Below are 72089 nucleotides of genomic sequence, written 5' to 3'. Positions count from 1 at the left end.
GCTGGAGTCCCTTCTCTTCTGATATTTTATCAAGCTCATTAGTAATCTATGATAGTCCCTCTCTAAGTGATGCAGGGGATTATGGAGACATGGCTCTCTGCACTCTCTTATAGAAAATATAGAATAATAAGTATACTTTACAAGGTCAATCACCTACTCTACCCTGTTACTGTTCAGCCATTTCAGTTATGTCAATTCTTAGCGACCCCATTGTGGGGTTTTCTTGGCAAAGACACTATAGCAGTTTCTCATTTCCTTCTCCAGCTCATTTTACAGATGAGGAAACTGAGGCAAATAGGATTAAGTGCTGCATAATAAGTGTCTGAGATTGAATTTGAACTCGCCTTCCTGACTCTAGGTCCAGCACTCTATCCACCGTTCCAATTGTCTGCCACCTCAATACACACATTTTTAAAGGGCAGAATAACTCCTATGGGCAATTTACAAACACAGTCTCCTTTATTCCTCACAATGGCTATATGAGATAGGTAGTGTAAGTATTTTTTTAATTTTTAATTTTTTGCAGGGCCATGAGGGTTAAGTGACTTGCCCAGGGTCACACAGCTAGTACGTGTCAAGCATCTGAGGTCATATTTGAACTCAGGTCCTCCTGAATCCAGGGCCAGTGCTTTATCCACTGCACCACCTAGCTGTCCCCATTGTAAGTATTTTTAATACCAGTTAGAATATAAGGAAACTGAGAAATATAAAAGTGAAATGATTTGCCCAGTCTCACACATGTATGATCACAATGTTTATTTCCAATAGTATAGTAGAAAAAAGTTCTGGGTATGGAGACAGAGAGCTGGGGTTCAAATTCTACCTCAGTTATTTAGCTCCCCTGGTCATCTTAGACAAGTTATTAACCTTCATGTTCATCATTTATTTCATCTGTGAAGAACCCAGATTGCCTCTAAGACCCTTCCAAATATATATCTCCTGCATTGAGGGAGAGGGGGTTAGTCTCTTTTTGGTTGTTTCTAACTCTTCTTGAAACATTTTAAGGGTTTTTTTGGCAAAGATACTGGAGTGGTTTGCCATTTCCTTTTCCAGCTCATTTTACAGTTGAGCAAACAGGGTTAAGTGACTCACCAAGGGTCACACATCTAGTTAAGTGTCTGAGGGAAGATTTTAACTCAGGGAGATGAGTCTTCCTGATACCAAGTCCAGTGCTCTATCCACTGCACGATGTAGGTGTCCAAATTCTGCAATGTTCATGTCCAAGAAATAAAACTCTCATTGTACAACCTGATTTTATCTATCACCTATTCGAGAAAGGGTAGCATGTTTCATCATCTGTCTTCTAATTCAGTATTCTCAGTTTGAATAATCTTGCTCACACAGTGAGCTCCTCTGCTCAACAGTACTCAGTGGATCCATACTCCTGTTAATGTCCAAACTTCTCTGCCTGGCATTCAAAATCCTACAAAATGTGAGATGACTTTACCATCTGACCTCTGCTATCATTACTTCCTTCTCCCTACACTCTAAGCACCAGACAAGCCATAGAACATTCTGCTTCCTAACACTCTCTGCCATATTTTCACCACTCTTGGCCTTTGTTTGGCTTCTTCTGTGTGCCTGGAATGCCTTCTCTCTCCCTAACCTCCTGCTGATTTTTTTGGGGGGTGAGGCAATTGGGGTTAAGTGACTTGCCGAGATTCACACAGCTAGTAAGTGTCAAGTGTCTGAGACCAGATTTGAACTCAGGTACTCCTGACTCCAGGGCCAATGCTCTATCCACTGTACCACCTAACTGCTCCTACCTCCTGCTGAATTTCTGCCCTTCCTTTAAAGTCTAATTCATATGCTACTTGTCCCATAAATCCTTCCCTGATACCCCAGCCTGTAAGGACTCACTTTATTTAGTTGTTTCCTAAAACACTAATGATGTGACATGGTCTGCTATAATAACATATATTAGTGTCTTATCTTACTAGATAAGACTAAGTTCTCTGAGTTCAAGAACCTTGTATTATCTAAAATGTGTCTCTCCCTGAGTGTCTAGCACATTGTTTACAGCTAGAAGATAATCAATAACTGTGGATTATATTTCATCTATTCTATTTTATAGCTGGATCTTTGGGTCAATAAAAGATAGAGTTAAATGATGAATTAAGGGTTGGATTTGGTGACAACAATGTGGATTCAGGTCTTGCCTTTGGCCTATACCAACTGTACAACTCTGGGCAAGTTGCTTAGTCTTGAGATACCCTATTGCAACTATGTAAGGATATAGAGCGTAAAAGAGTTGCCAATCTGTACAAAGAAAAGACGTTTCCACAATGGGAGTTTTTGAATGAGTGAAACCACAGATAATGCAGACCATTCCCTCCACCCCATCCAACCCCATCATAAAAATAATTAGGCTTGGGGGGCAGCTAGGTGGCGCAGTGGATAAAGCACCAGCCTTGGATTCAGGAGTACCTGAGTTCAAATCCGGCCTCAGACATTTGACAGGTACTAGCTGTGTGACCCTGGGCAAGTCACATAACCCCCTTTGCCCTGCAATAAAGAAATAAATAGGCTTAGCAAGGTTAAGGCATCTGGCGCAGATTTTTAATATCCTTTACATTTTTATTATTATTAATATTATTCTATTATTATCATTGTTATTATTATTATTTGCAGGGCAATGAGGGTTAAGTGACTTGCCCAGGGTCACACAGTTAGTAATTGTCAAGTGTCTAAGGCTGGATTTGAACTCAGGTCCTCCTGAATCCAGGGCCGGTGCTTTATCCACTGTGCCACTGAGCTTCCTCCTATGCTTTACATTTTTTTTCATTATTTCCTTGGCTATTCTTTTTTTGTGTGTGTGAGGCAATTGGGGTTAAGTGACTTGCCCAGGGTCATACAGCTAGTAAGTGTTAAGTGTCTAAGGCCAGATTTAAACTCAGGTCTTCCTGAATCCAGGGCCAGTGCTGCATCCACTGTACCACCTAGATGCCCCCTCCTTTGATATTCTTAACTTTTTTGTTTTGCCAAATGAATTTTGTTATTGTTTTTTTCTAATTCAGTAAAATTATTTTGGTCATTTAATTGGGATGGCATTGATGGGTGAACAAGTAAAAAGGGAAATAATTACGTAAAAATGTTCCTGTATGTTTGAAAGCAATAGCAAATTGTGCATAGGAGACTTGCAATATAATGTGCAATCATCTTTTTTATTGCACTGTTATGGAAATGTTTGTTTTATTCCATAAAATAAAAATAAAATAAATTTTAAAAATAAAAACACATTTCAAAAAATATCCTTCCTTAGGCAGAAAAATTTCAGTTGATATAATCACCTTCCTTCCAAAGTCATGATCTTAGAACAGAATATAGAAATCATTCAATAGCCTAGAAGAAAATCATTTATATCTCTCTCCTCTTATGTAGATAAGGGCACCTGGAGAATTCCCCTCCCATCCCATTGGGACCACATAGTTAGTATGTTGTCACATGGGGAGCTCTAGAGAGAGTCTGCTTGTCTCTACCTATGCCAAAAAGGAGGAATCCTGAAATAACAGACATCTTGACTTGGGAATGATGGAGCAAGGAATTCATTCCACATGATAGTTTCTGGCCTCGCATGCTGTCTCTATTGAAAATGTGGCTTCTTATTTGTCTTTTTCTGTCTGGAACATTTGTTGATTCAAATTGAAAAACTGGGCTGGACACAGCATATTACACATGAGGACAGCAAAGGTGTAAGACTATAAGACCCTTTCAAAAGCTTCTTGTTCAAGAGACTTCACTCTAAGAGATGGGGCCAGTGCCAATTCCACCTCCTACATGAGACACCTCTTATACCTCACTAGTGCTTCCTCTCAGATTATTTTCCATTTATATTGTATCTATCTTACGTGTACATAGTTATTTTTAGAGCTGTCTCTCAGTGGAATATGACCTTCCTGAAGGAGCAGAAACTATTTTTTAAAAAAAACTCCATATCCCCAAACCTTAGCATAATATCTAGAACATATTTTGTTGTTGTTCAGTCATTTCAGTTGTGTTCCATGGGATTTTCCTGGAAAAGGCACTGGAAAGGTTTGCCATTTCCTTCTCCAGTGGCAAAGGTTAAGTGACTTGCCCAAGGTCATACAGCTAAGAAGTTTCTAAAAACTGGATTTTAACTCAGGTCTTCCTGAAACAGTGTAGATGCTTAATAAATACTCATTGACTTCATTTGACTTGACTTAATAGTTATAAGAAAGCAATAACAAATGGTCCTAAAAGCTGGGGAAGTGGTACTGGATCTCTTAGAGAGGCACAGAACTTGTCCTCCTCTCTCTCAGTGTCGTTCCAGTTCTTGGGATTATCCTAGCTTGGAAATGGACTCAAGTTCACCTTGATTCAAATTCTGGGTAGGAGAAAAAGTTTGGAGAAGTGTAAAGAACAGTAGAATGGAAATCCAGAATTAGAGTCCCAAGTATGCTACTAAATAGCTGTGTGATCTTGGGATAGTAACTGTTGCTCTCTGGCCAAAGTGTCATAAAGTGTAAAATAAGAAGGTTGGACTATATTGACAGTTCTTATATTTTCTTGTGTAATGCAAACTCACCTCTAATGGTCTGAGGAAGCTTATGAACCCTCTTCTCATGGTGGTTTTTTGTTTGTTTGTTTGATTTTTGTTGGTTTTTTTGGTTGGTTTTTTTTTTTTGTGGGCCAATGAGGGTTAAGTGACTTTCCCAGGGTCACACAGCTAGTGTCAAGTGTCTGATGCTGGATTTGAACTCAGGTCCTCCTGAATCCAGGGCCAGTGCTTTATCCACTGTGCCACCTAGCTGCCCCTTCATGGTGTTTTAAATGTACAAAATACATAGGATCTCAAAGGTAACCAATTATATGAAAAGACAGTTGTCAAAATATTTTAAAAGTAATATTTTAACATATCTAGTAGTGAGTGTAATAATTACAGTGATTTCAAGATCATTTTTAATGTAAATGATATTTTGAGACACTTATAATAACTGTAATATGATATGAAAATATCTGATTTCTATTGGTTACAAAGTCATAAGAATTGCTAATACTACTGTGTTTTGTTGCCTTAAGACAAAACTGAAGGAAATTAAATTTTAGTTACAGGTTAGTGAAAATAAAGATGATTTTTTTTTCTATTCAAGTTCACAGAAACCCTGAAATCTGCTTACAAATCTATGTTAAGAACCTTGAACCACTCAATAAGATCTTTTCTAGCTCTGAAATTCTGTTCTGTGGAGTGGTTGTTAGGGTGCATGGAGTCAGGAAGGCTCTTCTTGAGTTCACATCCAGCCTCAGACACTTACTAGCTATGTGAAGTTGGGAAAGCCATTTCACCTTGCTTGTCTTACTTCCTCATCTTTAAGATGGGCTGAAGAAGGAAAGGCCGAAACACTCCAGTATCTCTGCCAATGGACATGACTGAAACTACTGAACAACAACCACAAAATGTTTTAAAGTCTCCCTGCATTTTAATATATAATAATATAAAGACTATGCTAACTCCAAATTCTATATTTTGGTGTCCCTTTAGTCTCTAACATTTAATTTTCTAAGCTCTTTACTATTTCAAACATGTTTAGTTCTATAATTTAAAGGCCTTTCCCAGTCGTAGGGTTCTTCTCTGCTCCCATAAATCTCTGTGCTCTATCCTCCAGGGGTCCCAGTTTGGGCATTTTAAGTCCTCAGTCCAATCCCAGTCAGATAGTAATGTGTTCTAAGATTTATTCCAGATATCACATTCTATGTCCACTAAAAATGTATTATTTCACTGAATATTAATATAAAAGTATAAACTTTTGGAGAAGGATCCAATTAAGCTGAGTAGGGTTTCTTGTCCCTGGAATAATTAATCCAAATTAATGGAATTTTTGTGTGTTACTCTCTTTTCCATAGTTTTATTGTTTTTCCTTCCTCTCTCTCTCTCTCTCTCTCTCTCTCTCTCTCCCTTTTTCTCCTTCATTCCTTCTTCTCTCCTTTACTACCCTCTATCCTTCCTCCCTCCCTTGCTACCTCTGTCCCTATTTATGTCCCTTTCTCCCATCTTTCCTTCCTTATGTATTCTTTCTTTCTTTCTTTCTTTCTTTCTTTCTTTCTTTCTTTCTTTCTTTCTTTCTTTCTTTCTTTCTTTCTTTCTTTCTTTCTTCCTTCCTTCCTTCCTTCCTTCCTTCCTTCCTTCCTTCCTTCCTTCCTTCCTTCCTTCTTTCTTTCTTTCTTTCCTTGCTTGTTGGCTTCCTTCCTCCTTCCTTCTATTTTTTTGAAGTATTCCCGTTTCTCTAGTTATTTCTCATCCCCATCAATGTGATGTAAAAAATGTCTTTTTTGTTGTCATTTGCTGACACTATCCCATTTCCTGTTTTTAACTTCCTCTGCATTGGGAAACAAAATGACCAAAGCAGATGTAAACTAGATCGAATACTTTGAGCTAAGACCTTAGAGCATTAGTGCATAGGGTTTGATACAGATAGTTCCACCCTTAATATCAGCTTCTACCAATCTCTTCCGGGTTCATAATATGATCAAAGATACAAAGTTCTGATGCTAGGAAAATGGAATTGGACGTGTAGGATTTTCCTTTAGACTGAAGCTCTCAGGGTAGGAAAGTATAAAGAATAACGAATATGGAATCAGGAGACCCAAGTTTGAATCTTTACTCTTCCACTTGCTTGTTGTTTGACTCAGTTTTCTTTTCTGTTAAATGAAAGGCTTCGATGTGATGACTTCCAAGTTACCTTGCAAACTAAATCAATGATCTCATAAACCTGCTAGGGATGATGCCTGAACATAAAAAGAAAGATTTTACTCCTGGCATTTCAGTCATTGGGTCAGGCCTGTGCAATAAATAGCTGTGGTCAGCTGTGTGGGGGTTGCACTGGCACCTCAGCTGGCACCTCCAGTCACACATTATAGACAGCTGCATATACACTTCACCAAACAGACTATTAGCTCCTATTGTAAGAACAAAACAATTCTACTGCATCTTAATGCCTGGATCATACAACTTACCGAAAAGCTGAGTAGCATTCTCATCCCAATGGAGCCCTATTCTGTTTTCTCTGGAATCTTTTGTACCTGATTTGGCCTCTCCAGGGCCTCACACCCAATCAAGTAACACTGTTGACCTGAGACCTCTTAGATGTGGCAATTAAACCAAGCTTCCTTTTAATTGCTTTAGTTAGCTTTGTTTTTATTCCACAGGAAGATGAGGTCACACCAGGGAATCATGCTCTCCAAAGTTAATTAATCCATGACTGTCTTCTTTACTGAAACCCAGAGAACACAGAAAAGTAATAGTAACTATGAGCTTCCATTGTACCAAAGCCCAATAGAATTTGTAGATTGGGGCTGAGATAGGGAAAATTTCTACTCCAATGGAGGAGACACTGCTTCTCAAGTTATTTTAGGGGCCTGTAAATACTCCAAATTTATTTTCATGAATATCAGAAAGGGGAAAATCTAAATTATATAGAAAGGAAGGAACAAGGTAAAATATTTTCATTATTTTGAGAACTACATGGCTTCACTCTGTTAGGCTAATTGACTATAATTAATGGTCCTAAGAAGAGTTGCTAAAACAATGATGAAATGACAGTGGCCACATTGTTTCCCTCATTTGCTCCATTCCAGGTACCCTCAACTTCTTGGACATTCTAGTGAAGGTGTTGTCCACGAGTCTGAAGACAGGAGCACTGCAGACCTTGTTAATTCCATTTGGTCACTTCTTTCATGGTATTCCAGTAACTGGATCAAGGCATTGATACCCAGCTGCTTTTGAAATCTGGTATGCTACAGCTCTCCTTGACACACATTGAGGCAACCAGGAAATCATAGTTATGCAGAATTAACCATCTGTTGAAGGCTTTTCCATTCTTTTAGAATCCTTCTCTTTGATATATGTTAAAAAGCAAGCCCTGTGTACCTTTAAGATTTACTACTTTGGGGGCAGCTAGGTGGCGCAGTGGGTAGAGCACTGGCCGTGGAGTCAGGAAGACTGGAATTCAAGTCCAGCCTCAGACACTTAACACTTACTAACTGTGTGATCCTGGGCAAGTCCTTTAACCCTAATTGCCTCACCAGAAAAAAAAAAAAAAAGAATTTACTACTTTGACAGAAGCAGTGGGTGGAGCTATGGAGCCAAGATGGAAGGCTATGACTCTCATAGCTCCCCATCCACACACCATCAAAAATACAATAAGATGGGGCAGCTAGGTTATGCAGTGAATAAAGCACTAGCCCTGGATTCAGGAGTACTTGAGTTCAAATCCAGCCTCAGACACTTGACACTTACTAGTTGTATGACCCTGGGCAAGTCACTTAACCCCATAGCCCTGCAAAAAAAAATGCAATAAGACAACTCCTGGAGCAGCAGAACCCACAAAAGAACAGAGTGAGATTATTTTCGAGTCAAAGACTTGGACTTGACTATACATGCAATGAAGTCCCCAATAACACTCTCTGAACATTGAACAGTTCATTCATCAAGAAAGATGAAAAGACAAAGGCCACTATGCCTGAAAGGAAGCCCCAGGTAAAGAAAAGGGCAATGTCATGAACTGATGGTGAGTGGGATGAGCAGAACCAGAAGAACATTATACACAGTATCATCAACATTATGTGTTGATCAACTGTGATAGACTAGATTCTTCTCACCAATCCAATGGTACAAGAAAGTTCCAAAGGACTCAGGATGGAAAAGGCTCTCCAAATCCAGAAAAAAAGGAACTATGGAATATGGATCCTGATTGGACCCTACTATTTCTATTGTTTTTGGTGCTGTTGTTTTTCTTTTTTGAGGTTTTTCCTTTTTTCTCTGATTCTTCTCTTATAACATAAATAATGCAGAAATATGTTTAATGTTATTATAGATATGGGAGAAAAATTTGAAATTGGAAATCTTATCTAAACAAATGTTGAAAACTAAAATCAATAAATAAAGATTTTTTAAATAAAAAAAGAAAAGGGCAATGTCAAATAGTAAATCCAACCATTATGCCATCAATTACAGCTGCGGGGCGGGGCTGTATCTCAGCAGCATCAGGGGCTCTATGAATCTATCTACTTCGAAGAGGCCTGTTGAAATCCCATTGCATGACTCAGAAAAAAGCAGATTAGCCCGAATCTCTTGTGCTATTGGCCTACAGGAAGAGATGAGGAATCTATAACAAATAATCCATCCATGCTTCACTCACCACAGCAGGGGAACTACATTGGATTCTACTTCTGTTTCCCTAAAATGAATACCATTACAATGAGCAGAGTTTTTAAAAAAGATCTGATGCTTTAAAAGTACATGACCTAAGCCTAGATGCCCAAAGGGAAGTCACAGGTGATAAGAAGAATGGGTGACAAAAAGTTCAAAGAGGAAGTAACCATTCAAAGAAGGAGAGCTGCATCTCAGCTTAATCAGTAACACCCATGCAAGATTTTTAGTTCCAATTTTTCTCCTTCCCTTCTTTCCTTCCCACTTCCCAAGACAGAAAGCAATCTGACATAGGTTATTTATGTACAACACAATAAACTTATTTCTGCATTAGTCATGTTATGAAAAAGAGAATCAGAACAAAAGAGAAAACCTTAAAAAAACCCCAAAAGTAGAAACACTATAGTTCAATCTGGATTCAGAATCCATAGTTTCTGGATGTGCAGAACATTTTCTATCATGAGTTCTTTGGGATTGTCTTGGATCACTGAACTGTTGAGAAGAGCCAAGTCTATCACAGCTGATCAGCACACAATGTTGCTGTTACTGTGTACAATTTTCTACTGGTTCTCACTTCACTCAGCATTAGTACACTTAAGTCTTTCCAGGATTTTCTGAAATCTACCTGCTAATCATTTCTTACAGCACAATAGTATTCCTTTGCATTCATATAACACAAGTTGTTCAGCCATTCCCCAGTTGATGAGCATTCCCTTGATTTCCAATTCTTTGCCACCACAAAGAGAGCTGCTATAAATATTTTTTAAAGTGGGTCATTTTCCCTTTTCCATGATCTCTTTGGGATATAGTCTTAGTAGTGGTATTACTAGGTAAAAGGCTTTTCACAGTCCCATAGCTCTTTGGCCATATTTCCAAATTTCTCTCCAGTGCACTTGGACCAATTCACAGCTCCACCAAAAATGCATGTGTTCCAATTTCTCCACAGCTTTGCCAACATATATTATTTTCCTTTTTGGTCATGTTAGCCAATCTGATGGATGTGAGATGGTACCTCAAAGTTGTTTTGGTTTGCACTTCTCTGATCAATAGTGATTTAGAGCATTTTTCATATGGCAATAGCTTGGATTTCTTCATATGAAAACTATCTGTTCATGTCCTTTGACCATTTCTTAATTGCAGAGTGTTTTGCATTCTTATAGATTTTATTTAGTTTTCAATGTATTTTGGAGGTGAGATCTTTATCAGAGGCACTGGCTGTGGAGACTGTTTCCCAGCTTTCTGCTTTGCATGTAATTTTGGCTGGATTTGATCTCTCTCTCTCTCTCTCTCTCTCTCTCTCTCTCTCTCTCTCTCTCTCTCTCTCTCTCTCTCTCTCTCTCTCAGCAATGAGGGTTAAGTGACTTTCCCAGGGTCAAACAACTAGTAAGTGTCAAATGTGTAAGGCTGGATTTGAACTCAGGTCCTCCTGAATCTAGGGAAAGTCCTTTATCCACTGTGCTACCTAGCTTCCCCTCTATGATATCTCTTTTGATGCTATAGGATAAAAAAGAGATTGGCCAGGATATCTTGTTCCATGGACCTAGGCAAAGAGAGGAAAACAGTGTAACAAAACAACCATCCATTGTTAAGGTACTCACAGCAGGGGGGGGGGCACACTGTGCTCCAGTGAATATTCCTGGATATTTCCACAGAAACAACCATTAGAACTACCAAAGTTCTGATGGAAGAAAAGAAGCCCAAAGATTCAGTCCGAATGCCCAAAAGGAAACCTTAGGCGCAGAGAAAATGAATGGGCTCCAAGAACTCCAGCCAGGAAATAACCACTCATAGAAAGGGGTCTGGAGCTCGACCTTCAAAAGGAAGCCAGGAATCGATCCATAGGCTGCCAGCGGCCCCAGTGTGATCCTTGTGGTTTGGTGTCCTAGTAGCTCCTCAAATAGCTTCCCAGATAAAGAGAAGAAGCTGCAACAAAGAGTCCCCTCACAGGACAGTGCTTCACACCCCTCAGGGACCACAGAAGACTCTGGGCCAGATTACCTCAAATCTATGAAGTAGACAAGAACACCTGAAAAGGACCCCCCGGTTAAAAAAAAGTGAATGTATCACCAAAATGTGACCAGAATCGGTCGACTCATACCAGGGGGGTGAAGGATGGACACTAGCACAGAACCCAGAACTCCAGCCATGTATGCATCCTTCCCAACACCATTCCTTGTACCCATGAAAATCAGGAGGTGGAACAGAAGGATTTGAAATCTAGACCCAGGGAGGGAGGAGAGGAAATTGCAACAAACTATCTTACTTTGATACAATTGTTCAGGGTATAGAGGCCCAAATGGCCTGAAAGCTAGACCCAGGGTGAGCCTAGAGGAAACTGCAACAAACATATCTTACCTTGATACAATTATGTAGTTCTAAGATACTCAATATTGACTGGGATAGAGACCAACTCAAAGGATCCAGTTATAACTCTCTGGACGTCGGACTGTTCTTAACTCATGAGAGACACAAGGACTAAGGCCTGTATGGCCAGAAGGAAGTACCAGGTAAAAAAGGGCAACGTCAAATAGGAAAACCAGCCAGCATGCCATCAGTCAGAGCAGGGGGGCTGGATCTCAGCTCCATCAGAGACCCCATGGACCTACCTACTCAGATAAAGCCTTATGGAATGACACTGGATGACTCAGAAAGGTGTATATTAGGAAAAATGCCTTGTGCTGTGAGCCCAGGAGGAGAGAGAAGGAATCCATAACAAATAATCCATCCACGGGTCAGTCATTCACAGCACAGGGACACACTTTGCACTCTGCTTCTGTTTGCCCCAAATTTATACAGAGAGAATGAGCAGAGCTACAAACATGGGAAGCTCAAAAAGGCCAGCAAGACCTAAGGCAGAATGCCTACAAGGAAGTCCCAGGTGAGGAGAAAAAGTGTGGGTGACAAAAAATCCAACTAGGAAATAACCACTCACAGCAGGGAGCCTGTGTCTCACCTCCATCTCAGACCCAATCCATCTACCTACTTGGAAAAGCCTGATAAAATCCCACTGAATGCCTCTGAAAGAAGCAGATTGGTCAGCATTTCTTTTGCTGCTGAGCTAGGTGAAGAGAGGAGGAATCTGTAACTAATGATCAATGCATAGGTCAGTCATTCACAGCAGGGGGCCCACATTGGACTTTACTGATGTTTCTCTAAAATCTATTCAGAAAAAAACGAGCAGAGTTACAAAATGTCTGATGCTGGAAAAGGACAGCAAGACATAAGCATGGATGCTCAAAAGGAAGTCACACATTCCTGAACATTAAGAAGGTCAGGTAGGCTAAAGGATATCAGCTAATGTTCATGGGGAAAGGCACTAGGGGAAGATCATATGTTATGACAGTGCCTCAAGCCCTCAGGGTTGTGCCTAGTACACGGAAGGGGAGATAAAAGGCCCTTGCCTGCCCCGGTGTCAGTGAGGGTTGGGCTAAAAGCTTCAAATCTGGCCTACTCATGAATAAGTTACTTATGATCTCTGGGTTTTTGTTTTGTTTTGTTTTGTTTTGTTTTTGTGGGGCAATGAGGGTTAAGTGACTTGCCCAGGGTCACACAGCTAGTAAGAGTCAAGTGTCTGAGGCCGGATTTGAACTCAGGTCCTCCTGAATCCAGGGCTGGTGCTTTATCCACTGCACCACCTAGCTGCCCCCATGATCTCTATTTTCCATACATTATTATTAACAATCCTACCTATTGGTCAAGGGGTCAGTCTCACTGACCCCCATAGACCAAGGAGCTTCTGTTTGGAACATAAATTTTGCAGTAACAGCATTTGAAAATCACAATGCAAGTAGAATGCCCCCATGGGCAGCAAGAAATAAAAAGAGAATGAAGAGCAGGAGGATTATGGCACCAAATAGGAGAGATTGAATGATACTTCTGAGTCCTTCAAGGAGGAAAGAGAAGAAATCATAGGTCTCTGTGCTCTGTGGGTCAAAGAACAAATCATAGAAACAATGGATGATTTCATTAAAGAAAATGAATATTATGAGACAATATATCAAAATTTATGGGATTGGGGCAACTAGATGGTGCAGTGGATAAAGCACCAGCCCTGGATTCAGGAGGACCTGAGTTCAAATCCAGCCTCAGACACTTAACACATACTAGCTGTGTGACCCTGGGCAAGTCACTTAACCCCAATTGCCTCACACACACACACACACAATTATGGGATGCAGCCAAAGCAGTTCTTAGGGGGAAATTTATATCCCTAACTGCTTACATCAATAAAATAGAGAAAAGGCAGAGCAATGATTTCGGCATTTAACTAAAAAAAACTAGAAAATGAACAAATTAAAAATCCCCAATGAAACGCCAAATTAGAAATCCTGAAAATCAAAGGAGAGATTAATAGAATTGAAAGTTAAAAAACCATTTAATTAATAAATAAAACTAGAAGCTAGTTTTATGAAAAAAACAATAAAAAGTTAAAAAGAAAAGAAAAGAAAAGAATGATGGCAATTTCCATTGCTCTTTAAAGTTCCCAATGCATTTTCAATTCAGTTCTCTACATGAATTAGTGCTTGCTATGTGCAAAGCAACATGCTATATACATATATACTAAAATCAAGGAGTTTCTGACCTTAGGAAGCTTATGTTCTACAAGAGGGGGATAATGTAAACAAGTAAGCAAATCCAATATAAATATGGCCTGTAGAAATTATTCATGAGGGAGACAGAGCCAAGATGGCAGAGAAAAGGCAGGGAATTGCCTGAGTTCTCCCAAATCCCCCTCTATACAACTTTAAAATTTCACCTCAAAATGAATTCTGTAGTGGCAGAATCCATGACAAACCAATTTTCTAGCTCAAGACAAATGAATAGTTTAACAGAAAAAGTCTGTCACATCAGGGTGAGAGTAAAACATTTTCTTGATATTTTAATTAAGTTATAATCAGATTGCAATCTTTGCTGTTAGAGGCATCTCTACTTTCTGGGTGTTCTCACTCTGATGAGATTCTGTGCATATTTTGAATAATTACTCTCAAATAAACCATGCTTTATTATGATTTTATATATATATATATATATATATATATATATATATATATAATTCATTTGATCCCTGTTATTACCTCTAGTTATCACATAATGAAAATGAGACTCATAGTGATATTGTGATTTGTCCTAATCAAATACCCAAGAAGTAGCAGAGTCAGGAATACATATAGTATACATGATACAGTGAAATCAAATGGCTTGAGTTCAAATTTAACCTCTGACAATGACTACTTTTGGGACATTAGACAAGTCACTTTGGCACAGTGAATAGAGCTCTGGGCCCGAATCAGGAAGAACTGAGTTGAAATCTGGCTTCAGACACTTACTATCTGTAGGACCAAAAACAAGTCACTTAACTGCTTTCTGACTCAAATTCCTCAACTGTAAAATGTTATTAATGATAGCACCCACCTTCCAGTGTATTTGTGAGGAATTAAATAACATATTTTCAAAGCATTTAGGACAGTGCCTTCAATTTGTAGGTACTTAAGGTTTATTTCTTTTCTTTTTCTTTTTTGGACTTAAGTTTCCTTTTATAAAAAGTGAGATAATGAGGGGGCAGCGAGGTGGTGTAGTGGATAAAGCAGCAACACTGGATTCAGGAGGATCTGAGTCCAAATCTGGCCTCAGACACTTGAGACTTACTAGCTGTGGGACCCTGGGCAAGTCATGTAACCCTCATTGGCCCGCCAAATAAATAAATAAACAAACAAATAAATAAATAATTAAATCAATCAATCAATGAATAAATAAATAAATAGATGAATAAAATAATGAATGAAAATGAGGTAATGAGTCTAGATAATTGTTTTGGTCTCTTCCTGATCTAAATGTGTAAGTCTCTGATACCATTACCATATGACAATATCTACATAATAAGTCTTCCACATTTCCCCTGCTCTTTTCTTTTGCCCTTGAAATTAGTACCTAAATAATCTTGGGTTGCAAGATCCCATACATAGGTTTGGTCATTTATTTTCTCTGTACATTTGGACACATGCATATGCAAACAATCTTTATTGGCCCCTATTGCATCTACAACAAACTCCTCTTGCCTATCATATATGGCCCCTACAACCTGCCACCCATTTGCCTTTCTAACATTACCTACCTTACCAACTTTTGCCTAAGGTCACAAATGTAGTAATTGTAAGAGTCTGAAATACAAACAAGGAAAGGGAATACCTAGTTTATGTATGGGAAACAGCCATCCTTTAAAAAAAATCTAGAAGAAGCTAGTCATGACCAGATAATGCTATAATAAAGATATGTTCTCTCAGTCTTTTGAGTGTCTCATTTAAGGTCTTCAAGAAAGCATATAGTGATTGCTTTTCAATTATATATATATATATATATATATATATATATATATATATATATATATATATATATATATATATATAGTAACGATTGGAATGACGCCACCTGCTGGATACTTACTGTAGAAGAGTTCTTGGCAGGAGGAAGTGATGCGGACTAGTGGGAGGAGGAAGGAAGAGACTGGCGCTCAGTCTCGCTGGCTTTTCCTCTGGACTCTGGTGGAGAAGGGAGCTAAATATGTGCTCTCCCTTTAATAGATAGAAATCTAGGCCTTTTTCTCTCTCTTTACCAAATTATTATTCTCCTTAATAAATGCTTAAAAGTCTAACTCTTGCTGAAGCTTATAATTTATTGGCGACCACTCATTAGATATTTTAGACAGACTAGCTAGAATTTTAGCCCTTAACAGATGGCTGACCACGAAGAGGAAAGCTAACCCTCAGTCTTCTTCTGATCTTCTGGTTGGGTAAGAAATTTCCCCTACCCTTTAAATTGCTAAGTACTGGCGCACTGGCTGTGTTTTCCTTTAATTTTTTTCAAATGGACCTTTTAAACTCCCTAATTACCCTATTTTTTATTTTAGTCTGTTTAACCAGACAAATGGGAGATAAGATCATGTTAATGCTTTGTTTTTGTGGATTTTCTATTTTTCTTTTTATTTTTGTTAAAAGAGCCAGTAACTTACTCACAGGAGGAAATATCTCTCCCTCTCCCAACCATGCTTTTTCAGAGAAACCTGAAGAGATTCCTGCTGCTTTTCCCAGTTCCAACCTTAATTGTTGCTCTAATTTTGCATGCCTGGAGGCAATGACCCACCCTCTAGAAGCTTTTAATCCCCTAGCACCTGGAGGCAAAGTGGGGGAAGAGGAATCCAGGCCTGAGTTCAAAATCAAGTTGGATTCAAATTGCGCTGGTCCCTCCCCTCCTCCCCAGACCCCACCCTCTACTCCTCCTATGGCCAAGCCCATAGCTTCCCCTGCCTGGGAAGTCCAGAGATCTGATGCGCATGCTCAACTTTTTCTACCTGCATTTGCAGCTTCAGGCTCAGCCCTTCCCCGGCCTGGCTGTGCTTCTGAGGCAACCTTAGAAAACCCTTTAAATTCCAGATATGCTCGATTTGTTCATAATTTTGCTAACCTGCTTTTGTCTTTAATTAGTAATCTTATAAAGCATTTGTATGGTGAAAAAACTGACAGACAATATAGAGGGGTTAAAGAAGAAAAACTTAAGCTGAATAAGAATGACAATCAACATAGTTCAAGACTCTGCTTCTTTTGCCATGGAAGGGTATATATTTTACAGAAATGTAGAAGTAAGCAGCAAGGTATTGATATGAGTATTGGGGATTTTAGATATCGGAATCAAGAGTGTTCTGAATTCACTCAGATTATTAATGTCAGTTCAGAGGTTACATAGGATTTCTATGCTATTACATATACATTTTGAAATTAATGGTATGGGTTTATTTTCATAGAGATTTTCATGCTTTTGAGATTGTGTCATACTTAGTTTTTAAAACAAGGAGAATATTTGTAAAAGCTTTTTATAGTCATGTGATCAAGTTTATAATTTATAATACTCTTATTGATATTAAGTTCATATTCATTTAGATTTCCTTAGTTTGAATTTCATTGTCTTTTATTGTTCCATGTGTATTTTCTTCTATTCGTTTATCTATCTAATTTTGAAAAATTGCAAGATGGTTTTGATTTCATAATACAATGTTAATTCTAGGAGTATTGTTCTCCCATATTCTGAGTTGTTTGTTTTTGTTATTTTTTTTTCTCAACTGATTACTTGATCAAACTCTTTAAAGCATTTCCTTGGCAAATTGGTTGCCATGGCAAGTGTAAATTGATTCTAGAAGTATTATTTTTGATAAGCATATTCAAAAAAAAAAAAGAGGGGAACATTTGTAAAAGTTTTCTTTTTTTAAAAAAAAGTTTTCTTTGAGATTCTGTTGTGCTTTAACTTGTATTTAAATATGTTCTGATTTTTCACAAAAGTAATTGTATACTAAGTAAAAAAAAGGGTATTATTTGAAATTGTTGCATAATTATATATTTTGAGTCAAGATGTATTCGCATTTTTTGCAATCATTTATTATCCTCAATTTTTAAATCCATATGAGACTTGGATTATGGGAACTTATCATTTAAGACATTAATTGCCTTTATTCTGAGTTATCAGATGCCAGTTGGCCAAGATGCCATCCAATCACAAGAGGAATACATGCAAGAGCAGACACTGAACTGTCACATGAGGGGAGACATGCATGAAGTCAAGGTATGGCCGAGGGAACGGCTTTTGACAAATGTTGAGGTTGGATTCTCTTGGTTTCATATTTTATTTTATTTTTCCCCACAATATTGTACAGATGGCTGGAAGTATTGATCCCACCCATCTCACTTCTACACCTGGCTTCTATGCTCCCTCCTATATGCCTGATGCCATGGACATCTCAATCCCATGCATCTGATTAAGTCTGACTCAGTTTCTTCCAATATGTTCAGTGGCATGGACATATATTCCATCCACCTATTTTAAGCCTGGCATACTGTATGGGCAGTACATTTTCCTCAAGTGTGGGAATGCTCATATCCCATCATTTCTCTGTTCTTTTATGGTAACCCCCATAATTATCTCAGGTGTCATGATAAATACAGTGTTGAATTTGGCCTTAACACCTGTTACCAATTATATTAGATTTGTAATTTCTCATAATGGCATGAGGATAATTAGACAGATGATGCAAAAGGTGATGAAACAAAGATAAAAATTTAAAAAAAATTAATATTGCAGCAATTGTCTTCTCAATTACCCTCCAAAAGGGGGGACTATAGTAATATATAATTTTAAAGGATGTTTCCATTTTTGTTTTATTATATGTTTCATGTGTAACAACCAAGATTCTGAATTCCCTTAGACATGTTTTTGAGAACTTTCATTGTTTGATTTGATTATTGACAAAGCTATTTTAAAGTTGTGTTAAGCTCAATTTTGTAGGAAATTTTCCTGGCTGATTACCAGCATCCACACATCAACCCCTGAAAAGACGTCCATTCCACGACTACACCTAGAGGACATCTGAGAAAAGACTTTCAGAGACTTTAAATGAACAGTTTTGATTTGTTTTTTTTGTTGTTTTTTTCTCTTTCTGTTATAATATACACCATCTGTAACATGTATTCTCTGCAGAGGCCCTCCCTTTGCAAGACTAATGTCAAAGCGTCGGTTCATGAGGACAAAAAAAATCGCCCCTCTGGACAAAACTTTCCTCTCTTCCTTTTCTATATTGTTGTTCACATATTATTAGTTAGCAATAGTTATTATATTGTTTTTACTGTTCCGTCAAGGAAACATTTTGTTTCTTGAGGAACAACAGGGGGGACTGTAACGATTGGAATGACGCCACCTGCTGGATACTTACTGTAGAAGAGTTCTTGGCGGGAGGAAGTGATGCGGACTAGTGGGAGGAGGAAGGAAGAGACTGGCGCTCAGTCTCGCTGGCTTTTCCTCTGGACTCTGGTGGAGAAGGGAGCTAAATATGTGCTCTCCCTTTAATAGATAGAAATCTAGGCCTTTTTCTCTCTCTTTACCAAATTATTATTCTCCTTAATAAATGCTTAAAAGTCTAACTCTTGCTGAAGCTTATAATTTATTGGCGACCACTCATTAGATATTTTAGACAGACTAGCTAGAATTTTAGCCCTTAACAATATATATATATATATATATATAATTTTTTTGTGAGGCAATTGGGGTTAAGTGACTTGCCCAGGGTCACACAGCTAGTTAAGTGTTAAGTGTCTGAGGCTGGATTTGAACTCAGGTCCTCCTGAATCCAGGGCTGGCTGGTGTTCTATCCACTGCACCATATACCTGCCCCTTTTCAAATATATTTTATTGAAGATTTGATCTGGGTATGGGTTGGCTAGTACCATCCCTTTCAACCCCCAAATTCTGTGATTCTATGATGATTTGACTGATGGAGTGAGTACATTTATTCATAAATGAATGGGTGTGTAACGATTGGAATGATGCCACCTGCTGGAGACTTACTGTAGAAAAACTCTGCCATGAAAGGAAGGTCTTTGAGGGCAAGAACATGTGTCTTTTCTTTGGTGTCAGGAAATGACGTTTGCTGGTGGGAGGAGGAAGGGGGAGCTGGGCAATCTGTCTCGCTCTTTTTCCTTTAGACTCTGGTGGAGAGCAGAGCTAGAAATGTGCTCTCCCTTTAATAGATGAAAGTAGGCCTTTCTCTCTCTCTTTACCAAATTCTTATTCTCCTTAATAAATGTTTAAAAGCCTAACTCTTGCTAAAGCTTATAATTTATTGGTGACCACTCATTAGATATTTTAGACAGACTAGCTAGAATTTTAGCCCTTAACAGGTGAGAGAATAAATTCAGTCAAATACATTGAATTAATTACAGCACATTTTTACAGTTAATTATAATATTTTATTTGGTGCCAAATCTGTTTAAGCCCTGCCCTAAGTGCCCAATTTACATGACTTCATTTACATACAAAAAACAGTCACCAAATAAGGCCTTCCTATTGAAATGTATCTTAGCCTGAAATGCATAATGTGAAGAAGAAACTTACATGACTTACACATTTCTGAAATTGCACATGGTAAGGGATGAGTAACAGTTGGTTTATGGAATTTCCTTTCCTTTTTGAAGAAATTAATTTCTAAATGAATTCTTCCTGTATTAATATGACTAAAAATAAATCATTAGAAGTTTTATATCATGAACCATAGAAATTTATTCATAGAAATGGGAAAAAGAAATATTCTGGTTTCACTACTTGAAACTAACAAAAAAAATCCAATACTTTATGAAAAAGAGTTGGGTGATATTTTAGGCAAGAAAATCAACTAGAAGGTTATTGCAGTAGTCCAGAAAAGGGGTGATGAGGGCCAGAACTAAGATTGTGGCAGTAGGAATGGAGAGAAGGGAGTTTTTTTAGAAAGGTTGTGAACGTAGAAATGGCAAGTTACCAGTGGGTTAGATATCTAGGATGAGGGATAGTAAGGGTTTTTGAATGGAATGAAGGTTGCTAACCTGGGAAACTAGGAAGTGTAAGGAATTAATCGTAATTTGTGGTTTCCATGACCACATCTTTGTTTCATTATGGTCAGACTGAATAGATGTAGTCTTGAAAAAGTCTAAGAGAAGATGGATGTGAACTTGAAGAGATTATAGAAAAGAACAGTTAAGTGTCTAAGCCTCCTCTAGTAGTTCCCCTACACCCACATGGGCCTGGCCAAGTTATAATGGGGATAGCCCAGGGGGTATGTTGAACCAATTGAAGACTCAACAGGACTAAGAACCTCCCCTTCCTGTGGGAGAAGGAAAAAGTGGGGAGAGAGAAAAAGTGGGGAGAGAGGAGCTGTGTGTGGAACTTCAGCCAGAACTGGGGAGAGACTGCACAGCTGACTCTCATTGAAACTACAAACCCCAGGTGGTGGTGAGTTTGTGGAAGCGAGGCCAGCTCTTTGAGTTATCTGAGCTGGAAGCAAGTTTGGGTTTTGAGTCAGTCTTTGCTAGAGCCAGAGAGCTTATTCATTTTCTTTTCTCCTGTTCCCCTTCTCATTGTCCTTGGCTTTATTAACTTCGCCTGTGTTGTAAATTTTGTTCCCTTTAATATAACCTGGTTTATTTGTGGAAAAGAGGCTGTTAATCTCATTTCTTATTAGTCCAGGAGAAATAACTAAAAAGTCAGTTTGGAAGGGTGGAAGCTTCAGACCTAAAGGTCTCTCATTATTTTCTGAACCCCAATATTACGTTGAGCCACGCAATTAACTCGCCCCATACAGAAGATTATCATGTCCTCAATAGGAAAGGGGAAGTTCAAGAAGGAGAAATATCTTTTGGAGTGGAAAGATAATGACTTCTATTTTGCACATGTTGAGTTTAAGATATCTGCCAGCATATCCAATTTCAGGGTTGTAAGAGGTGGTGGGAGATGTGTGACCAGAGATCATCAGAGACACTAGAGTTATGTACATGCATCAAGGACACTTTTCCATAGAGATAAAAACTTAACTCATGGGAGCTGCTGAGATCTCCAAGTGAGATAGTATGGCAGCAAAAAGAAAAGGAAGGGGGCGGCTAGGTGGCGCAGTGGATAAAGCACCGGCCCTGGATTCAGGAGTACCTGAGTTCAAATCCAGCCTCAGACACCACACTTACTAGCTGTGTGACCCTGGGCAAGTCACTTAACCCCCAATGCCCCGCAAAAAAACAAAAAAAAGAAAAAAAAAAGAAAAGGAAGGCCAGAACAGAGATTTTGGAGATACTCAGAGTGATGCAGCCACATCATACTCATTAATTGTGTGTTGTATGGATGAAGAACCAGCAAAGACTGAAAAGAAGCGATCTGATATAAGAGGTAATAATGTCATTGCAACCTAGAATGAAGGGAATTGGGCAGCTAGGTGGTGCAGTGGATAGAGCACTGGACATGAAGTTGGGAGGACCTGATTTGAAATATAATGTCAAACACTTACTAGCTGTATGACTCTAGGCAAGTCACTTAACCTAAATTGCCTTAACACCCAGGGTCATCTCTAGTCATGCTGATATATATCTTGCCACTGTACCCAGAATGCTCTGAAGGAGAGAGTGAAGTTGGTGAACTCGCATGGTCCTCCCTCACTTAAATCCAATTTACTGAAAGTCATGACATCGCCTTAATGCCATGGTCCCCTTTGAGAATGAAGGACCAACAATAACAATAGAATGAAGAGTATAGAATACATTAGGAAGTGCTCTATACTTGAATATAATAGGCTTCAAATCTCAGCTTGGATATTTTTTACCTGAGTGACCATGAGGAATTCATTTATTTTCTCTGAGCTTTAGGTTCCTCATCTATAAAATGGGCTAATAGTGTTTATGCTTCCTAACTGACAAAGTTGATATGAAGAAAATGTTTTGTAAAACTTGAAATTATTAGGGGCAGCTAGATGGTGTAGTGGATAGAGCACCGGCCCTGGAGTCAGGAGTACCTGAGTTCAAATCCGGCCTCAGACACTTAATACTTAACTAGCTGTGTGACCCTGGGCAAGTCACTTAACCCCAATTGCCTCACTAAAAAAAAAAAAAAAACAAACTTGAAATTATTATGTGTGTATATATGTGTATATGTGTATGTAGTTATATACAGTACACACATATACATGCATATCTAGATATACATAGCCATGAACACACATATGTACATATACACATAATACATACATGTACATGCATACAAATAGCTACATGTGTGTATGTGATTTCAAGTTTATGTATGAGGTATATGTACATATTTATGAATAATATATATGTATTATATATTCACATGAAAATACAAAAAGCATTTGTAATTTCACCAGTGTAAGAAGGCCCTTATATATGAAATTCCTCCACCAATGTATATTGCAATCAATATAGGACTTAACAGAAAAGACCTAGGAAGTGCCCTTGAAAGCCTATATAAATATGAGATACTTTTTTTTGTTTTTTTTGTTGTTGTTTTTTAAGTGAGGCAATTGGGGTTAAGTGACTTGCCCAGGGTCACACAGCTAGTAAGTGTCAAGTGTCTGAGGCCAGATTTGAACCCAGGTACTCCTGAATCCAGGGCCGGTGCTTTATCCACTGTGCCACCTAGCCACCCCGAGATATTTTTAGTAAAGCAGAAAGATAGTATCATGAAGAGAATAATTGACATGAAGTCAGATTTATATGGATTCAAATATAATTCTGGTCAAGTCATTTTACCTCTATAGATCTCAAGCAACTCCCTGGGATTTATCCACTGAAAAGTCGGAGATGGAGTCAATCTGTTTGGGGGGTGATTTACTTGACTGATTTGTACATCACTGATATTTATGAAGGATCTCTTATGGGCAATATAGTCAGACAAGGAAACCAGAAGGAATGTAAACATTTCATTTGCATTAATAATGAACTCTTTTCTAAAGGCACCCATCTATCATACAATTTAAGAGTCTGTGTATATAAATATAAAGAGATACATAAAAGATGGCATTAAATAATTGGTAATTCTAGCAATATAAGTAATACATCATAGCCAGTAATCCAGAGATAGAGGAGTCTAATTTTCCACAGAGGTGGATATGATCACAGAACTGAGCCATGGAGATGATATTATAGTAAATGTCATGGAAGTCTTGGCCCTATTAAGATAAAAGCAAAAATCTGGTTTTCCAATAGCTAGAATCAAAAGAGATACCCATACTATTCCAAGCAAATATCATCAATATTGACACAGCAATACTTTCCAACGAGACTTTGTTTATTTTTTATTTTCAATTATTTATTTGTTTGTTTGTTTATCTACTTACTTGCTCATTCATTCATTCATTCATTCATTCATTCATTGCTTGATTGCTTGATTGATTTGTCAGGCAATGAGGATTGAGTGACTTGCCCAGGGTCACACAACTAGTAAGTGTCAAGTGTCTGAGGCCGAATTTGAACTCAAGTCCTCCTGAATCTAGGGCTGGTGCTTTATCTACTGTGCCACCTAGCTATACCCCCACCACCAAGGAGACTTTAAATAATTTTTGATTATAGCGATTAAATGTACAATTATGATTATTTTCTCCTAAAACCACTTTCATTTCATTCTATAATGGTTTTTATAGCCTAAATTATCTCAAATCTGATGATTCCATTCTACAACAAACAAAAATTTGGTAGGTCATTGGGCATATTAGAAAACATTTTCCTGAACAATCAACTTTATATGACACTCATACCAAATATCCCTGTGGTTATAATAGACAAGCAGAAAAAAAACAACAGCAACAAAAAAAGTATGTTTTTAATTTGTTTTAATTTTGTCAAATTCAGGAAGCTGACATCTTGAAGAGTTTCCTCAAGGCTTCTTTCACATCTTTGTTCCTCAGACTATAGATCATGGGGTTCAACATGGGGAAGACCACAGTATAAAATAAGGAGACAATTTTATCCTGCTCCAAGGAATAGCTAGAACTGGGACGATAATAAATATAGAGAATGGAGCCAAAGTACAAAGTGACAGAGATCAAATGAGAAGAGCAAGTAGAGAAGGCTTTGAGTTGACCCTCAGTGGAGTGAATCCTCAAGATGGCAACAATGATGAAAATATAAGAGGCCAGGATAAACACTATTGGTGTAAGGACATTGGAAGCTAACACAAAATAAAGCAAAATGTGGTAACTGGCTTTCACATCACATGCCAGCTTGACCAAGGGTGGTAGGTCACAGAAGAAGTCATCAATGACATTATCCCCACAGAAAGTCATGGTGAATGTTTCACATGTAAAGATGCCACAGATAACAAAAGCTCCAAGATACGAAGCTGCTACAAGACTTACACAGACCTTTCGAGTCATGACTTGAGCATAGAGCAGTGGGTTGGAGATAGCCTTATAACGATCGTATGCCATGGCAGCTAATAAGTAGCATTCACTGTAAGCTAGCCCACCTGAGAAGAAGAACTGAGCTGCACACCCAGCAAAAGAGATGCTCTTGTCCTCAGACACACATGTCACCATGATTTTGGGAGCATAAACAGTGGAATACCAGAGATCCAGAAAAGACAAGTTCCCGATGAAGAAATACATGGGGGTGTGCAGCCGGGAGTCTATATAGATTAACACTATCAGAGTGATGTTCCCCACCACTGTCACAAAGTACACCACAAGGAAAAGGACAAAAAGCACCAACTGCATCACAGGATCTCGGGTGAAGCCCACTAGGATGAACTCAGAAACAGTGTGATTAAACTTTTCCATGACTTCAGCTGGTCTCATATATGTATGATAGGAGTATATATTTCAAAAGTACAATGACTTGGCAAAAACTCTTGAAAAAAAAAAGAATGAGAAATTAAAATCAACTAAATGTACAAATCAGATAACTCGGTTGGAAAATTAACATCTTCAAATCCTATTCTCCAATTGGATAATCTTTCATTCAACATGTAGTCATTATTCATTCATTCATTCATTTATTATTCATATACTCATTGATTTAACAAGTTTTTATTAAATACCCACCATATGTCAAAAATCTGTTCTAAGGTCTGTAGATAAAGAGAACAAAAAATGACAGTTAATAAACTCAAGGAACTTACCTTTTAATGTCTGTCTTTCCATTAGGTAGCTGTAGTACATCTGGGAAAACCTCAATACCTACAAAAATTCAAAATTTCCCATCATTTAATACATCAATAAACAAGTGTTATTAAATATTCACTTTGTACCATTGTTTGTATGTATATGTATGTATACATGTGTATGGGGGAGCTAGGTGGAACATACACATATGGGGCGGGGTGGAGCTAGGTGGCGCAATGGATAGAATGCTGGGCCTAAAATCAGACTCATCTTCCTAAGTTCAAATCTGTCTTCAGAGACTTACTAGCTACATGACCCTGAACAAGTCACTTAACCTTGTGTGCCTCAGTTCCACATTTGTAAAATAAGCTGGAGAGGTAAATGGAAATCACTCCAGCATCTTTGCCAAGAAAATACAAATGGGGTCATGAAGAGTTGGACACAAGTGAAATAACTCAACAACAACAAATATATACTTTAGTGTGCATCATATGTGTATGCCCACACACATATATTTTAATTCAATTTTCTTTTCTTTTTTTTGAAAGGCAATGGGGGTTAAGTGACTTGCCCAGGGACACACAGCTAGTAAGTATTAAGTGTCTGAGGCTAGCTTTGAACTCAGGTCCTCCTGAATCCAGGGCTGGTGCTTTATCCACTGCACCACCTAGCTGCCCCTCAATTTTATTTTCAATTCCAAATTCTTTCCCTACTTCCTCTTCCCCTTCTCCCATCTATTGAGAAGGCAAGATAAACAAAACCTAGTAAAAAATATGTATAGTCATTCGAAACAATTTCCCACAAGTTAATTGAGTATGGTAGGGGGACAGCTAGCAGGTGAGGGAAACAGGAAAAAAAAAAACTCAGGTAGGACATAGAGATGGAGTTCCATTTTGAATGAAACCAGGGATTCTTAGAGTCAAAAGTGAGGAAGGGGGTGCATTCTAGGCAGTGGAGATAGAATATGGGAGATGGAGTTATCATGTGAGGAAAACCAATTGGGTCAATATCCAGGAGGGTATCATACAGGGCATGAAAGAAAAAAAAATATGACAAGCCAGGATGTATAGGTTGGCACCATATTGACCAGAGTACTTAAAATTGGTCCTGTTTTTATTAGACAGTTGCTACACTTTATTGAGCAATGAAGTGACATGATCAAACTTGTGCAGTAGGAAAATCATTTTTTCAGCTATTTGGAAGACTAATTACATAAGAGAAAGCCTTGAGGTAGAAAACCAGTTAGGAACACATTTCCATAATTCAATCAAGAGTAACTGAGGGGGGCAGCTAGGTGGAGCAGTGGATAAAGCACCAGCCCTGGATTCAGGAGAACCTGAGTTCAAATCCAGCCTCAGACACTTGACACTTACTAGCTGTGTGACCCTGGGCAAGTCACTTAACCCCCATAGCCACGCCAAAAAAAAAAAAAAGAGAGAGAGAGAGAGAGAGAGAGAGAGAGAGAGAGAAGAGTAACTGAGGACCCTAACAAGGATAGTTTCCAAATGAACAAAAATGAACTGATATAGTACATGTTTCAGATGCAGAATCAACAATTATTGGTAAATAATTGGATTTATGGAGAGAGGGAGAAATCATAGTAGAGACTGACTTTTAGGTTGTAAACTTGAGTGTCTCTAAAATTTTAATATTGGCCTCAACAGAAATATACACAGGTGTGTGCATGCACACACACACACACACACACACACTTACATCCATGAATATATATAGATTATTCAGGCATATAAATATGTTTATGCATATATGTATATGTGTACATATTTATGCATAACATCTATTCATACAATATATGTATTTTTCCTATGGTATGTGGAAAGAGTGCGGAATATGGAGCCAGGAGACCTGAAGTCAAATTCTTACTTTCACACCTGTATCACTTTGAGCATGTCACTTAACCTCACTGGATTTCAGTTTCCTCATTTATAAAATAAGTGATTGCTGGGGGTGGTTCTAGTAAAATGATTGACAAGTACCCTTCTAGTTCTAAGACTATGGTCCCAGTGATGGCATAATTCTTCTGATAGGTCTTCTCCCTCCATTCCTCTTCTCTAATGCATTTTTTCAAACTTCTAATAAGCAATTTAAGGTCTTGATTAATATCAGGTTTGGTCAATTTTCTTCACTCCAAAACTTTCATTACCTCCCTATTTCTTCTAGTGCTAACTTAGGTGTCTGTAATTCTAGTACTTCCACATTCTGGCATCCCTTAATTTTCCAGCCTCATCTACTGTCACTCTCCTACATACCCTCTAAGAACCAACCAGACCTGACATGAATCTGTCCCTCAGGCCCTGACTACAGTCCCAGCCCCTCCGTCTTTTTATTCTTATTCTTTCTTATGTCTGCAGTGACCTCCCTCTTGTTGAATTTCTCTCCCTCTTTTAAAGGGCAACTCCAATACCTCATCCTCTAAGAAGACTCCCCACATATCCCTGGTTTGTAAAGCCTTTCTCTCAAAGACATCACAATACCCTTTATTCATTATTCTGTAATGCCCTTGTCATTCATGTGATGTTGAATATTATATTTATCTTTATATTGTATCCTTTGTATTGATTGCAAACTCTACAAGTGCAAGCACCTAGTCATATCTCCCAAGTGCCAAGCCCAGTGCCTTGCATCCACTAGGGTCATAATAAATGCTTTCTCTATTATATTTGTTTTATTTTAGAGGTGGCTCAAGGCTTGAAGACACAATATACAAAAATGACTGTCTCTCCCTAATGACAATTGATACACCTTCTAATTTTCCCCTTTAAGTCTACTAAGTGCTGAGGATCCAGAAAACTAACATGGCTAGAGTTTCATGGAGTATAGATAAAATAGATATGGAGGGCTTCAGTGCCTGGGTTTTGAGCTAAATTGCCCTTACATGGACCAATTCTATCTACTTGTGGCTTTGTGGTTCTCTTCCAGAGGTCCCAATAATCTGACTGGGGAAGGTAGGGAATGGAGTATATTACTGCTTTGAATTCCAACCAATGAAAAAAATCAAAGTTATCTACAGTCAAAAGGAAAAAGGCTCTACCAGGAGAACATTTTACACAGTAGCAGCAATATTGTGTAATGATCAACTGTGATAGACTTGGCTCTTCTCAGAATAGCAATGATCCAAGAAAATTCCAAAGAAGTCATGATGGAAAATGTTCTACACATCCAGAAAAAACAACTATGGATTCTGAGTGCATATTGAACCATGCTGTTTCTAATTTTTCTTTTTTTTTCTTTTTTGAGGTTTTCTCTTGTGTTCTTATTCTTCTTTCACCACGTGACTAATGCAGGAATTTTAAAAAGAAAGAAAAATTGTTCTAAAGCATTATAGATTAGAAAAATGCATACTGAAACAACTTTGAAACATCGTCTCACACCTATTAAGTTGACTGAAATGATATGAGGGGAAAATGACAAATGTTGGGAAGGATATAGAAAAATTAGGACCTAATAAACTATTGGTGGAACTGTGAACTGATCCAACTATTTTGTAGAGCAATCTAGAATTAGCCCAAAGAGTTATAAAACTGTGTAACATACCCTTTGACCCAGCAGTACCACTATTAGGTCTGTTTCCCAAAGTGATCAGGGAAAAAATGAAAAGAAATGATATGTTCTAAAGCATTTATAGCAGCTCTCTTTGTGGTGTCAAAGAACCAGAAAATGAGCGGATGCTCATCACCTAGGGAAAGACTACATTTTCTAGTTTCAATGAAATCTCAAAAGAAATGCTCCAATGGTTGAGTTTAAGGCATCGTGGCATGTTGATCTACCTGGGCTTAAGGACATCTTTGACTGACACTCACATCACACCATATAGGCAACTGCCTTCTTCAACTTAGCAGACACCCAGCACCCACCATACAAAAGAGGAAATTATATTGCTTCAGTGGCCCTGGACCATGCAACTTACCCACAACCTCAGAAGCACTGTCATCTTCAAGCAAGCCAATTCTCTTCATCTTGGAGCCTTTTTCTATTTGCTCTGGGCTCCCCAAGGGTATCAGACATCATCAAACACTTTATTTCTTGTGTTTGGGAGGTCTTTCCCATAGCAATTAATGCATAAAATGATATAGGGTACACTGGGAATTATGGTCTTCAGAGGTGATCAAATTAGGACTTTCAGTCTCTTACTGAGACCTGGAGAATTCAAAAGAGTAATAACAATGATTCTTTCTGCATCTCAGCCCAAAAGATTCTGTGTTCTGTCACTTAACTCCCATTGCCGTGCAGAAAAAGAAGATATACTTGGTCTATCTAAGATGAACTAATGGTACATAATGTTCATAAACCAAGTTACACTGTAGAAATAACTTTGATTTTTTTTGCTTCTGAGAAATGTTGTGCATTGCCAGGGAATGGGATTAAACTTTGAGTGGTATAATGTCCTGGACTTGGGGTTAGGAAGAGAAAATTTTAAATCTAGTTTCAGACTACCTGTGTGACCCTGCATAAGTAATTATAACTCTGTATGCCTCAGTTTCTTCATATTTATATTAATACTAGTTAACATTTATATAGCATTTAGTATATGCCAGGCACTATTCTAGGCACTTTTAAAACATCTTCTTTGCTTCTCACAATAAATCTGATGCTATTATCCCCATTATATAGATGGGGAAACTGAAGCAAATGGTTTAAGTGACTTGCCCAGGGTCACATAGCTAATAAGTGTTTGAGGCCACATTTGAACTCAAGGCACTTAATATACACTTTTTTTTTTTTTTTTTAGTGAGGCAGTTGGGGTTAAGTGACTTGCCCAGGGTCACACAGCTAGTAAGTGTTAAGTGTCTGAGGCCGGATTTGAACTCAGGTACTCCTGAATCCAGGGCCGGTGCTCCATCCACTGCGCCATCTAGCTGCCCCAATATACACTTCTTAAAAACAGTACATACATATAAGCATATATAAGTCCATGGATTTATATAAAATCTTCTTTTTTTGTTCTTTGTATATTGTATATCTCTCTTTTGATAATTGAAAAATTTTTAGTAAAAATTAAAAGAAATTATATCAAGAGAGGGGGAGGTTCTGTGTTGGAACAGAAACTTGCTATTATATAGTGGATAGAGAGGTGACCTCAAAGGTAGTGTAGCAGGTAGAGTGTTAGACTTGGAGTCAGTATCTGAGTTCAAATTTTGCCTCAGACACTTATCAGTTGTGTAACCCTCTGCAAATCACTTAATGTCTTTAGGCTTCACTTTCCTCATCTATAAAATGGAGATAACAATAATAATACCTACTGCCCAAGGCTATTGTGCACATCAAATGTGATAATATTTGTAAAGATATTGCATAGTTCATGGTATATCATAAATACTTTTCTTTTTTTTCCTTTCCTTCCTTCTTTTCTTCCTTCCTTAAAATCTTGTTTGTATAATTTCTACCATTTACTTACACAATCACACCACCTTCTCATTTTTATTTCTCATTCATGTCTCAAATGGAATGAATCTTCAACCATGAATAAGGAGATGTGTTCTAGTTTCAGCTATGTCACTTATTATTGGTATGATCTTGAAAAAGCCACCTCATCTTGCTCTAGATGTCAGTTTCTTTCTCTGTAAAATTAGAGGGGTTTCCAGGAGTTCAAAAGCAGTGATAAATTAAAAACAAAGTTGGTGTCAATGGACTAAGAAAAGGCTGAATAAACCAGTGCCTGCAAATGTAATGGAATATTATAATAGAAGGAAATGATTACTATGTGTAATTCAGAGAAACTTGGGGGGATTTTTATGGACTGATACAGATTTTTTGAAAAGCAGAAACAGAGAAGAATATACCCAAATGACTAAAATGATAATGTAATAACATTAAAAGGAAGCTAGAATATTAATTCAATTATACAATCATAACTAAGTAAAATATAAAATGATATTATTATATTTTATCAAAGTCCATTGGCATAGGACTCTCTTTTCATTACTGGACATCAATATACATAACTAATTATAATGACCAATCTTTTCCAGAAAAACAGAAGATGAAAACAAATCCTTTCTCTTCATAGAGTGGATTGGAAGACAAGTAAATAATGTTTTATCTCCTATCAAAAGTGGTCACTAAAGCAGCTAATTTTGCTGTCATTTTTTATAATGAGGAATGGTTTGAGAAACAGCAGGTTTGGGGGAATCTAGGTAGCACAGCGGATAGAATACTGGCCCTGGATTCAGGAGGACCTGAGTACAAATCTGGCCTTAGACTCTTGACAATTACTAGCTGTGTGAATGTGGGCAAGTCACTTAACCCTCATTGCCCTACCAAAAAGAAAAAGAAAGAAAGAAAGAGAGAGAGAGAGAGAGAGAGAGAGAGAGAGAGAGAGAGAGAGAGAGAGAGAGAGAGAAAGGAAGGAAGGAAGGAAGGAAGGAAGGAAGGAAGGAAGGAAGGAAGGAAGGAAGGAAGGAAGGAAGGAAGGAAGAAATAGAGGGTTTAAAGATAAAGAGTTATTATTATTATTATTATTTTAAATTAATGGGCGGGATTAGATTATAATGAAGATCCTTCCTTTCTGAAAATATTGAAGACCACAATAAATTAAATGGAAGAAATTGACATTACTTTTATTTTTAAATATTAATAAATTCATTCAAATATGTCAATATAACATACAGATTTAAATTAGAAATTTAGAGTGATTTCTCTACCCTGGAAAATGATTTTTTAAATTTATTTTATTTTTGGAGATAATATTATAATGAAGAATACGTATAGAAATTTACTTCCCTTTCTCCATCATAACTTTTTTATTTAGGAAACTCTTATTCTATCTATCATTTTCTTCAAGGCATCTTTGACATCTTTGTTCCTGAAGCTGTAGATCATCGGGTTCAACATGGGCATTGCCACAGTGTAGAACACAGACACAATCTTATCCCTCTGCAGAGAGTAGCTAGTACTAGGACGGGAATACATGTAGAGAATGGAACCATAGTATAGGGTCACAGCTGTCAGGTGGGAGCCACAAGTGGAGAAGGCTTTAAGTCTGCCCTGGGTAGATTGAATCCTCAAAATGGCAGCAATGATGAAGAGGTAGGAGGCAAGGATAAGAACAGTAGGAGTAATGACATTGGAGGCTAGGATAAAATAGAGCACAGCCTGGTAACTGTCCTTTACATCACATGCCAGCTTGACCAGGGGTGGCAGGTCACAAAAGAAGTCATCAATAACATTGTCACCACAGTAAGTTAGGGTGAATGTTTCACTTGTAATGATGATGGAGTTAATGAAGCCTCCAGTATAAGAAGCTGCTACAAGATATAAAGATAATCTTGAGGACATAACCTGATTGTAGAGCAGTGGCTTGGAGATGGCTATATAACGGTCATATGCCATGGTGGCCAACAGGTAACATTCAGTACATGCTAGCCCAGCTGAGAACAAGAACTGAGCTAGACACCCAGCAAAGGAAATACTCTTGTCATCAGATATACATGTCAACATGATTTTAGGGGTATAAACAGTGGAATACCAGAGATCCAGAAAGGACAGGTTCCCAATGAAGAAATACATGGCTGTGTAGAGCCGGGAGTCTGTACAAATTAACAAAATAAGAGTGATATTCCCCATCACAGTTATACAATACATTAGAAGGAAAAGCACAAAGAGGACCAGCTGCATCACAGGATCTGTGCTAAAACCCACCAGAATGAACTCAGTTACAGTGTGATTAGCTTTCTCCATGTTTAAGGAAATTATGTGTATAAGGAAATCCTAGGAACTAAAACTCTTTCAATGAGTAGTGTTTGCTTTGGGATATAATGAGATCCCTGGCACAGGTCATTTTTAGAAAGTTGTATGATCATTTACTGGGGACCTTGGCCAAGTTGTACTTGCTGTCTTCCAACTCTGTTCTGTGCTTACATGACACTATCTACATGTGGAAGAGAAAAACAGACTGTTTAGAACAATGCTGGACCAAAAGAAAAAGAAAAAAGAAATTACAAATTGCTTCAGAACCTGAAATGAAAGACGAAGGGGGTGGGGAAAGAAGGCAGTTGGCAAGACAAAGCAAGCTAAGTAATACAAGGTAAATGCAACAACTAAAGAGTAAACTATAATTGACACAGTGAATTGTTGAGTGGGGAAAATTGATAAGTTAAGAGGGTAATTTGTGCCAGGATGAATCATAGATGGAGTGTGACTATTGAGTTGTTGAGACTAAAGAAAGGAAGTTTGAGGGGGGGATGTTCAGTTATTGAGAGGTGATAATTCACTAGGGTTCACATATAAATATCAACAAATAGTTTTAAAGACAAATTATCAAGATATTGGAGTGGAAAAATATTACACAGAGGAGAAAGAGATGGAAAAATATAGTTAGAGAAAAACATAATTTTTCCCCCAAAAGGAAGGAAGAAAATGTTCAGAGGAACTTCTTTCCAGAGTTTGTAATACAGTCGATCAAGTATGGCATTGCAGATTTAAGGAAAGTGCATTTCAAAGGGTGCAGATGAAAGATTGGTGGGATCCCATGGACTAAAACATAGTACCAAGTACGTTAGCTTAACAGGTGAAAAAAATGATTAAAAATTAAATTCTGAAGGTGCAAATGAAAATAATTCCAATTAGGAGCCTGTCAGTTAAGAAACATGCATTAATTGCCTACTATGTGCCAGGCACTGTGCTAAATTCTGGGAGTACAGAAAGAGGTAAAATACAGTTCCTGCCTTTGAGGACTTCACAGTTTAATGGAAGAGAAAAGAAGAAAATATTAAAAAATAGGCTCATACAGAATAAACACACAATAATTAAGAGAATTTGGAAAATACTTTCTGTAGAAAATGGGATATTAGGATTTACAGGTAGCTAGGAAAGGCAGTAGACAGAAATTAGGAGGAGGGAGAGTATTCCAAGCATGGGGGACAGCCAGAGAAAATGAGATTCACATGAATGGATTCATGTACTTATACATATACACACATATGTATGTATATATATATATATATGTATATGTATATATACACATATATATTTATTTTAGTTTGTGATCTCACTAATCTCATATTGTTCAAAGAAATATGCAATGATGGAAGCAAGAGATTAGAGACAATAGAGAAAAAAGGAATAAAGTAAGATTTACTAAATTTGTATAATAATTATATATAATGTAATAATTATATATTTATACAGTGACTATATAATTAAATAATATTAACTAGATTTATAGAAAGTTTTAGGTTTTAAAAAGCACTTCACATGTATCATGTCAGATGATGAATATAATACCTTAGCATAGTTCTTAAAAAAATAACATTAGAAAAAAAATAACATTAGATTACTAAATGTCATAATGGGCTGAGGCTAGTGATTAAAGTATTGTATTAGGTCCAAAGGGCCACAGTTTTACCTATATCAGATTACCTGCTGTCTAGGAGAGGGAGGGAGAAAAATCTGAAATTGGAAAGCTTGTATAAACAAAAGTTGAGGATTATCTTTACATGTAACGGGAAAAAAATAAAATACTTTATTAATTTAAAAAAATGATACCAAAAAAAAGTATATGTGGGGGGGCAGCTAGATGGCAGTGGATAGAGCACCAACCCTGGAGTCAGGAAGACCTGAGTTCAAATCTGGACTCAGACACTTAACACTTACTACCTGTGTGACCCTAGGCAAGTCACGTAACCCCAATTGTCTCACTAAAAAAACGAAAAGTATAGAATAAGCTGTAGTATATCTGGGAGCAAGGTAACTAGAATAGTGAAGAACCCAGAGTTTTTATCATATGAGAAGCAGTTAAAGCGATTTAGGATGTTTACTTCAGAGTAGAAAAGACTCAGTGATGCACAGGAAGTGGACATAAGAACTATCTTCAAATATTTTCAGGTCTTTTGTGTATAGGAGGAATCATATTTGGCCCCAGAGGATCAAATCAGGAATAATGGGTAGAAATACAAAGAGGACAATTTAGACTTGTGGTCAGGAAATATATTCCAATAATGAGAGCTGTTCAAATATTTAATAGGCTGCCTTAAGAGGTGATGGATTGATTGTTTATCTTCAGAATTCTTCAGGGAGTGGCTACATGACCACTTGTCTGGTTTGCTTTTAGTGAACATTCATTTCTTGAATGAGTTAAATTCTTCTCAAATTCTGTGATCATGTGATTTTGTTGTAAGTTGCATATCAGCATTTCAGTCCTTTTAATATAATATTTCTTAGAGTGTAACCAAAGTGCATGTATTTTGCAACATTCATATAATGCTCTACACTATCACAATCATAAGTAATTTTCACACAATTCCAGCCATTCAGAAATAGAGATCATGCTGACATCAATGCCCGTGACTTGATTTCTTACATCTATCAACATTGTCTCAGAGTTGAAAGCTTAGTGCTCAGTGAATATATACTATTTCAATTAATGTGGATGCCTATAAAATAATATGTTAAAATGAGGCTGGCTTTTTTATGCCATATCTTTTCATGAAGAGTAATCTAGGAAAAATGTTTAAATATCTAAATAAAGGATAACCAATGTTTGCAGGAATTTTGATTCATATGATTATTTGTGTAAATTAAATATTTCATTTAACATTGGATAACCCATTTTCTTTCTTTGAGACTTAGTTTGTTCTTCTATAAAACGATGGAGTCATGCAAGAGGGCCCTTATGGGTTCTCCCATTCCAACATTTTGATACACTATTTTTATTTCATATAGATCCATTAAAAATTCTTGGTGTTTCTAATGTACCTCATTTTCAAATAATCAACATTTGAAACTTCACTAATTCTGAATGGAATTGTTCTTAATCATTCCAAATTAATGGGGTTTTTCCCTTCCAGTAAAGTCCTAGTCTAATGCCTAACCATGAGCTATAGATGTCTCTAGGTTCTCAAAATCTATTATGGCAAAACAGCAAGAAGAGTGAAGTAGGAAAGAAAGAAGGAAGGAAGGAAGGAAGGAAGGAAGGAAGGAAGGAAGGAAGGAAGGAAGGAAGGAAGGAAGGAAGGAAGGAAGGAAGGAAGGAAGGAAGGAAGGAAGGAAGGAAAGGAGGAACGAACGAACGAAGGGAGGAAAGGAGGAACGAACGAACGAAGGGAGGAAAGTTAGAAAGGATAGGGAATGTTGTTTTTTTCTAATTTCCTTGACTCTAGTCCCCATGAAGGTATTTCCTCTGAAGATAAATCTGTTGAGAAGCATTATATTAGCCACCCTTAAGTACTTGTTAGAATCGGTTATTTACCAAGGTAGAACAGTAAGAATAGTTGGTACAAAACACACACACACACACACACATCTATTATATACTCTACCACAGAGTTCAGGGGAAAGTGAGCTCAAGTTTAAATAATGTGTATAAACAAAAGTGAACTCACTATTCCTGGCTCCAGGTATCTTTTTTTTTCCTTTCATCACAGCAAACTTGTGTCCACCTGTCCTTGACTATTCATATAAACTATTCATACTGCCAACGACTGATCCAGGGAATGCAGCAAGAACCCTGATTGGAAGATAGTAGGTCCAACATCCTAGCAACATTTGAAAACTGTCAAGATATGGTGGTGACAGAGAAAGAGTCAGAAACCAAAGCTGAATTTAAGATTCTTCCTTTTATACTCAAAGCAGTTTCAGGGAATGCTGCCTAACATTATACTTGTTCCAGCTTTATAATGAATCTGATTTTCTAGGTTATTTATTTATAGATGATCTCTGGGCAAGGCAAGTTTCCTTAACCTATCCAAATACAATTCTTGTTCAGTATCTCTCCAGTTCAAAATATATATTTTTGCCCTTAATCTAAAACCTATGATCATACCAGTTAAAGTATCATGGCTAAAATGGATTAGAGTTTTCACCTCACTCTTACATTACATTGATGTTTGGTATTTACATATCTTCTTGTATGTCATATCCACCCTGAAAAATGTAAGTTCTATGAAGGTAGTTTTTTTTTTCTAATTTGTATACCCAGAATGTAGTATTCCTGTCTAAATGGAAGAAATTAGACGCTAATGAATCATGTGACTTAGTTGCACATTATCAGCATATAATAAATATATCTTGAATTTTCATTGGAATTATTGTGATGGCATGCCCACACTAATGCAATGCTTCAGGTAGTGAGGTCTTACTAACACCCATTTCATAGCTAGAAGATGAACCCAGAATCCTGCTCAATCTCAGGCAGTCACTAAAGAGTCAACCCAACAAGATTGGGGTTGCACTATCTGCTTTCTTTCATTGCCAATCCTCACATTTCCTGATAACCAGTCAGAGATCATACACAGACAGAAAAGATAACTCGGGGCAGCTAGGTCGCGCAGTGGATAAAGCACTGGCCTTGGATTCAGGAGGACCTGAGTTCAAATCCAGCCTCAGACATTTGATACTTACTAGCTGTGTGACCTTGGGCAAGTCACTTAACCCTCACTGCCCCACAAAAATTAAAAAAAAAAAGAAAAGATAACTCAACCCTCCCATTTCTGCACAAACAACAAGAATCTATTTTTCAAGACTCCAGAAATCCCTGTGGATGCTAACTAGCAGCCTTCTCTCTCAGCACTAACCCATGTGTCTCATACTCCTGCATCTCCTCTGCTTAGCTAAATACTTTGGTCTTTCATAAATTAAAAATGTACCTGAAATTAAATGTGCAAGATTGGCTTCTGTTTGCAATTCTTAAAAGGTATCTTGATGAATCTTGAACTCAAAGGAGAAATAAGGCTGACAACAAGGATATAACTTCCAAGTGGAAGAAAAGGAAGAACTCACTGACTCTGATTTCCAAAATTCAAATATTTTCTACCTCTATAAGATGTCTCAGGATCTAGAAAAAATGTGATTGTGAGTCAGTTTCAGCAATACAGTGAGTATATATGACTATGAGTTATTCTTTACTTTGCCTTACTTCCCAAATTCTCAGTCCCAAATGTTCTTTTACCTTCTAGTTAGCTTTCCAGTGGCTTCTTGATTTAAAAAAATCCAATGGAAAACACCATCTAGATCTAGAGAAAGAACTATGAATTCTGAATGTAGATTGAATTAAGTGATTTTCACTTTTTTGTGGATTTTCCTTTTTGTATTCTTTCTTTTTTCACAACATGACTAATGTGGAAATTTGTTTACATGATCCCATTTGAATTTTTTTGTTTTTTGGTGGGGCAATGGGGGTTAAGTGACTTGTCCAGGGTCACACAGTAAGTGTCAAGTATCAGAGGCCGGATCTGAATTCAGGTACTCCTGAATCCAGGGCCGGTGTTTATCCACTGTGCCACCTAGCTGCCCCTCCACTGCGCCACCTAGCTGATCGCATATGAATTACCTATATCAGATTGTTTGCCACCTTGGGGAGGGGATATGGGAGGGAAAGAGGGAGAGAGAAAAACTGAGACTCAAAATCTTATAAAAATACTGAAAACTATTTTTACATGTAATTGAAAAAAATAAAATTTACAAAAAAAATCAAATGGGGAAACCTTGGCCTGGCCATTATTCCCTCCTCTGGGAACCTTGCATTATACAACAAAAATTTTCCTCCTCCATGCCTAGACTCCTTAGCCTCTGTCATATAATTTGATTCCATCATACATGGTAGAGTTGGTGATCATAAATGGGTCACTCTATTGTCCCTGTCAAGTGATAATTTTGTATCTTAACTTTGATTTTCTAAAGTTACAATTACAGACTAATCATTAAATGTAATGGGATTTTTAGATATAGAAACAAATCTGTGGAGGATAAATTTCAAGACAGAAAAGGCCTTATGCCATATCTAAAATCTCACCAAATCTTACACTTTTGTACTTGTCCAATGTTAAGGGGCAAATCGTGTTGTCAAAACAGGAAGAAAAAAAATATATATATATACATATACACACATATATATATACACACATATATGTATGCATACATACATACACATAAACATATATATATATATATATATATATATATATATATATATATACACATACACACTCTGTCTCTGTTACTGGAATAAAAACTTACCAACAATTGCAGTAGTGCTTTTATCACAATGGAACAAAGGTTGTGGAAACCACAACCTTTATGTTTCTGTTCTCACATCCCTAGAGTACAACCAAAGTATAATTTAACCCCTCAGGGATCCATATTCTTGGAAATTCTGAAAAGACAATTATACAAAATGATATGTTGTCTGATTTGTAGACAGTTGTTGTCATAGAATACAGTGAACTTCAGGCTTAGAAATCATGGGAAAACAGAGTTAGCTCTTTGAACATAGAAGGCCAGAGCTGGAAGGAATTTCAGAAAATAGAATATCGATCATGAAAGGGACCTGAGAATCGAGATAATACTAGAAAGTTGGAACATAGAATGGCAATACTGGAAATGTTCATAGAATATAGACAGTCAGAGCTGGAAGAGACTTTAAAATAGAAGATCAGATTTGGAAGGATCTTCACAATATAAAGGGATCTTGGGACATAGAATATCAAAACTAGAAAGGAATTTAGAACATAGATCGTAAAATTTCAAGTTAGAAGGTAACAGCATATAGAATATCAGACCTGAAATTGACCCCAGAAATCAGAGTCCAATGTGGTCATTCCATTCAGAATGTCAAAGTACCATGTTGGAGGTCTCTTTACTCCTTGACCTTATCTCTATATCCAAACATCCCAGCCTTTTTTCTTACACGGATATTTTTCCTATACACACACACACACACACACATATACATATACATATATATACATATATGTGTGTATATATATCTATATCTATCTATATTGATATCTATATCTATATAGTGTAGAGAATTGAGGTCGTGAAAATCAGCTCATGATATCACAGATACTGATTTATACTGGGTCTAAATAGACCAAATTCAAAAGGTAGTCACTCGTTTCTTTTTACCCTGATATTTGATTTTCCAGAAAATAACATTAGAAATGATAAATGATCTGTCCACCCAATAAGTGGCTTTATACATTTCTACACTACACAGGCTAGAAAATCAGAATAAATGCTAAAGTTTTTAAGTGAAATACATGCAAAATATCACAATTTTATTAAGAATGTTCAATCTCAAATAAAACAGGATTTCAATAGGTCAATCCTATCATTGTGTAAAAGAAGAAAGAGAACCTAATATAGTACAAATAGGCATTGGCCTGGGGGCCAGAAAACTTGGCTTTTAATTTATTTAATTTAATTATTTTAGTTAGTGATCTTATTTATTTATTTATAAATTTAATTTATTTAGTTTATCTAAGTCTCCCTTTCCTCATATATAAACATGAGGATAGAGGCAACACATTATAAATCAATTAGTCAATCGATAACTGTTTTTTAAGAGACTCGGGTTATAGAAACCCTGGGGGAGGGGGAAAGACAAAATTGAAACTCCTCAAGGAGTTTATGTTTGATGGGAAACGATGATGTGTACATATAACTATATACACAATATATACAAAATTAACCAAAGGTAGTTTGATAGCAACCTAAATGATAAGTAAAGACCTCCTTAAAAAATGTTCCATTTGAGCTAAGTTTTGAAGAAGCAAACAAACAACAAACAAAAAATCCTATGCATGATAGTAAATGGAGGGAGTTGGATGTGTGCAAAACAGTGAATAAGCCAGTACGGCAGGAATGCAGAGTGATAGAGGGAAGGAATGTAGAAGAAGAATGGAATGAGAGGAAAGATCCTGCTTGTGAAACAGCTCCAAATGACAAACAGGGGAATGTGTATTTGATTCCTAAAGGAATAGGAAGCCACTTTACTTTTCAAACAGGGATATGATGGGATCAGACCCATACTTTACAGAAATGGTGATTTGTGCAGGATGGATGGAAGTGGGAGGAGGCTTGACATAGGGAGACCAAGAAGGATGCTGCTGAAATGGTTGACAGGACATTGTGGAATGCTGAAGCAGTGGGATTAAAGAAGAGGGGACATACGTGATGGATGTTTTAGAGGTAGATTAGACTATATGTGGCACCTAATTAGATATGTAGGCTGAGAGTAAAGAATGAATTCAGCACTTCCTTTAATGGTAATAGTTATGATTAGATGAGAGTTGGGTTTGACGAGAAAAATAATGACTTCTGTTTAATATGATTTGAATTTGAGATGGCATCAGGGAAGACAGTTTGAAACATCTATTACAAAGTTAGTAATGTGTCACTAAAGCTTGTGTATGTAGATCTATATGTCATCTGCATAGAGAAGATAATTGAACACAGGGCAAATTTTCCTATTAACAATATGAGAAAATAAAGGAAAGAGAATAGCGTTGTACAGAGTCCTTGGGTACATCAATAATAATGGGATGTGATATGGCATAATGATTTTAGAATCAAGAAAACCTAAATTCAAGTTTTACTTATGACATATGTATGTTGTATGATTGTGGTCAAGCCAGTCTTCTAGAAAATGCTTCATCATATACTTTTTTAAAGTATAGGAATGAAGACTAACATTATTATACTGAAATGGTTTAGCCATCAACTGACACTTTAGTATTAATATTTCCTTAATATTTGAAAGAGAGAGCATGAATCAATTGGAGACTGTCTAAATATGCAACACACATTCAATTGAATATCACTGAGCTAAAAACATCACTCAGTATGATACATACAAAGAATGGAAAATTTATATGAACTGATGCAAAAAGGTAGTGATACAAGGAAATTATTTGGTACAATGATATAAAATGCAAATACATAGAACAAAGTAGACACACATAAATGTTGTTTCATTAAAGTGACCACGTTTAACCACCACCACCTCAAAAAAGCATATGAAAAATACATGTTCCTCTCTTCTTTGAAGTGGTATAGTTCTATGAAGTGTTTAGTACCGCTAACATTTTTAAGACTAGACTGATGTGAAAACTAGTTTATCCGAATTATATTTTGTTTGCTTGCTTTGTGAGTTTTAATTTCTCTTTTTGATTTTTGTTACCAGGGCTGACTCTCTAGCTGGGGGAAAGAGAAGAATATATTTGGAAGCAAATAGTGTATTAAAAACAAAAGCTCAATCAAAACAATATTTTTAAAAGAAATAGGTCATGGTTTAGCCCAAATACCATGTGGTCATATATAAGTAACACTTTAGTGTAAATTAATTGATCATGTGCTCATAAAGCAGGCCTCTTAAAGGGGAACATGAATGGGGTACATAAAAGGAAGCAAGGAACACCAAGGAAAAGATCCATTGCCTCTCTTCTCTAATTCCTTGTTTTCCATTCTATCTACCACTACTCCATTCTTCACACATAACACTCTGGGTCCTGACTCTGTGTCTTTGAGCTGGCTGGTTTCCATGCATGGAAATGCTCTCTCTTTTCCTTTCCACCTTCTATTTTACCTGCTTTCCTTCACGACTCAGATCAAATCCCACCTTGTAGCAGGCCTTTCCCAATAGCCCATGGCCTAGTGCCTTCCCTCTGAAATTACCTTTAATATATTCTGAATATCTTACACAAACATATTTGTTTATGCTTTATTTCCATGATTAAAATATGAGTTCCTTGAAGGCAGCAATTATTTTTGCTTTTCTTTCTATTCTTAATACTTAGCAGATCTCCTGCCACATAGAAAGCTCTTAATAAATTCTTAGTAACTGATTACCTACATGTATTTATTTCAATTCAAGAAATGATTATTGACCATAAATGGTATGCAGTCTCATATTAGTTCTGTGGGAGATATAAAATTGAATTAATCTGTGGTTCTTTCTCTCATGCACATCTCAATCACCCAGGGAGAAGAGGCACTTAGTTTGAGTATACAGAGTTTCATGAAAAGTTCACTAGGAAGATGCAAACCTAGGAATGGAAAATCAAATGCTATAGGAGATCCTTCCTGAGGAAAGTTCTTTTTAGCAACAGTATGAATAGTAGTTTAGAAATTGGCCATTATTACCCTATATCTCAGTTATCTACTGGTACCTAAGATTCAGTGGACTGTAAGGGAATAGCATGAATTGGCATGACAACAGTAAATACAGTGAACAAGATGGCATTTTCCTACTCATAGACCTACTCTGGTCCTAAAACTAATGTGTAGTATTGAAAATACAGAGAGATAGAGAGAGGGATGGTTCTTTCCTAGCCAACACAGGAGAGTGGAATTAGACTCAGAAGACCTAGGGTTTTATAAAGAGCTCATTGGGGACTGGTCAAGTCATTTTAACTTCTCTGGGCTTTCCTTTTCTTGTCTGTAGAATGAGGAGGTTGGATTCTAAGGGTCCTCCCACCCCTAATCTCTTTTTATTGTAACGATTGGAATGACGCCACCTGCTGGAGACTTACTGTAGAGGAGTTCTGCCCATGAAGGGAACGTCTTTGAGGGCAAGACCAGGAGTCAGGAAGTGACGCGGGCTAGTGGGAGGAGGAAGGAAGAGACTGGCGCTCAGTCTCGCGCTCTTTTCCTCTGGACTCTGGCGGAGAAGGGAGCTAGAAATGTGCTCTCCCTTTAATAGATAGAAATCTAGGCCTTTTTCTCTCTCTTTACCAAATTCTTATTCTCCTTAATAAATGCTTAAAAGTCTAACTCTTGCTAAAGCTTATAATTTATTGGCGACCACTCATTAGATATTTTAGACAGTTTAGCTATAATTTTAGCCCTTAACATTATCCATTATTAATAATAGTTTTTTCCCCAAAACACATAAGGATAGAGATAGATAGACGGTTTATAGATTTAGATGACATAGAAATAAATATTCTTGGATATATCTATACCTATTTCTCCAGTTATCTGAATATTCAAATCAACATATATATATATATGAATATATGTGTGTGCATATGTATGTATTTATTTGTATATATTTATACATATATGTGGGGATGGATGGATGGCAAAATCAATCCTCCCACAAAACAAAATAACCCTCTTTCCTTGATAGCTCAGTGTCTCTGTCCTTCCCTCTAAGCACATTAGCATCAAGTGATGTTCTATTGGTGTGTTGTAAAAAGCTCTGGACTTTGAGTCAGGAGATCTGACCAAACAAATCATGTCCCACTTGCAGAACCTCAATTTATTAAATTGGCACTACCAGTTGTGGCACTACCACAAAAAATCTTGCACTACCTAACTCAAAGGGTCATGGCTAGGAAAGTACCTAGCACTGTCAGAATGTGAATTATAGTTAAGTGGCTAAGAATTGTATTCCTACTTAGCATATGAAGGAATTCAAATTCAGAAGAGTTATAAGAATAGGAGCAAAATGGTGCAATCAAGAGGTCAAATGTGGCTTCAGATGCTTTACTAGTTGTGTAACCCTGAGATCATCTTTTAACCTCGATTTGTCTGTTTCTTCAAATATTAAATGGGAATAATAATAGCACCTACCTCATATAGGGGTGTTGTTTTTGTTTGTTTGTTTGGTTGGTTGGTTTTTTTGCAGGGCTACGGGGGTTAAGTGACTTGCCCAGGGTCACACAGCTAGTAAGTGTCAAATGTCTGAGGTCGGATTTGAACTCAGGTACTCCTGAATCCAGGGCCAGTGCTTTATCCACTGCACCACCTAGCTGCCCCTCATATAGTTTTTATGAAGATCAAAGGAGATAACAATTGTATGTGACCTTGGAAATACTACAATCTTTCTGAGATTCAATTGTGTCTGTAAATAGTAATAAATAATTCTTACACTGCCTGCTGCCCCATAGGTTTACTGTGAGGAAGGTGATTTGCAAAATCATAAGATGCTATAGAAATGAGTCATTAAAAATCACATCTATGTTTCAATTTCCCTATATGAATTTTTAAAGTAAATATTGGGCCAAAGTTTTTTATGTAATTTTGAATACATTATTGTTGAAGAATAAGTAATTACACCAGTATTGGGGGGATCATTTCATTAATAAGTTCAAAGCCAAACATAGTTACCACATATATCCTCAAAACAATGATAGGTTTTACTATTCTTCAAAGGACCTTTTGGCTTTTAAGGGTTTATGGGCAAAGTTGCCAGTCGCTTTTGGTTTTAGAACTTCTTGTTCAATTATTGAATTTTTTTCATATTTTATGTACGTGTGGATTTTGCTTCTGAAATCTGTTCCTTTCTATTCTTTTATTTAAAGCAGTATAAAAACCATTGGGGGCAGCTAGGTAATGCAGTGGAGAGAGCATCGGCCCTGAAGTTTGGAGGACCTGAGTTCAAATCTCACCTCATACACTTGCTAGCTGTGTGACCCACGTCAAGTCACTTAACCCAATTGCCTTAAACATCTGGGGCCATTGCCAGTCCTCCTGAGAATATAACTTGCCACTGGACCCAGGTGGCTCCAGAGGAGAAATTAAGGCTGGTAACTTTGCACAGTCTTTCCTCACTTGAATCCAATTCATTGCATGTTACAGTCTTCTTTGAGAACAAAGGACAAACAACAAGAAGAAGAAAGACCATTGAATTTGATATAAAAAACAGCATTTAGTCCTTATTTTGTGGATTGCTAACTAGGTTAACCCAGATATATCATTTCTCCTCTCATAGTCTGAGTTTCTTCAGCTATAAAATGGGGATACTAAAATTCATGCTACCTATAATGACGGTTGTGGGGAGGGCAAAATGAAATGAAGTATAAACTAAATTCATTGGGGATCACATAGATCCCAGAATTCACTCCAGTAATGCAGTGGCAATCTATATATGCCTACCTGTGACACATTCATTCATACTTCCCCAAAAAATATTTGTGTGTATATATGTATATGTATATGTATATGCACATGCATATGCATATGCATGTGTATATGTATACATGTGTGTATATACATATATATATATATACATATGCAAAAAAATTAGGGCTGACCATGAATATGTGAGTGTATGTGTTTATATATATACATACATATATATATACATATATAGTGTGTGTGTATAAAATACATAAACATATGTAGATATAGATTATAAATATGTAGAGATTATAAATATATAGAGAGACCCAAATATATGGGGAAGACATGGATTAACATATATATATGCATATACATACATATATATTTGTATGTAGTGGAGTATAAAAGAACTTTGTAAGCCACTGAGAACCTAGTCCAGGGCCTCACACACAATGAGATCTCAAAAAATTGAATTATACGATTATATTGTGTCATATTTTTATCCTATGAACTATGCTTCTATATTCCTAGGAATAGTACAGTTCAAAAACAAAGAAAAATTTGTAAATGTATGAAGTACCATGTAAATGTGAGTTGAGATCATTGCTATTATTCCACTAAAATTCTCCTTGAATGCCTCTTCTTGGACTGGCCTTGTCCCTAAGTTCTCAAAGGCTATGCCAGGAGAGTTCATCCTGTGAAAGGCCCTACCAAGCTAGAATGTCATCTATGATGGCTCTGCCAAGGGGCTATATGTCCATATCTCAATGGTCAGCAAAGCTAAATTCATGCACTTCACTAGTACTATGAGTTATATGGACTGGAAGTCCAGATAGGGGAATACATTTTTTATCAACTGAATGATTTCCCTTTGTGGGGCTAAGCCAGAACTTCAGGATAATAACAAAATTCCAGAGGATATTATCTTAGGAGCATGTGAGGATCACAGGAGTGGCCTATTTATTTCTCTCTTCAGCAGGTATGAGGAAGGATGCTTAGGGTAGTGACATATATCTAGAAGAGGTATTCAAGGGAAAAAAATAGACACTGAAGAGAGATAGACTGGTTTTGACTTCTTATGGACTTGCAGCAGAAGTTCTTTACTTTTACTACCTAGTTAAATAAATCCTATGAAATATTTTGTTACCCTGAATAGTTATACACTGAGTGTATACTTTTAACTTCCCTCAAGTTTAGAGAATTATAACCCATAGGAGAAACAAAGTGATATAATACATTTCCATAGTTATTTGAGTGGGTATTTTGTTCAAGGATCTAGGCTACATCAGTTTCATTTCCTAAAAGAACCTAAAAGGAAATGAAATTCTGATGCCCCTGAGGCAAGGGTACTTATCCTTGGGTCTTAGAACCTGTTGTTGTCGTTGTTGTTGTTATTATTATTATTATATTATCAATTACATCATTAATGTAATAATTATATTCTGAGAAATGTAAGAGTACAAATGTTTCGCCAGACTGCCGAAAGTGTCCATGACAAAAAATAAAAAATAATAAAATAATAAAAAACAAACAAACAAACAAACAAAAAATTCCTGCTTTAGGGGAAGGTGTGAATAGAGCAAATTCTAATTTCCCAGGGGAAATCCTCAGTGGCAGCATAACCCAATAAATTATTACTGTGAAGTCCTGAAGACACAACACCAGTAGTGCAAACCAGAGATTTCTTTGTAGGCCAGATTGCTTATACAAAAATAAATATTTATTCTGGATCTATTATATAAAAAACACTATATTGGGCATAGGAAGACCAATTAGTTAATAGTTAACATCTTACCTTTGTGGAACAATTTAACGGGAGAGTAAAAAGCAAGGTATGGAACAATAAAATATATTATAAAGTTATCAAAAATGCTCTGTGTTTTAGGGGAAAAGTGATAAGTTACAGCAATCACTGAAAGCTGCTTGATACAGGTACCATTTTATTGGGTTTTAATGGGTCAATATGAATTCCAAAGGCAGAGAGATTTAGTTCTACACACATATCGAAGTCTGAACAAACCCCAGAGATAGGAGACTGTGTGGCTTATTGGGAAAAGGAGAGGCACAAAGTTTCCTCTGTTATCTAGAAAATAGAATTTCCAGAGGGAAGTAATTCAAGCCCAATGGGGTGGAAGCCTAAATGACTAAGATGTTACCTCTATTGGCCTCAGGAATATGAAAGACTAAGGCTTTTCCTTGCCCTCTTTCTCCTGGTTCTGCTTACAGCCTCCAAGACACAGCAGGTGTTATTGATCCCAGTTCTAACAAGCTGCTCTGGGCACTATTAAGATTGATTGGGTGCTGAGAGACAGACAATTACCAAATGTGGAAGCAATTTCATTCCTCAATCTTTAACAAGTTGCAATAGACTTAATTAAATGATATGGATTGTAAATAGGAAAATTTTCTGGGTGATAATGAATTTCAGTCAGATTTTGGAAGTCAATTTCTATTGCATTCCATGGTCAGGGCATTTCTAACACAGACTGAGGGGCTGGTCAACTTCTCGGCCAAGGGATATGTCATCCAGGTTGTGGGGTTGACTCTTCGTCCCCATCAACAATACCCACATTCATCGGCTGCCTTTATATCCTCCATGTCTTAAATTCATGTGACAGAAATCACTCCAAGTCAGATTTTCAAAGTTCATGAGACCCAAATGGATGATGAGATGCAAAAGAGTGAGAAATTCTACTTAGGAATTAATGATGTCCACCAGGGTTCAACCTCTGCCATTCTAATCCCATATATTCTTACAGCTCATTTCTTTTTTTGTTAAAGAATTTTATTATTTTCCAGTTATATAGGATAGTTTTCCATATTTGTTTTCACAGGATTTTTAGTTCCAATTTTTTTTTCTCCCACCATCCCTGCCCTCCCTCCTCCCCAAGATGGAAAGCAGCCTGATATAGGTTGCATATGTACAATCACATTAAACATATTTCTAAATTAATCATGTTGTGAAAGAAGAATCAGAGCAGGCGGAAAAAACCTCAAAAAAAGGGGAAAAAAACAGTCCAAAAGTAGAAACAGTATGGTTCAATCTGCATTCATAATTCACAGTTCTTTTTTCTGGATATTGAGAACGTTTTCTATCATGAGTTCTTTGAAACTGTTTTGGATCATTGCACTACTGAAAAGAGACAAGTCTATCCCCATTGTTCAACATACAATGTTGCTATTACTGTGTACAATGTTCTCCTGGTTCTGCTCATCTCACTGAGCATCAGTTCATGTAAGTCCTTCCAGGTTTCTCTGAACACCTCCTGCTCATTGTTTCTTACAACACAACAGTATTCCATTCCATTCATATACCACAACTTGTTTAGCCATTCCCCTATTGATGAGCATTGCTTCGATTTCCAATTCATTGTCATCTTACAGCTCATTTCAATCTTGAGTTGTAGTTAGGATGGGGCAATACTTGCAAAGCCATCTGGGGAAGTGCCCATGGTACTAGTCTGCTAAGTCTAAAAACTCACAGCTACTCCTGTTTCTCTCTGTCAATGTATTTAAAAGAATAGAATTAGAAAAAATATCAAAATGAATTTGGAAAAAAAAGTTAAGCATATAAAAGAAAATAATGAAAAAACTGTAAATGGAGAAGGTTTAGCACTATCAGATCTTAAACTAGTAAATTATGAGAGTGTAATTATCAATACTATTTGGTACTGACTAAGAAATAGAAAGGTAAATCAATGGAACAGAGTAGGCATACAGTGCCCAGCAGCAAATAAACATAATGACCTTATACTTAACAAGGTTAAATGCTTGAGATTGTGGATAAGAATTTCATTATTTGGTAAAAAAAAAATGTTGGAAAAATTGCAAAACAGTATGGTAGAAACTGGGCATGGGCCAATATGTCACATCATTTATGAAAATAAGATCAAAATGGGCACAAGCCTTAAATATAAAGAGAAATTTTACAAGAAAAATTAAAAAAAACATGAAACATACTATTATCATATTTAAGGATCGGTGAACAATTTATGAATAAATAAAAAGTAGAGAGAAAAAGTTAGACATGAGATAGATAATTCTAACTACATTAAATTAAAAAGGTTTTGTACAATTTAAAAATGTAGCCAAAATTAGAAGGAAAGCAGGAAATAGGGAGGGGCAAATTTTATGTACAGTTTATAAGATTAAAGTATAATTTCTAAAATATATTTTAAAACTTTTTAAAAAATCTACAAGAATGTCATTCTCCAAGGGATAGATGGTCAAAAATATAAAAAGACAGTTTTTAATGAATTAATAATATATATAGTCATATAAAATTTCTCATATCATTACTAGATAGAGAAATTGAAATTAAAACAACCTTGAGATATTTTTTGCCTTCCATACAGGCTAAAATTATAGAAGAGGAAAGTGACAAATGATGGAAGGGATGTGCAAAAATTGGGACACGAATTCATTGTTCATGGAATTGTAAAATGATCTGATTATTTTGGAGAGCAATCTGGAGTTATCCCAAAAGAGTTATTAAACTACCTACTCCCTTTGACCCAACAATACCACTACTTTCTCTATTTCCAAGATGATTAAGGATAAAGGAAAATAACTTGTATGTTCTAAAATATTTATACCAGTTTTCTTTGCAGGGGCAAAGAACTGGAAATTATAGGTATGCTTATCAAATAGAGTATGGCTGAACAAATTGTTTCATATGATTCTGATGGAATATTACTGTGCTATAAGAAATGATGAGCTCAATGATTTCAGAAAAACATAGAAAGACTTGCATGAAATAATGAAGAGCAAAATTATCAGAACCAAGAAAACATTGTATACAGTACAGCAATATTGTTTTAAGAATATATGTTATTTGAGCAAATAAGTTGTTTTGTTTATTATAAATACCCACATAAACTATCAAGGACAAGTGAAGAAAGACACTATCTGTGTCCAGAAGAAGAACTGATAAATTGATGTAGAGAATAATTTTACATGTATGTCTGTGTTGTGTGTCAATATCTTTTTTGTGTCTAATGGCAGTCATCTCTAAGTTGGGGGAGGAAGGAAAAAAAGAAGAAATTAACATAACAATTTTGTTGTATATTTTAAAGGAATAGCAAATTGTGCATAGTAGGTTTGAATTTTCATGTGCAATCATATTTTATTGTACTATGTTATGGAAATGCTTGTTTTATTTCATAAATTAAAAATAAAATTTAAAAATCTATTTCTCCCAAGGTTGATTAGGACAAAGGACAAATTTCAATTAACTCAACACATTTATTAATAAGCCCTACTATTAAAGAGGAATTGTGCTAGATATTGCTATTTTTTAAAAATCTATTTAATTGGGGGGCAGCTAGGTGGCACAGCAGATAAAGCACTGGCCCTGGATTCAGGAGTTCAAGTCTGATCTCAGACACTTGAAACTTACTAGCTGTGTGACCCTGGGCAAGTCACTTAACTCTCATTGCCCCCCCCAAAAAAATCTATTTAATTTACTACTTATTTTAACAATCTTTTCTTTTTTAAATTTTAAGTTTCTAATTCTCTCCTCTCTCACCTCCCATCCCACCCACTGATATCAATTACACATGGGAAATCATGTAAAAGGATTTTCATATTAGCCACATTTCAAAACAAAGTAAGAATTTTTTTTTAAATGAGTAAATTATACTTCAGTTTGTACTCAGAGTTTATCACTTCTCTGGATGTGGATAGCATTTTTTTTGTCATGTGACCTTTGGAATTTTCTTGGATCACTGAGCACTGAGCAGAGCAACCAAGTCTTTCACAATCGATCATCATTACAACATTGCTGTTACTGTGCACAATGATCTGGTTCTACTCACTCCACTTTGTATCAGTTTCTGAAACCACCCCCCTCATCATTTCCCACAGCATGATAGTACTCCACCACATCTTGCCACTGTGTCATATGCCACAGCTTGTTTAGTCATTTCCCAATTGCTGTTCATTCTCTTGATTTTCACTTCTTTTCCACGACAAAAAAGAGCTGCCATAAATATTTTTTGTACACATTGGTCCTTTTCCCTTTTTCATTGATCTCATTGGATACAGGCTTACTAGTGATATTTCCAGGTCAAAGGCTATGCACAGTTTATAGCCCTTTTGAGCTTAGTTCCAAATTGTTCTCCACAATTGTTGGACCACTTCACTAATCAAACAAAAGTTCATTAATGTACCTATTTTTCTCTTGTCCCCTTTAGCATTGTTATTTCTGATAAGTGTACGTGGCATCTCAGAGTTGTTTTAATTTGAATGTATTTAATCAGTAGTAATTTAGAGCATTTTAAGTGACTATTGATAGTTTCAATTTCTTCTTCTGAAAACTGCCTGTTTATATCCTTTGAGCATTTATTACTTGGAGAATGGCTCTCATTTTAATAAATTTGACTCAGCACTATGCTCATTGTACATTTAATAAATGAGAAACTTCTTAAGTTTAACAGAAACTTGCTATATTTTTTGGATATTCCTTTATCTTTCATACCTTTTAGCCATATGTTGTTTCCCTGCTTTTCCCTTTTATTTTTTAATTTTTTAACTTTTAAATTTTCTCAATTATATATAAAGATATTTTTGGAGTTGCAAAGTTTTCTCCGAACCTCCCCCGTGCTGAGGCCAGCAAGCAATTTGATATAGGTTATACATTGTTATCATGTTAAATATATTCCACATTAATCAGAATGAAAGGGAAAAAAGACACAGGAAAGAATAAACAAGAACAACAAAAGTGAAAATAGTCAGCTTCAGTCTGTATTTGGGTGGCATAGTTCTTTTTCTGAATGTGGAGAGCATTTTTCACCATATTGTCATTGTTTTTGGATCATTGTATTGCTGAGAAGAGTTCAGTCTATCACAGTGGCTGATTATCTCATTTAGTAAGGTCTCTTTTTGCTTTTGATCTGTCTGAGATCATGATTACCTCTCCCCCTGCCTCATTTAGTTCAGCTGAAACATATTAGAATCTACTCTAGACTGTTATTTTAACTCTGTGTGTGTGTGTGGGTGTGTGTGTGCTTATGGTTCAAGTTTGTCATTTGTCAATGGATTCATCTGCTCTGCTATCTCTTTTCTGTTTTATGAGTAAGTTCATTACTTTCACATTCACAATATTATATGCTAGTTATTTCCCTCTATGCTATTTTCTTTTGTTTCTTCTTCTCTCACTTTTTTATTCTACCCCTCCTCAAAATCTATTTTGCTTATATCCACATTGTCCCTTAATCTGTCTTCTTTTTTATCATGTCCCTCCCTTCTTCTTACTTTCCCCCCTCCTATTTCCCTATTGGGAAAGTTGTATTTCTATATGCAACTAAGTATGCATAATGTCTTTACCTTTTTGAATGAATTCTGGCAAGAGTGAGTGTTAACCATTTCCTATCACTACCACCTCGATTTTCCTTCTACTGTAAAAGCTCTTCCTTATGCACTTCATTTTGTGAGAAAAATTTCTCCATTCTCCCACTACCTTCACCTTTCTCCCTTCTCCCTCTTTTTCATCCCTTCATTTTCTTTGGAGATCATTCCAACATAATTGACTCACATCTATATCCTCTGTCTAGGTAAGCTCCATTTAATAGCCCTAATAATAATAGCATTCTTACAAATCACATGTATCATTTCCCTATAGAAGTGTAAACAGTTTAGGTTTATTGAGACCCTTATAATTACTCTTTCATATTAACGTTTTTATGCATCTCTGGAGTCTTGTGTTTGAATATCAAAATTTTTATTCAGGTCTGGGCCTTTCATCATGAATATTTGAAATTCCTCTATTTCATTAAATGGAGTCCACTTTCCCCTCTTAAGGATTATATTCAGCTTTTGTGGATAGTTTATTCTTGGTTGTAATCCTTGCTCTTTTGTTCTCTGAAATATATTAGTCCAAGCACCCAATTCCTCTAATTTGGAAGCTACTAAATCCTGTGAAATCTTGACTGTGACTCCTGACTGTGGCTTTCTCACAACTCAGTGAGAAATGTTTTATCGTTATATTATGACATAACCTCTCCTCGTAAGATGTAAGTTCCTTATAAACCAGGACTTGCTCCTTTTTGTTATTGTATGCCCAGGGCATAGAAAAATGGAAATGGAAGGGAATAAGAATTTATATAGCACCAACTATGTACTGGACATTTTTAGAAATATTATCTCATTCAATCCTTACAACAATCCTTTGAAGTAGATGCTGTTATTATCCCCATTTTATAATTGAGGAAACTGAAGCAAGCAGATTTTAAATAATTTGTCCAGGGTCACACAGTTACTAAGTGTCTGAAGTCAAATGTGATCTCAGGACTTCCTGATTCCAGGTCAAGAATAGTTGGTTTAAACTTAAAAGGCATTAATTCATTACTATTATTTTTAAATGAATGGGTAATAATGGATAATAACTAAGGTCCTTCTGTATTTGAAATAGTGATTACCACTATTAACAAAAAAGAAATAGCCTCCTTTTATTCTAAGACATTAATAAATGGATTCAATACAATATAAATTTCAAAGTATAGAGTGATTTCTCTAACCTATAAAATGTTTTTTAATTTCTTTTTTTATTTTTTTGAGGAGAGCATTAATATGAAAATACTTACACAACTGTTACTTTTTTTATCCAAACAACTTCTATTTAGGAAATTCTTATTCGATCTTGCATTTTCTTCAATGCATCTTTGACATCTTTGTTCCTGAAGCTATAGATCATTGGGTTCAACATGGGCATTGCCACAGTGCAGAAAACAGACACAATTTTATCCCTCTGAAGAGAGTAGCTAGTACTAGGACGGGAATACATGTAGAGAATAGAACCATAGTATAGGGTCACAGCTGTCAGGTGGGAGCCACAAGTGGAGAAGGCTTTAAGTCTGCCCTGGGTAGATTGAATCCTCAAAATGGTAACAATGATGAAAAGGTAGGAGGACAGGATGATCAGACTGGGAGCCATGACATTGGTGACTAGGATAAAAAAGACCACAACATGGTAACTCTCCTTCACATCACATGCCAGCTTGACCAGGGGTGGCAGATCACAGAAGAAGTCATCAATAACATTGCCACAGAAAGTCAGGGTGAATGTTTCACTTGTAATCATAATGGAATTAATGAAGCCTCCAGTATAAGAAGCTGCTACAAGATATGAAGATAATCTTGGGGACATAACCTGAGTGTAGAGGAGTGGCTTGGAGATGGCTATATAACGGTCATATGCCATGGTGGCCAACAGGTAACATTCAGTACATGCTAGCCCAGCTGAGAACAAGAACTGAGCTAGACACCCAGCAAAGGAAATACTCTTGTCATCAGAGATACATGTCAACATAATTTTAGGGGTATAAACAGAGGAATACCAGAGATCCAGAAAAGACAGGTTCCCAATGAAGAAATACATGCCTGTGTAGAGCTGGGAGTCTGTACAAATTAACACAATCAGAGTGATATTCCCCATCACAGTCATGCAATATATTAGAAGGAAGAGTACAAAGAGGACCAGCTGCATCACAGGGTCTGTGGTAAAACCCACTAGAATGAACTCAGTTACAGTGTGATTAACTTTCTCCATAGCTGCAAGGAGTATAAGAGGAAAAATAATTCCCAGGAACTAAAACTTCTTCAAAGAGGGGTGTTTGCTTTGGAATATAATGAGATATTGGAACAGGTCATTTTCACAAAGTTGTAGGATCACTTATTGGAGACATTGGCCAGGTTATATTTGATGTCTTCCAGCTCTGAAGTTCTGTGATTCTGTGGTCCTACTTATGTGGGCACAATTCATTATGAAATCTTGGACAAGAATCTTGGGTCCATATGGACAGGCTACATGTTCCTTACTCCTTCCCACTAAAAACAAAGTTTAGAGAAGACAACAATCAATTTGAGAAATGGAGAACTGGCCAAGAAGTCTCTCAAGGTCACAACATAGGTGTGATCCTTGACTCCTCATTCTCTATCATTGTCATTCACCCATATCCTATCTGTTACCAAAGTCTGTCAGTGTTCTCTGAATAACATGTCTCATACACCCTCTTCTCTCTTCAGGCACTGCCAACAATCTGGTGCAGGCTTTCATCATCTCATCCTTGTAATATAGCAATACGGTACTGGTTGGTCTCTTTACCAAAATATTTTCCTACTCAAATCCATCCTTCACTTAACAGTCAAAAGGATTTTCTTAAAGCACAAGCCTGGCCATGTCACCCCTCTCAATAAACTTCAGTGGTTAAACCTCACCTGTGGGATATAATTTAAAATCTTCTATTTGCAACTCAAAGCTTATCATAACTTAACCCCTTATATCTCTAGTCTTTTTACACCTTACTCACCTCTGTGTACTCTGATACAGTGACATTGACCTCCTTGCTCTTCTTCAAACCAGAAACTCCATCTCCTGACTTGGATAACCTTTTACCTGCAATGTTCCTCTCCTCTTCTCTGCCTCCTGGAATGAGACTCTTTTACTTTTTTGTATCCCCAATGCTTAGTTCAGTGCCTGACACATAGTAGGTGCTTAATAAATGGTTATTGACTAATTTATTTCTTAGAATATCATTTGGATGATGGTATAAAATATAGAGATAAAATAATCCTTGCCAGTGATGCCTAATAAAGGCTGGTAAGAATTGATGTGCCAAGAATCACCCAAATCAAATTAAAATGGATTCAAATAATAAAGGATGAGAGAGGGAGATGACTCCCTATGTATATCACTCAAGTTAAATACTACAGTTACTGCAAAGACAAGGTCCAGTAGTAAAATGCATGGCCTCAAATGTCCATATTGAAATGTTCATATGCAAATTTTAGACAGTAAAAGGAAACTAGAGGTCCTCACAAAGGGAGGCAAATTTAAACATCCATATTTATATGGATGCATGTAAAAGGATACATGTATATAGACATAGATACATAGATAGATAGATAGATAGATAGATAGATAGATAGATAGATAGATAGATAGATAGATAGATAGATAGATAGATAGATAGATAGATGATAGGTAGATTTCCCCCCACTGAGATTGATGGGGTAGAACCCATGACACAAGAATCAGAGGGAGTAGTAATGATGGAAAATTTAGGAGTGAAGTTCAATGCACAACAGATAAGAGAGTCTTTGGAGCATACTACAAAATACTTGGACAGAAAGAGAATAATAGTGATAGAGCATTTTAATCATGCAGACATCTAACAAATTTTAAATAAATTTTCTCTCTTTTAAAAAAAGAGAAACTGATGAATTCTTGACTTGCCTTAATGATTATTTCTTCTTTCAAAAGGTGGAGGAACCAGTAAGGTAAAATTATACTCTGGATATCATTCTCACTAATAGGGAGAAATGGTATTGGGGGAAAAAGAAATCATATGATCCTTTGGAGAAAAAGAAAACTTCTTCCCACAGTTTGTGACAGACAAAGTCAACCAGGGCTATCACCCTGAAAGCAGATTTCAATGGATTCAGATGAAATATTGGTAGGATCCTATGGACTAAAAAATGCTACCAAGGAAGTTAGACTAAGATGGAAAGTAAATGAATAAGAATTAAATTCTGAAGATTCAAAGGAAGACAAATCCAATTAAGAATCAGTTAGTCAATAAACATGTAATAACTGCCTACTATGCGCAAGGCACTGTGCTACACTCTAGAGATACAAAGAAGCAGTCTCAGACACTTGACACTTACTAGATTTGTGACCCTGGGCAAGTTAGTTAACCAAATAAAAAAAAAAAGAGCGAGAGAGTAGAGTGGAATGGTTTTGACCTCACTTTCACATTGATGTTTTCTATTTCCATTTCTTCCTCCATGTGATATCTACCCTGAAGAATGTAAGCTCTTTGAAGGTAGTGATTTTTAAAAAATGTATTGCCAGTATCTAGTATTCTATCTCTCATTGGCAAAAAGTAGCTGCTTAATAAAGAATCGTTAACTCAACTTGCACATTATCAGCATACAGTAAATGTATGTTGAAATTTAATTAAAGTGATTGTGATTTTTTATACCAAATGACATGCCCACAATAATGCAATCCTTCACATATTAATATCTTACTAACATTCATTTCATAGCTGGGAAATGAACATAGAACTCTGCTTAATCTCATGTAATCAATCACTAACGAGTCAACCCAACCAGATTTGGGTTATATGATTGCCTTCCTTCCATATCCAAGCCTCATTTTCCCAGATGAGAAGTCAAAGATTATCCACAAATAGAAGAGAAAAGCTCAGCTCTTCCCTTGTCTGCACAAGCCATGAGAATCCATCTTCCAAACCTTCAGAAATCGCTGTGGATGCTAAACAAAGTCCTTCTGTCTTATTATTAAGCCATGTGCCTCATATTCCTCCTGTCCTTTCTCTCTCCAGCTAAATGTTCTTGTCTATGGTATTAAGTAACGAAGATTTACTCATTTTTAAAGCTCTTAAAGGTCCTTTGATCAATCCTACAGAACTAGAAGGAAGAATAAGGCTAACAATAAGGGAGAAAAATACCTTCCAAGTGGAGAAACAGGAAGAATTCATTGACTCTGATTTCTAGAGTACAAAGCCTTGCTTCTTTCTTCATCAGATATACCAGTATTTAAAGAAATATGATTGTCTATATGACTATGAAGTCATATAGTTTAGTTTGTGAAGGCCTCCCAAATCCTCATTCTGTAAAAACATCTTACCTTCTAGCTAGTTATCCAGTGACTTCTTATAAAAAATCATGATGAGAAACCTTGCCCTGGCTATCATTCCATGCTCTGGAAACCTTCTACTATACCTCAAAAACTTCTTCCTCCATGCCTAGAGTCCTCAGCCTCTACCACCTAATCTGATTCCATCTTACATGGTACAGTTGGTGAGCATGAATGGGCTCTTGTATTGCCACTCTCAAATGATAACTTTGTATCTTCTATTGGACTTTCTACGGTGACAGTGACAGACTGATCAGTGAGTCTAATGGAGTTTTAGACAAGAGACAGATCAGTAGAGGAGGTGTGGTATGGGGTGTGTGTGTGTGTGTGTACAATATATACATATATATATATATATATATATATATCAAGGCAGAAAAGACTTTATGTCATAGCTCATATCTCACTATATGAACAGAATTGGACTTTCCAGTTTGAAGGGGGCAAATCTTGTTATAAAAACAAGAAGGAATAAATATATAGATAGGTATAGATATAGATATTCCATCCCAATCACTGGAATAAAAACTTACCAACAACTGCCAGAATGCACTTAGCACAACAAAACATAAATCTGTGGATCCCACAACCTTTGTATAACTGTTCTCAAATCCCAGGAGTACTGCAAGACTGTAATTAGAAAGGTTAGATTCCTTAACCTTCAGGGATCCATGTCCTTGGAAGTTTTTGAAAAGGCAATTATGCAAAATGCTGCTTTTTCTCATTCTAGAATGTTATCATAGGAGTTAGTAAAATACAGGCTCAGAAATTATATACAAACATAATAAGTTAGCCCTTTGAACATAGAAGGCCAGAAATAGAAGAAATCTTAGAAAATAGAATATCAATAATGTAAGGGATCTTAGAAAAGAGAAAATTAGGGGCAACTAGGTGGCCCTGGATTCAGGAGGACCTGAGTTCAAATCCGGCCTTAGACACGACACTTATAAGCTGTGTGATCTTGGGCAAGTCACTTAACCCTCAACAAAAAAATTAATTTAATTTAATTTAAAAATTTTTTAAAAGAATGGAAAAGAGAAAAATTAGCACTGGAAAGGACCTTAGAACATGGAATGGCAAGGCTGGAAATAGAACATAGAATACCAGAGCAGGAAGCAACCTTTGAATGGAATATCATATTTGGAAGGGTCTTCAGAACACAAAGTATAAAACCCAGACGGGAACTTAGGACATAGATTTTGGAACATAGATCACAGACTTTCAAGTTGGAAGGGAATTTAGGATTGAGAATATCAGACCTGAAAGTTACCTCAGAATTCACTGAGTCCAATGTGCTCATTCCATCCAGAAGGGCAAAGTAACTTGTTAGAGGCCTCCTTGTTCCCAGAACTTATCTCTATATAAAAATATCCTAGCCTCCATTTCCACATGCATATATTTCCTTATAAATGTTGAATTGTAGAGAATTCATGTAGTGAAAATCATGTCTGCATGGCTCAAATTCACAAGATAAATAGTTCATTCATTTTCACACTATTTGATTTCCCTAGCAGTATAAATGATAAATGATCTGACTACCCCACAAATGACTTTCCAAATTTCTACACTATACAGGCTAGAAAATCAGAATAAATACCTAACCTCTTGAACTGATATACTTTAAAATAACCCAATTTTATTAAGAATTTTCAATCCTGGGCAGCTAGATGGCACAATGGATAAAGCACCAGCCCCAGATTCAGGAGGACCTGAGTTCAATTTGACCTCAAACACTTGCCACTTACTAGCTGTGTGACTCTGGGTAAGTCATTTGCCTCTCAATGCCTCACAAAAAATCAATCCTAAATAAAACAGATTGCAATAGAGCAATCCTATAATTGTATAAAAGAAGAAAGAGACTCTGGTATAGTAAAAATAGGCATTGGTCAGGGGTAGGGGTGTGGGGGTGGGGGGTAACTGTGTAACATTTAGATGATAATTTAATTAGTTTATTTAAGCTTCCCTTTCCTCATCTATAAAATTAGGATAGAAGCAACCCATTATAAATAACTCAATCAATAAGTGTTTTGTTTTTGTTTTCATTTTTATTTTTTTAAGAGCTGACCATCTTTCAGACAGTAGAAACAGTGGGTATCTAAAAACAAAATTGAATTTCCTCAATGGGTTTACATTTCATTGGGGATGATGACATGTGTTCAGATAAATATTCACATAATATATATGAAATCATTCAAAGGTACTTATATGAAAAAGGGTACTAGCAGCCAAAAGGTTCAGTAAAGGCCTCATGCAGAAATGAGCAAAGATTTGAAGTAAATAGGAGATTCTGCTATATGGAAGTGAGGAGTTAGAGTGTGATGTGTAAAAGCAAGTGTATATGCCACCATGACTGAATTGCATAATGATGGAAAAGGAGTAATATTGAAGAAAACTAAAAGGATAGGAGGAATCTTGTTTATTAAGAAAAAAATCTCTAAATTACAAAAAGAATAGTTTGTATTTGATTCCTGAAGGAATATGAAACCATTTTAATTGTTCAAGTTGGGATTATACTTCAGGGAAATTGTTTGTGGAGAATGGATTAAAGGGAGAGGAGGCTTGATGTAGGAAGACCAAGTAGGAGGCTATAAAATGATCAAGTCAAGAGATTATGAAAGGCTGAACAATAGTGATAAATGTGTGATTAGAGAACAGGGGACAGATAGCCATGGCCTAAGCCATGGATCTATTGAACCATAGTCTAGGTAGGTCATCCCTCTGAAGGTATCTTTTCCACAGTATAGAAGGGTCCATGTGCAAGCATTTAACTTCCTTCAAAAAATATTAATTACTATTTTTATTACCATGATGAGGGATACTGATGTCCATTTTTACCCTAACATCTAATTCTATGGTCTCATATAAATAGTGAGAACAGAATGTAATAAAATTAAGAGACCAGAAGAGAAGTGATTGGAATGAAGTAGAATGGAATCTAATGAAATTGGATAGAATAGATAGAATGTAACATTCTTGAAGGAAGACTTTTATTTTTTGTCTTTGTATCTCTAATGTCTACCATGATGTTGAATAGATGAATGGATGGATTACAGTATCAAAACTTTACAGATCATCTATTCCAATATCAATATTTTATAGATGAGGAAACTAATGTCCATAAATGGACAATAATTTTCCCAAGTTCTCAAAGCTAGAGCTGGGAATGGAAGTCGTGGATCAGGGCTGATAGTACAGTACTATTCCAGTCAATTATTCAATGTTGACCAATTTCCCTACAATGGAAAAAAATCAGACCAAATTTGAAAGAAATTAACAAATGCAAAATACTTGACCAGTCAACTCAATATTGCAATGAGAATCATTACAGTCATATTGAGCTTATCATGTAGTAGAACTAATACATCAAAAAAAGAATCTGTGATTTCATTAGCATAGGAACCATTGGGTGTGTGAAATCTCTCCACTTATAAAGCCTACTTCCATGGATCAGTAGACACATCCTAGTGAGCTACTTAAGGCTCTTGTAATTCAGGTGGTGTGTCCAATATCCCGTAGTTAGGAAATTTTATTGACAGGATTTCAATTCAGTTGAATCTGAGCCAGGAATTCTTCCAATTACACAATGCTGCCACAATACAACTAAATCATGAAGCATTGATCCCAACAAAAGAGAGGCAACATAAAAAAGGAGGTATATCTTCTGGGACTATTGAACTAGGAACCAAAAGGACTAGGTCAAAATCTAAGTCTACAACTGTGTGACCTTTGAGAAGTCAATCAACCTATTCAAGTTTTAGTTTTTAATTTAGGCTTTTGTTTTTGTTTTTGTCTTTAATTAGGAAGATGAGAAGTTTGGGATCTCTATGGTTTCAGATAGTTCCAATAATTTATGACTATGATTCTTTATTCACTCTCTATGACCTTTCCAAAAGAATTATTGTAACACTATTGCTATTTTTTCCACTAAAAATTCTGAATTTGTGTCCTTGTTGGGAGGAGCTTTTGATGTAGTAGGAATTTTCTGCTCTGTGTTTGAAATTTCTTAAGTTCATGAAAGGCTGTATAACTTCATAGAGAATTAGATTTTGATAGGTCCCAGTTCTGCCACTAGCTGGCAGTGTGACCTTTGTAATATTCCAACCTTTATGAGCCTCAATTTTATCTGCAAATAAGAATAATTAATTCTTTCAATACTTGCCCCTTAAGTTTGTTGTGAAGAAAGTGATTTGGAAAAGCACAAGTTGCTATAGAAATGTGTCATTAAAAACATCTGTCTTTCACTTTCCCCATATGAATTGTTAAAGGAATTTTTGAGCCAAAAATGTTTGTGTGAATTTTTTCCTTTTCATGGATTATTAATTACTGAAGAATAAATAATGAGACCAGTATGGAGGAGGGAGGAAAATAATTTAACTAATAAGTTAAAGGCTAAATATACTTACCATAGGCATCCCCAATATTGAGATGGCTTTTACTACTCTCTAAAGGACTTTTTGGCTTACAGGGTTTTGTGGGGAATTTTGCAAGTAGGATGAGGCTATAGAGGTTCTCATGAAATTATTGATTTTTTTCACACTTTAACCACGCATACATTTTGCTTCTGCAATCAGTTCCTTTCTGTTATTTTTATCTAAAATTGTACAAAGACCATTTAATTGGATATACAATTCCAGCTTTTAGTTACGCTGTGGATTGCCATGTTACCCTGAATAAGTCATTTCTCCCTTCTCAGCCTGAGTTTCTTCAGCTATAAGATGGGGATACTCAAATTCTACAATGCACAGTTTTGGTAATGACTAAATGAAACAAATAATATATTAAGTTGATTTAGAATCTCATAGATTCAGCAATTCACTCCAATAATGTGAATATATATATATATATGGGCTAAATATATGATACCATTATATATATAATATATGCCAAATATATGATGCCATTTTTCTCCTATGAGCTATGCCACATATATTTTTATATATTTTTGAGGATAGTACAATTCAAATAGTAAGAAGAATTTGTAAATATATAAAGTGCCATGTAAATGTGAGTTGAGATCATTATTGTTCCCACATTAAAGTTCTCCTTCAATGCCTCATCATGAATAATCTTTCTTCATGAGTTGTCTTTTTCTTTTCTTTTTTTTTTCTTTTTCTATTTTTTTTTTTAGTGAGGCAGTTGGGGTTAAGTGACTTGCCCAGGGTCACACAGCTAGTAAGTGTTAAGTGTCTGAGGCTGGATTTGAATTCAGGTACTTCTGACTCCATGGCCGGTGCTCTCTCCACTGCGCCACCTAGCTGCCCCTCTTCATGAGTTGTCAAGGGATATGCCAGCAGAATTCATCCTGTTAGAGGCCCTACAAAGCTGGAAAGAAATCTATGATGGCTCTGCTAATGGGCTCTACTTCTGCCTCTAAATAGCCAGTAAAACTAAATTCATACACTTCGCTAGTACTGTGAGTTATTTAGACTGTGTGAGTCTAAGTACTGGGGGGAATTTTTAATCAATTGAACAATTTCCATTTCTGGAGCTAAATCTCAACTTCAGGATAATAACAAAATGCTGGAGGACATTATCTTCTGGATGTATGAGGCTCATAAGAGGGTGTCATATGCCTTTATCTGTCCAGCAGGTATAAGGAAGTTCAATTAAGGTAGTGAAATAAACCAGCAAAAAGTATTTAAGAAAAAAATAATTCCCATTTAAGAGAGAAAAAAATTGTTTTTCATACTGTGATCTTGTGATAGAAGTCCTTTGCTATTTTTACCTAATGAAATTAGTACTTTCTATAAGATATTTTGTTAATCTAAATATTTGTATAGCAAGTGTGTATTTTTGGAAATACATCCTAGTGTCTGAGTTAAAGCACTCCCAAGAATATAGAACTATAATCCATGGGAGAAAAATGTAATATAATACCTTGAAAATTTTCATTAGTTGTTTATTGAGTACCCATTTTGTCCAAGGCTCTAAACCAGGTCACTTTCACTTTCTAAAGTGACCTAGAGGAAAATCATATTTCGATGCCCCTGGGGTAAGAGCTTCTTAGCCCTGGGTCTTTGAATCTCTTTTTTAAAAATTAGTAATATTGTCATCACTCTAATTAATGTAATAATTAGAATTCAATATGATTTGTTTCCTTTATAGTATTATATATTATATTTCATGATTTAAAAACATTTAATGAATGTAAGGGTACATAAGTGCAGACTACCAAAGGTGTTCATGATAAAAGAAGATTAAAGAGTCCCTGCTTTAGGAGAAACTGTGGACAGAGCAAATTCTAATTTCCAAGGGGAAATCCTCAGTGGCGACATAGCCCAAAGGGGATTATTGTAAAATTCTGAAGGCTAAGCCCAAGTTATGTGAACCCAGAGATTTGTTTGTAGGCCACAGATTGCTAATAGGAAAAACAAATATTTCCTAAGTATCTAATATGTAAAAAGAGGACTGTATTGGGCACTGGAAAACTAACCAGTGTTAAAAAGTTAACATCTTACCTTTGTGAAACCATTTAATGGGAGACTAAATGTATATATATATATATATATATATATATATATATATAAAACAATAAAATAGAAAGGTGCTAAAATGCTATTTGTTTTAGGGGAAAGGTGATGACTGACTCAGCAGTTACTGAAGGCTTCTTGGAACTCCTTGAGTTGGGTGGGTATGAATTCCAAAGGCAGAAGGAGTCAGTGCTAGGCACAGATCGAAGTTTGAACAACCCCCAGAGATAGGAGACTGTGTGGCTTATTGGGGACAGAGAGCTATAGAGTTTTCTCTGTTGGCTGGAGAATGGAATTTCCAGAGGGAAGTAATTGAAACCCAATGGGTTGGGAGTGACTTAGAAGCTAACTCTGTTGGCCTCAGGAATATGAAAGACTAAGGCGTTTCCTTGCACTCTTTCTCCTGGTGCTGGTTGCAGCCTCCAAGGCCCAAACATTGTTATTGATCCCAGTTCTAACAAGCTTCTCTGGGCACTATTAAGATTGATTGGGTGCTGAGAGACAGACAATTACCAAACATGGAAGCAATTTCAATCCTCATTCCTACACAAGTTGCAAAGGACTTAATTAAGTGAGATGGATTATAAGTAGGAAAACTTTCTGGGTGATAATGAATTTTAATCAGACTTTGGAAGTCAACTTCCATTGCATTCCATGGTCGTGGTAGTTCTAATACGGATTGAGGGGCTGGTCAACTTCTGGGCTAAAGGATATGTCTTCCGGGTTGTAGAGTTTGACTCTTATCCTTATTAACACAAACCACATTCATTGGCTGCCTTCCTATCCTTCCTGATTTAATCTTGTGTGAGAGAAATCACTCCAAGACAGAGTTTCAAAGGTCAGGAATCCCAAATGGCTGATGATATGCAAAGGAGTGAGAAATTCTATTTAAGAGTTAACGATGCCCACCAGGGTTCAAACTCTGCCATTCTGATCCCATATATCTTTCTAACTCATCTGAATCTGTATGTGTAGCCATAAAGGGACAATATTTGTAAAGCCATCTGGTAAAATGCCCATTGTGCAAATCCACTAAGTTGATAGACCCATAGCTACTTCTGCTTCTCTCTATCAAAGAATAAAAAAGTTAGAATTAGAAAAAATAACAAAATCTACTTGAAAAAAAAGTTAAGAATATCAAAGTATATAATTTTTAAAAAGTGTAAAGGAAGGAGTCTTAGTAGTACCAGATCTTAAACTATATCATATAATAGTAATTATCAAAACTGGGGCAGCTAGGTGGCGCAGTGGATAGAGCACTGGCCCTGGAGTCAGGAGGACCTGAGTTCAAATCCGGCCTCAGACACTTATCACTTACTAGCTGTGTGACCCTGGGGAAGTCACTTAACCCCAATTGCCTCACCAAAAAAAAAAAAAAAAGAAAAAGAAAAAGAAAAAGAAAACAATCTGGTACCAGCTAAGAAATAAAAAGGTAGATAAATGGAATAGAGTAGAAACATAATTCATGGCAGCAAATAAACATAATAACCTTATATTTGATGAATGTAAAGACAAGATTTCAGAATAAGAATTCATTATTTGGTAATAATTGTTAAAAAAAACTGGAAAGCAGTATGGCAGAAACTGAGCAAGAATCAATATCTCACTCAATTTAACAAGATAAAGTCAAGATAGTCTCAAGAGCTAAATATAAAGACAGATTTTTATATAATAATTTTACTATTTTCTACTTACATTTAGAGAAAGTTTTCAACATTTGTTTCCGTAAGATTTCTAGCTTCAAATGTTTCTTACTCCCTCCACTCCCTCCCCAAGATAGCAAGCAATCTGATATAGGTTATATATGTAGAATCACATTAAACATATTTCTGCATTAGTCATGCTGTAAAAGAAGAATCAAAGCAAAAGGGGAAAACCTCAAAAAAAAAAAAAAAGGAGAAATAGTATGGTTCAATCTGCATCCAGATGCCGTAGTTCTTTTTTTCTAGATTTGGAGAGCATTTTCCATCATGAATCCTTTGAAACAATCTTGGACCAATCTATTGCTGAGAAGGGTCAAGTCTATCACAGTTGATCAACACAAAATGTTATTGATACTTTGTACAATGTTCTCCTGGTTCTGCTCATCTCACTCAGCATCAGCTCATGTAAATCCTTCCAGGTTTCTCTGAGCTCCTCATGCTCATCATTTCTTACAACACAATAGTATTCCATTGCATTCCTATGCCACAACTTGTTCAGCCATTCTCCAAATGATGGGCATCCCCTCAATTTCCAATTCCTTGGCACCACAAAGAGAGCTGCTATAAATATTTTTGTACATGTGGGTCCTTTTCCCTTTTTTATGATCTCTTTGAGAAAAAGACCTAATGGTGGTATTGCTGGGTCAAAGGGTGTGCACAACTTTATAGTCTTTTGGGCATAGTTCCAAATTGTTCTCCAGAATGGTTGGGTCAGTTCACAACTCTACCAGCAATGCATTAGTGTACTAATTTTTTCACAGCTTCTCCAACATTTATTATTTTCCTTTTTTATCATATTAGCCAATCTTATAGGTGTCAGGTGGTACCTCAGAGTTGTTTTAATTTGCATTTCTCCAATCAATAGTGATTTAGAGCATTTTTTCATATGGCAATAGAAAGCTTTGATTTCTTCATCAGAAAACTGCCTGTTCATATGCTTTGACCATTTCTTAATTGGGGAATGACTTGGATTCTTATAAATTTGATTTAGCTCCAGTTATATTTTAGAAATGAGGCCTTTATCAGAAATACTGGCTATAAAACTTGTTTCCCAGCTTTCTGCCTCCCTTTCTAATTTTGGAAGGAAGTATTGCTTCTGTTTGTGCAATACCTTTTTTAATTTAATGTAATCAAAGTCATCCATTTTGCATTTCATAATATTCTAAGAAGAGATTTTATAAGAAAATTAAAAGAACTTACAACATATTATTTATGAGACTTTCTGTATGGGTGAACAATTTACAAATAAAAAAGAGATGAAGTAGCAAACTTACATGTAAAATAAGAGCAACTAGGTGGAGCAGTGGATAAAGCACAGGCCATGAAGTTGAGAGGACCTGAGTTCAAATCTCACCTCAGACACTTACTAGCTGGGCAAGTATGACCCTGGACAAGTCTAGGTCCATCTATAGTCATTCTGTTATATATGTATGTATGTATGTATGTATGTGTGTGTATGTGTTATATATGTGTGTATATATGTGTACACACATACATATAGACATATTGTCAGTGGACCCAGATGGCTCTGGAGGAGAGGGTGAAGTTGGTGACTTTGCACAGCCCTCCCTCACTTAAGTCCAATTTACTGCAATTTACTGCAAGTCCTCTTTGAGAACAAAAGAGAAACAACAACAACGAGGTGTAAAATAGATAATATTGATTACAGTAAAGATGTTTTCTACAAATAAAAAAAATATAGTCAGGTTTAGAAAGAATACATAAAATGTTTTTATTAAAAGTTTATCATATAAAGATCTCATATCTAAAATATATTAACAACTTTGTCAAATCTATAAGAATATGAGTCATTCCCCAACTGATAAATGATCAAAGGACATGAACAGACAGTTTTCCAATGAAGAGATCAAAACATTTATGTTCTTATAAAAATGCTCTAAACCATTATTGTTTAGAGAAATTCATATTAGAACAACCTTGAGATACCATTTTACACTTACCACATTGGCTTACATGATAGAGAAAAGTGACAAATGTTGTAGGTCATCGAAAAAATTGGGACACATTCATTTTGGGTGATATTGTGAACTTATCCAACCACTTTGGAGAGCTACCTGGAATTGTGCTCAAAGAATTATTAAACTATCTATATTCTTTGACTCAAAAATACTTTATTTCCAAAGACACTTAGGGAAAAAGGAAAAGTATATATATTAGAAATGTTTATAGCAGCCCTCATTGTGGTGGCAAAGAACTGAAAATTGTAGGGGTGCCCATCAATTGAGGAATGGCTAAAAATGTTGTAGTATAAAATAGTGATGGAATATTACTGTACTATAAAAAATGACGAGTTCAATGATCTTAGAAAAAAAGTGGAAAGATTTTCACAAAATAATGGAGTAAAATGAGCAGAAACATGGCAATATTGTATACAGTAAAAGCAATACTATTTTAAGAATGACTTTGAGTGAATGTTATTTTATCTATTGTAAACATGAAAATTAACTAGAAAATACATCTGAAGAAAGAAGCCATCTCTATCCAGAGAAATAACTGATAAATAGAAGTATTTCTAGGATAATTTTACATGTACATATGTGTATGTATGTATAACTATATTTATCTGATGGCAGTCATACCTAAGGTAGGGGGAGGAAACAAAAAAAAAGGGAAAAAAGAAATTTACATGAAAATTTTGTTATATATTTTAAAAGAATGGCAAGTTGTGAATAATAAATTTGAAGTTTCATATACAATCGTCTTTTTTATTGTACTGGGTATCAAAATGCTTGTTTAGTCTATAAATTAAAAATTAAATATTTGATTAGGAAAAAGGGCAAATCTCATTCAACATTTATTAATAATTAGAAAGGAGTTGTGCTAGATACAAAAACATACTATTATTATTATTACTTATGTGTAACATTCTTTTCTTTTTAAAATTTTAGCTCCAAATTCTCTTCTCTTGCGGCCATTCCAACCCACTGAGAAGGCAAATAATTTGATATAAATTAAACGCAAAATAATGGAAAAAGGTTTTCAAATTGCCACATTTCAAAAAAGTAAGAAAAATTTTTAAAATGAGAAAATTTTACTTCAATTTGCACTCAGAGTTCATCACTTCTCTCACTGGAGATGGACAGCATTTTTTTTCCATCATGAATCCTTTGAAATTGTCTTGGATCATTGTATTTATCATTGTAGCCAAACCTTTCACAATTTGTCATCAGCACAACATTTCTGTAACTGTGCACAATGATTTCCTGGTTCTTCTCATTTCACTTGGTATCAGTTTCTGAAACCACCCCCTCATCATTTCCCACATCATGATAGTATTCCATCAAAAATTGCCACCATATCATATGACACTTGTTCAGTTATTTCCCAATTGTTGTGCATTCTCTTGACTTTTAATTTTTTTTCCACTTCAAAAAGAGCTACTGTAAATATTTTTTTGTACAAATAGGTCTTTTTCCTTTTTCTTTTATCTTTGGATATAGACCTACTAGTGATATTGCTGGGTCAAAGGGTATACACAGTTTTTTAGCCCACTGAGCCTAGTTCATTTTTTTTTTCTCCAGAATGGTAGAACTAGTTCACTACACCACAAACAATTCATTGATGTACCTATTTTTTTCCTCATCCCCAATATCATTTATCATTTCTGATGGTGAGAAGTGGTGCCTCAGAGTTTATTTAATTTTCATTTCTCTAATAAACAGCAATTTAGAGTATTTTTTAAATATGACCATAGATGGTTTTGATTTCTTCTTCTGAAAATTGCCTGTTTATATCCTCTGAGCATTTATCAATGAGAAAATGCCTCCCATTTTTACAAATATGACTCAGTTCTATGTTCAGTATATATTTCAGAAATGAGGTCTTTAGCAGAGAAACTACCTATAGTTTTATATTGCTTTATTTTCTGACACCTTTTTTTCTTTTCTTTCTTTCTTTCTTTCTTTCTTTTTTTGGGGGGGTTGGGGTGGGGCAATGGGGGTTAAGTGACTTACCCAAGGTCACACAGCCAGTGAGTGTCAAGTGTCTGAGTCCCAATTTGAACTCAGATCCTCCTAAATCCAGGGCCAGTACTTTATCCACTGGGCCATCTGGCTGCCCCTCTATTATACTTTTTGGCAAAATGTCATTTCCCAGATTATACCTTTTAGTCAGACATATTTTTGCTCTTCCTTTATCTAAGATCATGATTACTACCCCTACCTTATTTGCAATTCAGCTGAAGCATATTAAATTCTTCTCCAGGCCTTTAGTGTGTCATTCTGTTTCAATTGTGTCTTTTGTCAATGAATTCCAGTTTCTAATCCATTCTTCTATCTGCTTTTTGTTTTACAGGTCAGTTCATCCCAATCACATTCACAGTTATGATAACTAACTGTGTATCTCCCTCCATAATGTTTTCTTCTGTTTCTTGTTCTGTTTTTTTTTTCTTTTTTGGTGGGGCAATGGGGGTTAAGTGATTTGCCCAGGGTCACCCAGCTAGTAAGTATCAAGTTGGATTTGAACTCAGGTCCTCCTGAATCCAGGGCTGGTGCTTCAGTCACTGCACCACCTAGCTGCCCCCTTGTTCTCTTTTTATCTTGCCCTTCCTCAAAAGTTTATTTTGCTTCTTGCCACTGTGGCTCTTTCCCCCCTTTTATCATTCCCCATACCTTCCTCTTATCCCCTTCCCTTCCTATTTATCTATTGTGTAAGTTACATATCTATTCACAACTTAGTGTAGGCATGAACAAGATGCACCAAAAGTCATGAAGTAGCTTCAATATTTAATAACTTCTTTATTTTTTGTTTTAATTTAAAGCACCATAGAATTTTATAACATACATATAGGAAATGAATTTATATTACATGTAAAAATCAATTTTCATAAATGGTAAAAAATAAAGAATGCCTTACAGTTTTACTTCTTTTTTCTCCATTACAACTTACATTTAGGAAACTCTTATTCGATCTCGCATTTTCTTCAAGGCATCCTTGACATCTTTGTTCCTGAAGCTGTAGATCATTGGGTTCAACATGGGCATTGCCACAGTGCAGAACACAGACACAATTTTATCCCTCTGCAGAGAGTAACTAGAACTAG

The 72089-nt window shown here is 36.2% G+C and overlaps 4 protein-coding genes across 4 annotated transcripts in view; all 4 read right to left on the bottom strand.

Moving 5' to 3' along the window:
- Window positions 1-24356: 24356 nt before the first annotated feature.
- Window positions 24357-25286, bottom strand: LOC122732530 (olfactory receptor 1013-like). The gene has a single exon (XM_043972741.1). The coding sequence runs from the start codon at window positions 25284-25286 to the stop codon at window positions 24357-24359; it is 930 nt and encodes a 309-aa protein (XP_043828676.1).
- A 7089-nt stretch (window positions 25287-32375) lies between these two features.
- Window positions 32376-33311, bottom strand: LOC122732525 (olfactory receptor 1013-like). The gene has a single exon (XM_043972735.1). It carries the CDS (start codon window positions 33306-33308, stop codon window positions 32376-32378), a length of 933 nt encoding a protein of 310 aa, XP_043828670.1. The 5' UTR covers window positions 33309-33311.
- A 21502-nt stretch (window positions 33312-54813) lies between these two features.
- Window positions 54814-55743, bottom strand: LOC122732563 (olfactory receptor 1013-like). Its single transcript, XM_043972791.1, has one exon. The coding sequence runs from the start codon at window positions 55741-55743 to the stop codon at window positions 54814-54816; it is 930 nt and encodes a 309-aa protein (XP_043828726.1).
- Window positions 55744-71937: 16194 nt separating this feature from the next.
- Window positions 71938-72089, bottom strand: part of LOC122732569 (olfactory receptor 1013-like) — a 933-nt gene continuing 781 nt past the window's right edge. The window contains exon 1 of the mRNA XM_043972798.1: window positions 71938-72089. This exon is cut by the window's right edge and continues 781 nt beyond it. Coding sequence (XP_043828733.1) covers window positions 71938-72089 — 152 coding nt within the window.

This window comes from Dromiciops gliroides, chromosome 6, assembly GCF_019393635.1.
Source record: "Dromiciops gliroides isolate mDroGli1 chromosome 6, mDroGli1.pri, whole genome shotgun sequence".
Classification (NCBI taxonomy): domain Eukaryota; kingdom Metazoa; phylum Chordata; class Mammalia; order Microbiotheria; family Microbiotheriidae; genus Dromiciops; species Dromiciops gliroides.
This window is presented reverse-complemented; position numbering and strand designations above follow the sequence as displayed.

Coding starts and splice junctions, on each gene's coding strand:
- LOC122732530 (XM_043972741.1), bottom strand. CDS start 25,286: ATGGAAAAGTTTAATCACACTGTTTCTGAGTTCATCCTAGTGGGCTTC.
- LOC122732563 (XM_043972791.1), bottom strand. CDS start 55,743: ATGGAGAAAGTTAATCACACTGTAACTGAGTTCATTCTAGTGGGTTTT.
- LOC122732525 (XM_043972735.1), bottom strand. CDS start 33,308: ATGGAGAAAGCTAATCACACTGTAACTGAGTTCATTCTGGTGGGTTTT.